This window comes from Bos indicus, chromosome 3, assembly GCF_029378745.1.
Source record: "Bos indicus isolate NIAB-ARS_2022 breed Sahiwal x Tharparkar chromosome 3, NIAB-ARS_B.indTharparkar_mat_pri_1.0, whole genome shotgun sequence".
NCBI classification, from domain to species: Eukaryota; Metazoa; Chordata; class Mammalia; order Artiodactyla; family Bovidae; genus Bos; species Bos indicus.
Genome location: NC_091762.1, coordinates 114,912,817 through 114,984,905, shown reverse-complemented (window position 1 = coordinate 114,984,905; position 72,089 = coordinate 114,912,817).

Sequence of the window (72,089 nt, the reverse complement as noted above, 5' to 3'; positions counted from 1 at the left end):
GCCTGCCAGGCCCCTCTGTCCATGAAATTTTCCATACAAACCCAGGCAAGAATACTAGAGCGGGTAGCCATTTCCTTCTCCAGGGCATCTTCCTGACTCAGGGATTGAACCAGCATCTCCTGCCCTGGCAGATGGATCCTTTGCCACTGTGCCACCTGGGAAGATTCCTGGCTGCAAATGCCCACCTCAGCCTGTTGGGGCACTGAAGGGGCCATAGGAGTAGCCCGCAGCAATGAGAGGAGGAGTCTGGTATTGAAGCTACTGAGAAAGAATTTGCTCTCTCCCCTCTAGTGATCAAAAGTGACAGCACACTAAAAAGCAGAGACATCACTTTGCCAACAAAGGTCCGTCTAGTTGAAGCTATGGTTTTTCCAGTAGTCATGTACAGATGTTAGAGTTGAACTATAAAGAAAGGTGAGCACTGAAGAATGGGTGTTTTTGAACTGTGGTGTTGGAGAAGACTCTCGAGAGTCCCTTGGACTGCAAGGAGAGCCAACCAGTCCATCCTAAAGGAAATCAGCCCTGAATACTCATTGGAAGGACTGATGCTGAAGCTGAAACTCCAATACTTTGGCCACCTGATGCAAAGAACTGACTTGTTGGGAAAGACCCTGATGATGGGCAAGATTGAAGGCAGGGGGAGAAGGGGATGACGGAGGATGAGATGGTTGGATGGCATCACCGACTCAATGAACATGAGTTTGAGTAAACTCTGGGTGTTGGTGATGGACAGGGAGTCCTGGCAGGCTGAAGTCCATGGGGTTGCAAAGAGTTGGACACGACTGAGCTACTGAACCGAACTAACTGATCAAAAGTAGAGACGGCATCTTGTGGCTGAGACTGTAGACGGGGGCACAGGCATCGCCTCCCTCAAGCAGGCTGAGGGGAGAGAGCCAGTGTTTCATAGGGGTCCCAGTTTAGACTCCCCTGCTCCCCTTGCCTTGGAGAAGGAAATGGCAATGCACTCCATTGTTCTTGCCTGGAGAATCCCAGGGACAGGGGAGCCTGGTGGGCTGCTGTCTATGGAGTCGCACAGAGTCGGACACGACTGAAGCAGCTCCCCTTGCTGCTCTGACTTCAGTGGCCTATTGTGGTTCATGCACACAGATTTCCAGGATCTTTTTAGAACTATTGACTCACGACATCTCTCCCCCTGGGGTTTGGCAAGAGTCACTTGGTTTGACTTTTAATAGCATCTTAGCAGTCAATGCTACTGAGCAGGTTCCAGCTACATAGAGAGTAGGAAGTGACTCGTGGGATTTTTCACACCAAACCCTGAGGGCTTGTCTTGGAAGACGTTTTCTATCAATCGCTTGAACAAACATCCTGTCCCGGTGTGGGAGAGCCAGTTCATTAGAAAGAGAAACATCCGTCCTTCCCTCCAGTCACGTGCAAGATGCTTGTCTATCCCAGTTGATGGCTCACTTTGAGCCCTGGGTATTTATTTGTTTCTAATTCTCCTCCTTGGATTGAACCTGTTTTAGAAAACAGATTATATGGAATATAGCAGAAGTTAACTTTTCTAATAAACCAAAATCTTCAGTCTAAAGTGATAACCTATAAAAGATTCAGTGCCCTTGGGAAAATAAAGTTGCTGAATAAGGCCTCAAGGCCTTGAGAACGTGACTTTAGAGGCCCTTGGGGATCAAGTGACAGCATTTTTCTTGTCTCAAGTCTCGGCCTTCTAGGTCAGAGGTAAAAGGATGTGACTAACAGGACTGCTGATCACTTTTTAATTCATAAGAATGTGCAAGTTCTTATGTGTGAACTCCCACTTCTCTTGGCTAATTCGAGTTTCCCATTGGGGAGCAAACCACGAGTGGATTGCATGGGACTGCAAGAAGTAGCAGAGCTTGCCTGGCCCACCAGGGTGGAGGCCCACGATCTCAGGGCTCAAGTCCACCAGACCCAGAACACCCTGCAGAGGCACAGGAGCTGAGCAGAGGGTGTGCTCAAGGCATCCTCACTCCTCGTTGAAGTGCCAGGCACAAGCTCCCGAATGAGGAGGGTCCATGAGCAGTGGGCCTCTCTGCTCTGATGAACTTGAGTATCTGGGGATAAGCTGCTCTGTTCACGTTTGCCAATTACCCCCCACCCCCTGGCTGTGTTATCAAGAGCAGCATAAGGTAGCCGCCTGGTCTAGAGGGCCAATAGCCTAGAAGATAGGATTCACTGGCTTTCTACATCATCATCACCATTATTATCATGGCCACCACCATCACCAGCACCAGCATCATCTCCATCATCATGGTTATTACTACCACCAGCACCAGCATCACCACCACCATCACCATCATTACTGCCATCACCATCGTCGTCATCACCACCATCACCACACCATCACCACCATCGGCATCATCATGACCATTACTGCCACCACCACCACCTTCAGCATCCCCATCCTCACCATCCCCACCACCACCTCCATCATCTTCATCACCAGCATCATAGTTCTCACCGGCACCCCTACTTTCATGCCAACACAGAAAGCATTGGCCAATACCGAAATCTAGTTCCACCCTTGTAGGTGAACCGAGCAGGACAGCTATGTCATTTCCAGGAAAGGGGGCTAAACCTCAGAGGGATGAACATATTTGCCCTGCTCATTCAGAACCGCAAAGAGCTTTTCCTGGGGCGACTGGTGAGCTAACATTGGGAAGTGTTTGCCAGGCAGACGGCACAGAAGGATGTATGGTGTATGGTGTGTGTGTGTGTCACAGTCTGTGAGTGTGTGTGAGAGCAAGTGTGTGTGAGAGTGTGTACTGCATATAGTGTTTGTGTGTGTGTGGTGTGTGAGTGTTGTGTACTGTGGTATGAATGTGGTGTGATGTGTGTGTGAGTGCAGTGTGGTGTATATATCTGGTGTGTGTCTGGTGTGTATGGTGTGCATGTGAGTGTGGTGTGTGTGTGGTGTGCTCTGTGTCATGTGTGTGAGGGTGGTGTGTATGTCTGGGGTGTGTGTGGTGTGTATGATGTGTGAGTGTAGTGTGTGTGTGGTATGTGTGAGTGTGGTATGTGAGTACAATGTGGTATGTATGTCTGGTGTGTGTGTGGTGTGCTGTGTGTGTGTGGTGTATGAGTGTGCTGTGTGTGACTGTGAGTATGGTTGGTGTGTATATCTGGTGTGTGTGGTGTGTCTGTATGTGTGGTGTGTGAGTGGTGTGAGTGTGAGTGTGTGTGTGGTGTGCTCTGTGTGTGTGGTGTGAGCATGAGTGTGTGTGAGTATGGTGTGGTGTGTATGTGTGGTGTGAGTGTGGTGTGAGTGTATGTGTGTGTGAGTGTGGTATGGTGTGTATGTCTGGCTTGTGTGTGGTGTGCTCTGTGTGTTTGGTGTGTCAGTGTGGTGTGTGTGAGTGTGTGAGTGTGGTGTGGTGTGTATGCCTGGCATGTGTGTGTGGTGTGCTCTGTGTGTATGAGTGTGGCGGGTGTGCACACTCACACACGTGTGTGAGGAATGAAGGGAGGATGGGAAACCTGAAGCGAAGCCCGGCACCCTGGCCAGCTGCTCTTCCTTGAGCTAGTCTGACCGGATCCTCCCCGCTGCTGTCTCGGTCCCTCCCCGCCCCTGTCCAGGCCCTTCCTCTCCCCTGTCTCGATGCCTCCTCGCCCCTGTCCAGCCCTTCCTCGCCCCTGTCGTGGCCCCTCCTCGCCCCTGTCTTGGCCCCTCCTCACCCTTGTCTTGGTCCCTCCCCGCCCCTGTCGTGGCCCCCTCCTTGGCCCTGTCACGGTCCCTCCTCGCCCCTGTCCAGGCCCTTCCTCACCCCTGTCGCGGCCCGTGCCTCCGGGGCAGCGTCCGGCCCGTCCAGCCCGCGGCCCCCCTCCTCTAGGCCTCCGCAAGCGGCTCTCTGCCCACGTCAGCTCCCGCCGCGTCTGAACCTCCCGCAGACCTCCCCGATGCTGCGTGCCCCACCCCGGGGTCACAGCCTCAGTCCCTGCCTGGAGCCTTCTGTCCGGAGGGTGACTTCCTGGGGTGCCCGGGGCCCTCGGCCTGAGCCCCCGGGGCGGGTCCCCAGGGTTGGACCTGTGGGGGCCTGCAGGTCAGCGGTGGCGGCCCCTGCGGTGGGCTGAGGGCCTCCGGGGAAAGCCTCACGCTGTTCGCTCTGCGGGGTTGGGCTCACGTCACCTGATGGGCAAAGGGCCAGCTTCTCTTCAGGACCCTGGGGGCTGAGAGAGGCCGAATGGCCGGTGGGGAGAGACATCCTCAGAACGGGAGGAGCTTGGCAAGAGGAGGTAGACCAGTAACCAAGCCGTGATGTCATGGGGAGTGGGACTCGGAGAACTGCCTCCTGGATGGGGACGGACTGTGACGCCCCCGTCCACCCCGGCGACCTGGGAGGCAGAGGGCAGCTCATGATGCTCGAGGCTCATGATGTCCACAACATGGCAGACCCCCAAGATGCTGTGTCTGATGGACTGCCAGGGCTGCCCTGACTCCGCACAGCATGCTGGAGACCGAAACAACAGAAATATATCGTCTCACAATCTGGTATTCTGGCCTGGAGAATTCCATGGACTGTATTGTCCATGCAGTGGCAGAGACACAACTGAATGACTTTCACTTTCATTTCTGGGCTTCCCCGGTGGCTCGGCTGGTAAAGAATCCACCTGCAGTGCAAAAGACCTGGTTTCGATCCCCGGGTTGGGAAGATTTGCTGGAGAAGGGAACAACCACTCACTCCAGTATTCTGGCCTGGAGAATCCCATGGACTATACAGTTCATGCGGTTGCAAAGAGTCGGACACAACTGAGCAACTTTCACTTTCACAGTCTCGGGGCTGCAAGTCCAAGATCGGGGTCACAGGATGACCTCCCCAGGGATGTGAGGAAAGAATTGTTCCTGCTTCTCTCCTTGGCTTGTGAACTGCGGTCTTTTCCCAATGAGCCTTCTCCCTATGTATCTTCTCCCTGTGTGTCTTCCTTCTATGCAAGTCTGTCTCTGAGTTCAAATTCTCCCTTTTTATAAGGACAACAGGTTTACCCTACTCTAGTATGTTGTAGTGGTCATTCAGTTGCTCAGTCATGTCCGACTCTTTGCAGCCCCATGGACTGCAGCACGCCAGGCCTCCCTGTCTACCATCTCTTAGAGCTTGCTCAAATTCATGTCCATCGAGTCGGTGATGCCATCCAACCATCTCATCATCTGTCATCTCCTTCTCCTCCCACCTTCAATCTTTCCCAGCATCAGGGTCATTTCCAGTGAGTCAGCTCTTCCTATCAGGTGGCCAAAATACTGGGGCTTCAGCTTCAGCATCAGTCCTTCCAAGGACTAGTCAAGGTTGATTTCCTTTAGGATTGACCAGTTTGATCTCTTTGCTGTCCAAGGGACTCTCAAGAGTCTATTATGACTCTAGTATGACCTCATCTTAACTAATAACATAGGCAAGGACCAGGTCTCCAAATAAAGTCACAGCTTGAGGTCCTGTGGCTTCAACATATAAATTTTATGATTCAGTCTGTAACAATAACTGCAGCCTGAGACATGCCAGCCCCTGGCCCAGCTGCTGTAACACGTCCAGGAGGACACGTCATGCCACCCAAGTCTCAGGGCGTCAGGAATCCTGGGACTGTGGGTACCTCCAAACTGTGTCACCCCAAGGCCAGCACAGAGCAGCCCTCCAAAGTGGTTCTGAGGGGTCCCAAGTCATGGAGGGACCTTGGTGCCAGGAACAACCGGGAGAGCAGCATGGCAGCAGGACCTCGCCTGACACATCCATCAGCCTGGAATCGATGTGTTCCATGTGCGCACTCGGACCCCAGAGACGACTGGTGGGAGCAGAGATCTCCGCTCGAGCACGAAGCGGCTGATGACCGGGCTGCTGACAGCACACGCCTTCCGGTCTTACTGATTCGTAGGATAATTAAGGGCTGGTTTCTGTCTTAATTCGTCTTTGTAATCCTAGAAAATAGCACAGCACTGATGCCCAGTGTGTTTGTGGAGAATGAATGGGTGAATGAGAGACACAAGGCATCTTGGACACCTCGAAGAAAAGTCAATCTGTCAATTAATCATTCTATTGGAAACTGTGAAGAGCACCCAGAAATAGAGGACATGGCCCATCAATTTAGTCATTGACTCGGTAAACAATTTATTGAGTGCTTTTTCTGAGCCAAGGGCTCCATGAATGTTTGGGTTACAAAGACGGACTGAACCAGGCACTCAGATGAAAAATCCTGAAACAGATGAAGACTGGAATAAGGGAACCCAGTCTCTTGCTGAGCTGTGCAGCCCTAATGGCTGGGCTGTGATTAGAGTTCAGCAAAGAAGGAATCAGGGCTTCCCTAGTGGCTAAGAATCTGCCCGCAATGCAGATAAACACAGGTTCGATCCCTGGGTTGGGAAGATCTCCTGCAGAAGGAAATGGCAACCCACTCCAATATTCTTGCCTGGGAAACCCCATGGACAGAGGAGCCTGGAGGTCTACAGTCCATGGGGTTGCAAAGAGTCGGACATGACTGAGCAATTAAAACCAAGAAGAAATCAAGGTGGTTGAGAGAAACTGCCCAGAGCCTCAGATTAACAGAGGGAGAGGTGCACAGCCCAGGGAGAGGTGCAGGGGTGAGCGTGGAAATGGACTAGAAGTCAGACGAGTTGTGTTACCGAAACAGGGTCGTTTGCCCCATGCACAGCAAGCCGAAATATGACAAAGGCATTTGCAGCAAAGAAAGGCTTTATTCATGGGGCAGCCAAGTGAGGAGACAGGAGAAAAAGTCTCAGAGCTGCCTTCCTGGGGGTGATAAATGTGCCTGAGACATTTATGGGGTAAAGTAGCAGAGTGGTCTCGGTGTGGTGAAAGGTGCCTGGGGGTCAGGGAAAGGAGAGGTGATTGATGTTCTGTGCAGATGCATCTGGGCTGCAAGCTTCATCACGAGACTTGGGTATGGTCAAAACCGAGGGCACTCAGCATGACCCGAAGGGGAATTCTCAGTCCTCTGACATAAGCAGAAAAGGATCAGGACCCTTGAGGATCGGGCAGCTGGTCCTAAGGCCCCTCCCCAGAGCCTCCGCCCCCAACTTTCCACTGCTGCTGCTGCTGCTGCTAAGTCGCTTCAGTCGTATCTGACTCTGTGCGACCCCATAGACAGCAGCCCACCAGGCTCCCCGTCCCTGGGATTCTCCAGGCAAGAACACTGGAGTGGGTTGCCATTTCCTTCTCCAGTGCATGAAAGTGAAAAGTGAAAGTGAAGTTGCTCAGTCGTATCTGACTCCTAGCGACCCATGGACTGCAGTCTACCAGGCCCCTCCGTCCATGGGATTTTCCAGGCAAGTACTGGAGTGGGGTGCCATTGCCTTCTCCACAACCTTCCACTAGGACCTGCTATCTGATGCTGATTCCTCCAGACTCTCATGAGCCACCATGCCCATCACTGCTTCCTGCGAGGCTCTGATGTGATCGAGGCACGGAAACCTCTCCTGGCTGGACAGTTTGGACTTCGATTTTGTGAGGACCTTGGCCTTTGGAATGTACCACCCTGTTGTTTGTAATTTGTCCTGATCTCCAAGGGGTACTATTTCCTCTGGCTGCCCTCCCTGAGGACCATCCAGGAAACATCAGTCACTTCCAAGGTCAGAGCTTGGGGATCTCATCCTCCTTGGCCTGGTTGGCCCCACCCCGCTGCATGTGGCGCTTCATGGAAGACCCCGCCCAGGGCCTTGGTAAAGTGAAGATTCTTGGTTTGGTAGCTCTGAGTGGAATCCAGTCTAGAATTCTCCGATCTCTCATTGCAGGCATTAGATAGGATGCATTTGGTTAAGAAACCACTCTTGAAACCATTAACATCCCCTGAAGGGGCTATACCGTGGGCTCTGGTGAGCTAGATTATTCCAATCCCAAAGTTCAGCAGGGCTCTGGGAACCAGCTCTGAGGAGGCAGGAAGCTTGGTGTACAGTGCTGCTGCTGCTAAGTCGCTTCAGTCGTGTCCGACTCTGTGCGACCCCATAGACCGCAGCCCACCAGGCTCCCCCGTCCCCGGGATCATCCAGGCAAGAACACTGGAGTGGGTTGCCATTTCCTTCTCCAATGCATGAAAGTGAAAAGTGAAAGTGAAGTCGCTCAGTCGTGTCCGACCCCTAGCGACCCCATGGACTGCAGCCCACCAGGCTCCTCTGTCCATGGGATTTTCCAGGCAAGAGTACTGGAGCGGGGTGCCATTGCCTTCTCTGTGGTGTACAGCAGAACTTTGGAAAATCCAGAGGGCAGTTCAAGGACCCTGGCATCTTGGAGTGGGGAGGGGGTAGAGGGAAGAGGGTGGAGAGATGGGGGCAAAGAGCTCACTCTGTTACCACTCTGCTCAGGGCTGTGCTGCTCAGGGGGCAGTTAATCTCTGTCTACACCTTCCCTGCCTGCCATCAGCCAGCTGATCGGTCCTTAAAACCCAAGACCAGCCGGGAAGCTTAGAACATTCAGCCTACACTTCTCCCTTCTTCTCTCCTGTTCTCCCATCTCTGCATCTCAAGGGAGCGTCCCCATCCTCAAGAAAAGGTGTGGATGGAAAGTGGGAAAGCAGAAGAGAGTGGTGACCCCAGGTGAGCTGGATGCCCCTTGCCCTCTGGCCCCTACACCCCACCCCACCCCGCACCTACATCCTCACCCCTCGTTAGTGGTTTAGTATCTGAAGTGGAGTCATCCGTGGGCACAGGCTTGGTCCCGGGCTCTGCTCTCAGTATTTCTGTAGTTGCGGTTGAATTTGCCAAGAAAGGACACCTTTCTTAGAATAAGGAACAACTGCAGAGAAAAAATACCGTTCTGATTGTGAGTCCGTGGAATTCAGGCTTAGAATCAACAAGGGTTGGGGAGCACTCCCACTGCTAGATGCCCCTCGTCTGTCTGTCCATTGCCCCCTCCCCTCTCTCTCTGGCCTTTGTGTCTCCCCTCAGCCGCCACCCAGCGTTGCTTCATCGGGGGCCCGTACGTGGGTTTTGGCTCCGGACGGTGTCTTCCGTTTGAGGCACTGCCTAAACCATCACTCACAAGCCGCACGCTGTTCCCGAAGAAGGAAGTTCTTTCACGTGCTCCCTGTTGCCAAGGCAACCACTTCCTTAGGATCCAAAACACTAATGTCTCTCTCCCTTGCATCTGTTTACTGGTCAGATTTTTTCCTGCAGTGACATCTAGTGACCACAGCGGGGGAAAAAACACAACCATGATTGATGTGTGGCCCTGGTAGGTGTTGAGCAGGAGAATGCAGGTGACCTTCCAGGTGTGACACCTCCAAACCCACAGGGGCTCCCCCAGCCCCTCACCTCACTGGGAGCCTGTGCCCTGAGACCTAAGTGCGCATGCCTTAGACATTTCAGCGTGCGCTCAGTAGCTGCTTCAGGCCATGGATCCTTAGCTGCTGTTGCTCAGTCACTAAGTCCTGTCCCACTCTTTGTGGACTGCGTGGATTGCAGCATGCCAGGCTTCCCTGTCTTTCGCTCACATTCATGTCCACTGAGTCAGTGATGCCATCTCATCCTCTGCTGCCCCTTCTCCTCCTGCCCTCAATCTTTCCCAGCATCAGGGTCTTTTCCAGTGAGTTGGCTCTTCACATCAGGTGGCCAAAGCACTGGGGCTTCAGCTTCAGCATCAGTCCTTCCAATGAATAGTCAGGGTTGATTTCCTTCAGGATGGACTGGTTGAATCGTAGCCTAGAAGGTGCTTCTGGACCTCTCAGCTGGTGTATGGTAACCTTGGCATTGACCACACCGATATTTCTGTTTTGTGACTCATTCCAGATTTGAGGGTGCCTTTTTCTGACATCCAGCAGGAATCTGGACTTCCTGTTTCAGCTGGGAATCACTGCTGTTAGAAGGATGCAGAGGCCTGACTGTCAAGCTAAGAATACTGGCACAGATGGTCACTTGATGGGTCACTGAGGATGGTGAGGCAGCACTTCGTAAGTTGGACTCTGCCGATGACCTTGAGCAGGGACAGGTGGGGACACAGTGCTGATAGAATCTACCCCACAGGCCAGGTGCCTCCCATCCCGGGAGGAACAGCCCAGTCACTTCTCAGCGGAACCCAGGAGGAGCGGTCGCCAGCCCAGAATGACTTCGGGACCTGGAAGGTCCTTCTGTTCCTAGGGAGACCGTTTACCCAGGTCAGCCTGTTTCTACCATTGTCCACCACATGGGAGTTTCACCAGTGGCCACAGTCCTTCATGTCTCCTGACATTCTCACCATTCACAAGATGACTGTCCTGCTCATCCCATTAAGAGATGGGATCATGAACTTCCCACCAAACTGAAAACTGCTGAGAACCTAGACAGCATATTAAAAAGCAGAGACATTACTTTGCCAACAAAGGTCCGTCTAGTCAAGGCTATGTTTTTTCCAGTGGTCATGTATGGATGTGAGAGTTGGACTGTGAAGAAGGCTGAGCGTTGAGGAATTGATGCTTTTGAACTGCGGTATTGGAGAAGACTCTTGAGAGTCCCTTGGACTGCAAGGAGATCCAACCAGTCCATCCTAAAGGAAATCAGTCTTGAATATTCATTGGAAGGACTGATGCTGAAGCTGAAACTCCAATACTTTGACCACCTGATGCGAAGAACTGACTCATTGGAAAAGACCCTGATGCTGGTAATGATTAAAGGCGAGAAGAGAAGGGGACGACAGAGGATGAGATGGTTGAATGGCATCACCGACTCAATGGACATGAGTTTGAGTAAGCTCCGGGAGTTGGTGATGGACAGGGAAGCCTGGTGTGCTGCAGTCCATGGGGTTGCAAAGAGTTGGACACGACTGAACAACTGAACTGAACTGAGAACTGGATAAAAAAGACACAAACAACCCAGACCTGTGAAGCTCTGGGGAAAAGATCAGTCCAGGCGCAGGGGACGTCGATGGGAAGGAGGGAGGTGGGAAAGGGCTCAGCACAAAGTGCTGAGTGAGGGCAAGGATGCCCCTGAGAGTACAGACAGATTTTAGACGGCAGTGATGTGATCCAAGCTAGGTGTGCAAACTCTCTCTTTGGATGTTTGTATGGAGAGGACTGGAGAGGAGAGACAGGAGGTGTTCAGGAGGTCGTTGCTGTGATTCAGGTCCACGGTGGTCCTTGAACTAGGTGGGTGTCAGCAGGAATGGGAAGAACAGAAGAGATTCCACATCTGCTGTGGAGTGGAACCTGCCTCCCACAGTAATGAACTGGAGGTAGTAGACTCTGCAGGGACACTGCACTGAGCGGTTTGGTGGGTGTAGGGAGCTTGTTGAGATATAGAAGTGACAGCTGGAGTGAACTTGTGGGTGGTGGTGTGACTTGCTGTGGCCAGGAAGACTTGAGAAGGAGCAGGTGGGACACAGGACAAGAGAAGAGATGGGATCTGCCACAAGAACAAAGCCTGAGGTGCCTCTGAAATGAAACAGAAATGGAACTATCCAAAAGGTAATAGCCAGTATTCAAGTGGGTATATATGATCTTGAAACTCAGAGGAAAGGAATGGACTAGAGATGTAAATTCAGGAGTCATTAACATATAAATGGTTTCCAAAAGCCGTGTGCAAGTTATCAAATCAACATATTCATGTGGCTTGAATTTGCACTCTTTCAAATATTATGACCCAGGCTGTATCCCTCAGGTCCTAGCAGGGGGCAGGCAGCATCTTCAAACTAGGACAACTTGCTGGGCTGCTGCTGCTGCTGCTAAGTCACTTCAGTCGTGTCCGACTCTGTGGGACCCCAGAGACGGCAGTCTACCAGGCTCCCCCGTCCCTGGGATTCTCCAGGCAAGAACACTGGAGTGGGTTGCCATTTCCTTCTCCAGTGCATGAAAGTGAAAAGTGAAAGTGAAGTCGCTCAGCTGTGTCCGACTCCTAGCGACCCCATGGACTGTAGTCCACCAGGCTCCTCCATCCATGGGATTTTCCAGGCAAGAGTACTGGAGTGGGGTGCCATTGCCTTCTCCGAGAACAACTTGAAGAAGAATGAACATGGTTGGCTGTATAATGGCCTTCAAAGATATCAGGTCCTCCCTGGGGTGTAAATGTTACCTTCAGTCAGTTCAGTCACTTAAGTCGCTTAGTCATATCTGACTCTTTGCAGTCCCATGGACTGCTGCACACCAGGCTTTCCTGTCCATCACCAACTCCCAGGGCTTGCTTAAACTCATGTCCATTGAGTCGGTGATGCCAACTATCTCATCCTCTTCATTCCCTTTTCCTTCTGACTTCAATCTTTCCCAGCATCAGGGTCTTTTCAAATGAGTCAGTTCTGAAATATTGGAGCTTCAGCTTCAGCATCAGTCCTTCTAATGAGTGTTCAGGATTGATTTCCTTTAGGACTGACTGGATCTCCTTGCTGTCCAAGGGACTCTCAAGAGTCTTTTCCAACACCACAGTTCAAAAGCATCAATTCTTTGGTGCTCAGCTTTATGGTCCAACTTTCACACCCATATATGACTACTGGAAAAACCATAGCTTTGATTAGACAAAACTTTGTGAGCTAAGTAATGTCTCTGCTTTTTAATATGCTGTCTAGGTTGGTCATAGCTTTTCTTCCAAGGAGCAAGTGTCTTTTAATTTCATGGCTGCAGTCACCAACTGCAGTAATTTTGGAGCCCAAGAAAATAAAATCTCACTCTCTCCAGTGTTTCCCCATCTATTTGCCATGAAGTGATGGGACCAGTTGCCATGCTCTTTGTTTTTTGAAATATTTGAGTTTTGAAAATGCTGAGTTTTAAGCCAACTTTTTCACTTTCTTCTTTCACTTTCATCAAGAGGCTCTTTAGTTCCTCTTCGATTTCTGCCATAATGGTGGTGTCATCTGCTTATCTGAAGTTATTGATATTTCCCCTAGCCATCTTGATTACAGCTTGTCCTTCATCCATTCCAGCATTTCTCATGATGTCCTCTGCATTTAAGTTAAATAAGCAGGGTGACAATATACAGCCTTGAGGTACTCCTTTCCCAATTTGGAACCAGTCCATTGTTCCATGTCTGGTTCTAACTGTTGCTTCTTGAACTGTGCACAGATTTCTCAGGAGGTAGGTAAGGTGGTTTGGTATTTCCATCTCTTTAAGAATTTTCCACAGTTTATTGTGATGCACACAGTCAAAGACTTTGGTGTAGTCAATAAAGCAGAAGTAATTGTTTTTCTGGAACTCTCTTGCTTTTTCGTTGATCCAACAGATGTTGGCAATTTGATCTCTGGTTCCTCTGCCTTTTCTAAAACCAGCTTGAATATATGGAAGTTCTTGATTCACATAGTGTTGAAGACTGGCTTGGAGAATTTTGAGCATTACTTTACTAGCGTGTGAGATGAGTGCAACTGTGCGGTAGTTTGAGCATTCTTTGGCTTTGCCTTTCTTTGGGATTGGAATGAAAACTGACCTTTTCCAGTCCTGTGGCCACTGCTGAGTTTTCCAAATTTGCTGGCATATTGAGTGCCGCACTTTCACAGCATTCTCTTTTAGGATTTGAAATAGCTCAACTGGAATTCCATCACCTCCACTAACTTTATTCATAGTGATGCTTCCTAAGGCCCACTTGACTTTGCATTCCAGGATGTCTGGCTCTAGCTAGGTCAGTGACCACACCATCATGGTTATCTGGGTCATTAAGATCTCTTTTGTATAGTTCTGTGTATTCTTGCCGCCTTTTCTTAATATCTCCTGCTTCTGTTAGGTCCATACCATTTCTGTCCTTTATTGTGCCCGTCTTTCCATGAAATGTTCCCTTGATATCACTGATTTCCTTGAAAAGATCTCTAGACTTTCCCATTCTGTTGTTTTCCTTTATATCTTTGCACTGATCACTGAGGAAGGCTTTCTTATCTCTCCTTGCTATTCTTTGGAACTCTGCATTCAAATAGGTATATCTTTCCTTTTCTCCTTTGCCTTTAGCTTCTCTTCTTTTCTCAGCTATTTGTAAGGCCTCTTCAGACAACCATTTTGCCTTTTTGTATTTCTTTTCCTTGGGGATGGTCTTGATCCCTGCCTCCTGTACAATGTCACGAACCTCCATCCATAGTTCTTCAGGCACTCTGTCTATCAGATCTGATTCTTTGAATCCATTTGTGATTTCCACTTAGACAGCAAAGACTCTATGGATGTGATGAAGGATTTTAAAGTGGGGAGGTCTCCTAGATTGTCCTGGTGGGCTGTGAGTGCAATCACAGGTGTCCTTGTGAGACAGAGGTGGCAGGAGTTAGACTGCAGAGAGAAGAGAAGGAACATGATCTTGGAGGCAGAGATTGGATTTGTGCTTCCATGAGCAGGAATGCCATGAGCAGGGGAATACCAGCAGCCATCAGAAGCTGGCGGATTCTTCCCAGATGAGATACCTGTGAACTTCTGACTTCTGACCTCTGGAATTATGAAAGAATAAGTTCTTGCTTTAAGCTACTAAGTTTGTGGTCGTTTGTCTCTGCAGGACAGGAAGCTAATACCAGAGAGGAGCTATTTACAAAGGCATTTGCCCCAGGTTGGGGCTTCGCAGGTGGTTCGGTGGTAGAGAATCCACCTGCCAATGCAGAAGATGCAGCAGACACAGGTTCAACCCCTGGGTCAGGAGGGTCCCCTGGAGGAGGAAATGGCAACCCACTCCGGTATTCTTGCCTGGGAAATCCCATGGACAGGGGAGCCTAGTGGGCTACAGTCCCGGGGGTCACAAAGAGTCAGACTTCACTGAGCGTCGGACTTCCTGAGCACACAGGGAAACAGTACAGCTCAGAGTGGTACCCAGGGGCCAATAACAGCATCCTGAGGCCCTGCAGGAGGAGGGGAAGGGGCAGCCACGAGAACTTGGAAGAAGAGAGGAATAAAGAGGTGTTGCCTTGGAGGAACTGTGGCAGCCAGGCTGAGGAGACCTGCAGAAAGGCCAATGGGAGGGATAAAGACCACAATCGCCACCTCCAGCATCCTTCTGGGGCTCCCCATTGGCTAAACCTCTGAGTCAGAGGCAGGAGGAGAAAGGGGTGAACCAGTAGGGTGGGAGGTAGAAGGGAGTGATCCAGCTCCTGCCAGGCCCAGGGGAGGGATGGTGGCAATTGACTGAAACATGATCAAAGGCACCATAAGAACACTTTCTAGAGAGATGAAGCATTTCTTTGGCTGATTTTATTGTGAGATAACTGAAAAATATCAGTGCAGCTTTTTATTAGAAAAGTTAGGTATTTGTTTTTATGAAATTTCAAAGAATTCATAAGCGCTACCAAGAGACGCAGGACAGCGGAACTGCGTCCTGCTTCTCTGTGTCCCTGTGGCCCGTTTTGTCTCAGCTCTTTCTCACTCAGCGCTGGCCTACGGGCATGTGCTGCTGATGCTGCATACGCAGCTCCCCTCCCTGCCATAACCCGGCCCCTGGCAGGGTGTGAACTTAGTGAGCTCACTAAAGATGCAAGGAATTATTAGGGGGCAGCACTTGACACACCACGTAGCCTTCCGACACCTAGCTGCCCCCAGCTCCGCCTGTCCTCGCTCTGCACCAGGAAGTGTGATACTGTGACTGATAAGAAGCATCTGCTTGGTCTTTAACCCCTTTCTGGTGCAGAGCATCTAAGACCTTTAGGACTTCCTAAGTCATGAATGACCAAGACATCTTTTGTTATGTTAACAAAGTGACTCTGGGGGCGTCTAAAGATGGGGGCTGGATGCCAGGAGCCACCAATCATGTGATTAGAGGGCTGGAACTTTCTCTCCCACCCCCCACAAGAGGAGAGAGGCTAGTGGTGGTGGTGGTGGTTTAGCCGCTAAGTCATGTCCAACTCTTGCGACCCCATGGACTGTAGCTTGCCAGCCTCCTCTGTCCATGGGGATTCTCTAGGCAAGAACACTGGAGTGGGTTGCCAGGATGGAGGTTGGATCAATTGTTAATGGCCAGTGATCTAGTCAACCACCCCTGCATCATGAAGCATCCAAGAAAACCCGAAGAGATAGGGTCCAGAGAGCTTCCAGGCTGGTGAACACCTGAGCTCTGGGGAGAGTGGTGCCCAGAGAGGGCATGGAAGCTGTGTGTCCCTTCCCCGAGCCTCGTCCCAGGCGTCTCTTTCATCTGCCTGGTCCTGAGTGATGTCCTGTTAAAACAAACTGCTCATCTAGCAAGTTAGTGAGTGAAACATTTCCCTAAGTTCTGAGAGCCCCTCTAGAAAGCTAAGTGAACCCAAGTCTCTAACAGCAGCCAGTTTGTCAGAAGCTCAGGTGACAGCCTGGATGATTGGCATCTGAGGTGGGGCGTGGACTGAGGCTTACCTTGTGGGCTCTGACATCGTCTCCAGGTGGAGAGCGTCAGGATTCAGCTGAACTGTGTGGCACCCAGTGTGTGGAGGTGTGAACCCCATCCCCACATCCTAATGGGGTCCTCAGTTTGATGAATGGCCCAATCCAGATCCCACCCAGGAAATGAAAGCATCTTCACAAGGAACAGGGTCACTGGCTGCAGGAAGGCCCTACTGGTTAATCTGGTCAATGTCATTAAATAAAAGCAGGTAAGAGAAGGGTAAGAAATCAGGTGGCCGCAAGGCTTCCTACAAGACATACGGTGAACTCTGTGTGTCTGTATATGTGTGCATATACATTTTTGTATGTGCGTGTTTTGGTGATTGTGGGTACCACATCTGTTTTCTCCTTTGTAGCACTCTGTTGTTCAGTCACTCAGTCATGTCTGACTCTGCCACCCTCATGGACTGCAGCACACCAGGGTTCCCTGCCCTTCACTATCTCCCAGAGTTTGCTCAAACTCATGTCCATCAAGTTGGTGATGACATACAGCCATCTGGTCCTCTGTTACCCACTTCTCCTCCTGCCCTCAATCTTTCCCAGCATCAGGGTCTTTTCCAACGAGTTGGCTCTGCATCAGGTGGCCAAAGATCGGAGCTTCAGCATCAGCCCTTCCAATGAATATTCAGGGTTGATTTCCTTTACAATTGACTGGTTTAATCTCCTTGCAGTCCAAGGGGCTCTCAAGAGTCTATGACTGTGGCCAGAAAATTAAAAGACACTTGCTCCTTTGTGCCTCACCTGGTAGGTACTTGGTCTTTGGATCACTGTGTTGAAAAGGATACCAAAATAGCATCCAGTGGAAGAGGATGTGGTGGGCAGGGGATGAGATGTGCCGGTGAGCCAGCCCCATGTCCTGAAGCAAAAGACAGAGGTAGATTTGTGGATGAAGGAAGCTCTTACACTGACCACCAGCAGGGGAGCTCAAGGAGGATTTGTGCTATCTATATGCAGCTATTGTTGATGAATTTGCACATTGTAACAATTCAAAGATTTCAGTTCAGTTCAGTCCAGTTCAGTCGCTCAGTTGTGTCCGACTCCCTGCGACCCCATGAATCACAGCATGCCAGGCCTCCCTGTCCATCACCAACTCCCGGAGTTCACTCAGACTCACATCCATCGAGTCAGTGATGCCACCCAGCCATCTCATCTTCTGTCGTCTCCTTCTTCTCCTGCCCCCAATCCCTCCCAGCATCAAAGTCTTTTCCAATGAATCAACTCTGCAAGAGGTGGCCAAAGTACTGGAGTTTCAGCCTTAGCATCATTCCTTCCAAAGAACACCCAGGGCTGATCTCCTTTAGAATGGACTGGTTGGATCTCCTTGCAGTCCAAGGGACTCTCAGGAGTCTTCTCCAACACCACAGTTCAAAAGCATCAATTCTTTGGCGCTCAGCTTTCTTCACAGTCCAACTCTCACATCCATACATGACCACAGGAAAAACCATAGCCTTGACTAGACAGACCTTTGTTGGCAAAGTAATGTCTCTGCTTTTCAATATGCTATCTAGGTTGGTCATAAATTTTCTTCCAAGGAGCAAGCATCTTTTAATTTCATGGCTGCAGTCACCATCTGCAGTGATTTTGGAGCCCGGAAAAATAACAAAGACTTAGGTTGGTTAATTGGATTTCGTCCCCAAACTGGATTTGGATTTCTCACCAGTTGGAAGAGATCTTCAAGCTCTTTTATTGAAAGTTAGAGTAAAGAGTTTCTGTAAGAAAAGAAAGCTTTCTGCAAAGGCATTTGGAATCTTTTCATCAGCTGTTCTCTGCTGTGTCTCTGCCCTGGTCTCAGAAAAGCCCATCCCCAGGGAGACCACTGTTCTCAGCCTCCTTGGGGAAAACTCACACAAATCGTTCCCTACTCAGATACCCCACAGATTCAGAAACTCAGAGGATGCTCAGATCTCTGTGTTAGAATCAAGGCCCACCTTAATCTCTGCAGGAGGCACTGAGAATAAGTATTTCCTTGAATCATTCTTTCCAGAACATTCCACAAAATAACCCACCCAAATCAGGAGTCCACTTGATTTTCTCCACCTGAAGAATGAGAGATGACATGTGGGTTTCAGGCACATAGCCAAAGAACGGTACAGGGAAGGGGACTCTTTCTTGTAAATGTTTAAGAAAATGACAGAATCTCAGGCTTTGCCTCCCTCTGAGGGCCCGTCAGTGGTGTAATAAGCCATTGGTGGCTTGTACCAGTTCACAGAGGCTAACTGCTAAAGCTCCAGGAATTTGGTGAGTGAGTTGTTAAACACAACTGTTATTGAAAATCAAAGTAGCTAAGCTTAGCAATAAATTTTATTTTAAAAAGTAGCATGTGTGTAGCTTCCCTGGTGGCTCAGCTGGTAAAGAATCTGCCTGTAATGTGGGAGACCTGGGTTCAATCCCTGGGTTGGGAAGATCCCCTGGAGAATGAAATGGCAGCCCACTCCAGTATTCTTGCCTGGAGAATCCCATGGACAGAGGAGCCTGGCAGGCTACAGTCCATGGGGTCACAGAGAGTCGGACACGACTGAGTGACTAAGACAACAGACAACGGTGTGTGTGTGTGGAGTGTATTAGTTGCTCAGTCATGTCTGACTCTTCACGACCCCATGTCCCACCAAGCTCCTCTGTCCGTACAATTCTGAATTCCAGTATTCAGGCAGGAATACTGGAGTGGGTAGCCATTCCCTTCTCCAGGGGGTCTTTTGGACCCAGAGATAGAGCCTGAGTCTCCTGCATTCCAGGCTGATTCTTTACCATCTGAGCCAGCACCAGGGAAGCCCCAAAAGAAGTAATAAGTACTCAAACTCATGACTTCCTGCTTATTTCACAATTATCAACGGTTGTACCATATAGCAGAAATCCTACATAATGGTGATGGTTACTCTGCATGTCTTCCCAACTTCAAATTAAGTGATATCATGTTAGTATTTTGAAATATATATACCCTGGAAATCAGTAAATGTTGATGAGGACTTTTTTTTTTTCATCCAGGAGCTGCTTGGTTAATATTTACCAACACACCACAGCTCACCCTCTTTGCTACACAGAAGGCAAGGAGAAAATGGATGGATCAGTGTGATCCCAACAGCCCAGGAGGGGAAAGATTTGGAAGAGAAATACACACACACACACACACACACACACACACACTCCTTCCCCTGGCTGGAGGAAGCCCTTGGAAATAGATGGCTTGCACCCAGCTCCCTCATTCCTATGTTGCACACTCACAGGGCAACCTCTATGCCTGCCTTTCCCAGCTGCAGCGGAGAAGTCATTACTGGGCTCACAGATGGAGCCCAGATGACAGCATCCCGGGGAGTAGCCATCACAGGTTCTTCTCCCCAGAACTCCAAGCCCTCCATCTGCAGTGAGCCCCGCCTGGCAGATGCTCCACCGGGCAGTGGGGGCCCTGGGATGGTGGGAACAGGAGGCGAAAAACTGGTGTGTGCACTGCGGCCGGAAGGAAGGTGTGCGCCGCCTGCCTGCGCCCCAGAGCAGGGCTCTGCAAGAGAGACCTGGGTATAGAAATAAACCTGCACACTGAGCCGAGGACTATTTTTAGCTGCTAGCAGGGACACGTGAGGCTGGGGAGAAACGTGAGCAATCTTCTGGAATGAGGTGGGATGGAGCTTTGTGATCAGTGGGCATCGGACTTCAAATCCTGACACAAGGATTAAAAGAACACAAGGAGGCAGAAGCCCAGAAGAGAACCCAAGTGGAGGAGTCGGCAGGTGTCCTTGGAGAGATACGCCCTCAGAAACGGAATCTCAGGGGGTCTGCCTTGGTGAGCGCAGACCTGAGTCAGGAAGGGAGACACCTAATGTGCTCACATGAGAAAGAGCAGAAGCTGGGGGTGTTCCGCGATAGCTGTTTGATCTAAAATCTTAGCATCTATGACCCAGAAGCTCCTCGTACAGACTCTATCTCACAGACTTTGGCTGGGGTAAGAAAGAGCCACAGCCTCAACGAGCTTCAGTTAGGATCCCATGTCTCCACACAAAGGAAAGCTCAGCAATCGTGGAAAGAATGTTCTAGATTTGTCACTCTAAACTTGGAGAAGTGTCTACAATGCAGACTTCATAAACTAGAGGAAGTAGGAGAGAGATGTGCCTAGCTGTGCCTAGTAGACGCCGGGAGTGAAAAATACCCAGCTGGTACCAGTGGGAAGTTTTGGGATGCCAGGCTGGGGAGACAACTTTCATGTCTATTTCATACACTTTTGTATTGTGCTTGCGCTGTCTTTGCTTTTTTTTAAAGAAAAGAGTGGGAAATCTGCTTAAAGCTCAGCCAGGCTGTGGCAGACCCAGTTCTTTGTGGTTGTGATCCAGTTTCCTTGCTGGCTGCAAACTGAGGGCCTTTCTGCTCCTAGAGGTCACTGCACGCCCTGGTCCCTGGTGCCTTCTTCCGTCTCCAAAGCTAGCAAGGGACGCTGAACGCCTCTCACACCTTCTTGTCTTTTTTAGCATTTATTTATTTGGCCGTGCCAGGTCTTTGTTGTGGTTTCTTTTATTGAGCAGCTATTGTGCGCCAGGCAGAACCCAGGGTATTTCATGTATGTTATCATACTTGGTCTTCCTGATAGTTCTATGAGGTGGACATCATTTCTCTTTGGCAGGTGAAGAAATCATGAATGAGGGAGGTTCAGGCCAGGAACATGAGTTAGGAGGTAGGAAAACACTTGTCCTGAATCGCTATTCTCCATTTCTACACACGTCACAGATAAATAAGAGTCTTCACTCAAGAAAATCCACATAGTTGATCTGCATCTCTGCAAACCCCTTGCATCCAGAAGTTTATCCAAACATGGCCTAAGCCATCTCAGGACAGATGGAAGAATACACAGATACAAGAAAAGTAGCAAGGATCTAAGGACTGGAGGAATGAACTGAATGCTCAGTAAAGCTTCACCCGTGAATGAACTAAATCTTATCCTCCCAAGAGGCAGCTAGTATTGAGTTGGCCAGAAAGATCATTTGGGTTTTTCTGGAAGATGGTACGGACACTTGAACAAACTTCTTGGCCAGCCCAAAATTCTCCATTATTGGCCTCACTTCAGTCTTTAATATTTAAAGTTGATGGGTTTTACAATGGAGATGTTGTTATATTCATCTGTTTCCTGTCGTGATGATACATTTGGTTTATTTGTGAATGAATTTATGAAATGAGGTAGAATGTGTCACATGGCAAATGTTCTAGAAAACACAGTACAGCTAAGAAGAACTAGACAGGTGAGGCTGTTGAGAACAGAAACCCACAAATTTGGATGATACTTTATTGACAATTTCAGTGGGAAGTGCCATGTCTAGACGGTGGATGGAACACTTGGTTTATCCATCTTACTCCTCAAATTCATTTAAGAGACAGAAGAGATATTTAAAGAAAAGGAGCATTTAAAATGCAGTGTTGAGTACAGAGGGGTTCGTTACATTGTTTTCTCTGCTTTCTTATGTGTTGAGTAATTACCTGTTGAAACTTAAAAAGAAATAGGGGTTGGAGATCTCACAGCACTGCTGGAAAACACACAAGAAAATTTTTTTTAATCTATGAATCTTATAGAGCGAATAGGATGGAAGTGATAAAGGTTAGTAAGAACTGAAACATCTCACAGCCTGAGGGAGGTGCAGAAATGTAAATACCCTACTTTTTCAGTAACTTCCTAAAGTCAGGGAGCAGGCAGGAGCTGAGAGTCGGCCGCTGGCTTCCAGAAGAGCTCCAGGCCACCGAGCTAAGCCTGTGTCCTCGTTAGGGCATCAGGGCCGCCTTGTTCCCACCAGCTTCTGGCCTCCGTGTCAGCACACCAGACCGTGCTAAGTCGCTTCATCGTGTCCGATTCTTCACAACCCTACAGACTGTAGCCCGCCGGGCTCCCCTGTCCATGGGATTCTCCAGGCGAGAATAGTAGAGTGGGGTGCCATTTCCTCCTCCAGGGCATCTTCCTGATCCAAGGACCGAACCTGCATCTCTTAAGTTTCTTGCAATGACAGGTGGGTTCTTTACCACTAGGGCTACCTGGGGAGGAACAACATCAGCATAAAAAGCCAGGAGACTTCACCTTCTGAGTTTGTTTTTTTTTCTCTCTCTTCTGTGTTTGGCCCTGTCCTGTGGGATATTAGCTCCCCCACCAGGGATCAAACCAGTGCCCCCTGCTTCGGGAGCACACAGTCTTAACCACTGGACCGCCAGGGAGGTCCCATTCCATGCTCCTTTTTTTTTTTTTTCATAATCTAGCAAATTAATCATTTTAATCAGTTTTCTATTGATTACAATTGGTTCAGACATTCCTAAAACAGAAATCTTAAATTTTGTTTGTAAATTAATTAATTTAATTGGAGGCTAATTACTTAATAATATTGTGGTGGGTTTTGCCATACATTGACATGAATCAGCCATGGGTGGACATGTGCTCCCCATCCTGACCCCCCCCACCTCCCTCCCCATCCCATCCCTCAGGGTCATCCCAGTGCACCGGCCCTGAGCGCCCTGTCTCAGGCATCGAACCTGGACTGGAAATCTATTTCATATATGGTAATATACATGTTTCAATGCTACTCTCTCAAATCATCCCACCCTCGCCTTCTCCCAGAGTCCAAAAGTCTGTTCTTTACATCTGTGTCTCTTTTGCAGTCTTGCACATAGGGTCATCATTATCATCTTTCTAAATTCCATATATATGCGCTAGTATACTGTATTGGTTTTTTTTCTTTCTGACTTACTTCACTCTATATAATAGACTCCAGTTTCATCCATCTCGTTAGAACTGATTCAAATGTATTCTTTTTAATGGCTGAGTAATATTCCATTGTGTGTATGTACCACAGCTCTCTTATCCGTTCACCTGCTGATGCATTCCATGCTTCTTAAAGTGTCGTCCTGTACTAGCAGTATCAGCAGCCCCTGGGGACGTGTTAGAAATGCAGGTTCTCAGGCCCCACCTCAAATCCTTTGAATCTGACACTCAGGACAAAAGGCCCAGAAGGCTGTGCTCCAGCATATCCCCCAAGTGATTTTGATACATGCTTATATACTCTGCCCCCAGGCTCACTCCCAGCTCTCTCCCTTCACCAAGGAGAATCCGCAGTCCACTAGCCAATTCCCCACCCACACAAACCACAGAAAGCTCCCCCTACTGGCCAATATTTGCCTCTTACAGCCCTGGACAGGACACCCCCAAACTGTGCAGCCAAGTATTGCCCTCTGGGAACATACACGACTAGAGAATTGAAACACGACTTCATGTTTACCCAAGATACTCACAACAGCTATCGATACCAATAAATCTGGATCTTCTTTCATTAATATAGACCCACATGCAAGGATGATAAGATTTTGAAGGAAAATCAAGTGCCTGAACATGGCAAATGTAGCTTATGGCTTGCAAGAAACATGGTTAAGACAGAAAAGAGGAAGAAGTCCTTTCAAAAGTCTAAGTAATATCCTCAGAGAGTGCTGAGAATCAATCTTCACTCATTAAACAAGGACACAGTGTTCTGAAAACCATCAATTAGAGGATAATAGGCAGTTCTTGGGAGGCAGCACTAGTGGGAAAGCCTCTGCCTGCCAATGCAGGAGACACAAGAGACTCGGGTTCGATCCCTGGGTCAGGAAGATCCCCTGGAGTAGGAAATGGCAACCCACTCCAGTATTCTTATCTGGAGAATCCCATGGACAGAGGAGAGCCATGGATCTGCAAAGACTGAGCACAAAACAACAAAAGGTAGTAATATGGAAACAAGAACCTCAGTGAAAGAATTGGATCATGAAATGGATGTAGCTGAAAAACAAATTCACGTTTTAGAATTCAGCACGTACAGCACAGTTACAAAGAGAACAATGTTCTGGAAGAACTTCACAGCCTGTCACCTGCAGCTCGAGGCCAACGGAGGACTTCCTGTTTGACTGGAGACTCTCCCTGCTGTGTGAATTGTCTACAATGAGCATTTTCAGAAAAGCATACATTTGAATAGAGGAAACCCATCTATGAATGTTGTACATGTGTATTTATATGTGACCATGTCTAAAGGATGGTCACAGGGACGTTAACTTGCTATTTTCCCCAAGTGGTGGAGTTTAATAGTTTGTGTCTGCTTTGAGAAATAGGTATTATTCTTATAGTAAACGTGAACTCATCTAGTGAAGATTATCCAGTTTGCAGATAACTGGTCACATGGCATTGGGAACTGGGAGATGGCTCACTTCTGAGACAGACTGGGGGGTGAATGCTGTCTGGATTTTGAGTTGGGAGTTGACTGAGCTGAGGGATCGGGAGAAGACACTCCAATGGGAGCTTGACAAGGATGTCTAGAGGTCCTTAAAGTGTGAAGTGAAAGTTGCTCAGTCATGTCTGACTCTTTGCTACTCCATGGGCTCTACAGTCCATGGAATTCTCCAGGCCAGAATACTGGAGTGGGTAGCTGTTCCCTTCTCCAGGGGATCGTCCCAACCCAGGGATTGAACCCAGGTCTCCTGCATTGCAGGTGGAATCTTTACCAGCTGAGCCACAAGAGAAGCCCAAGAATACTGGAGTGGGTAGCCTATTCCTTCTCCAGCAGATCTTCCTGACCCAGGAATTGAACCAGGGTCTTCTGCACTTGGTCCTTGCCACCTGGGAAAAGCAGGGCTCTGTTGTTATTGTTCAGTCACTAAGTCCTGTCCACTCTTTGCAACCCCAAGGACTACAATGCCCCAGGCTTCCCTGTCTTTCACTATCTCCCAGAGCCAGGCTTCCCTGTCCTTCACTATCTCCCAGAGTTTGCTCAAATTTATGTCCATTGCATCAGAGATGCTATCTAACCATCTCATCCTCTGCCACCCCCTTCTCCTTTTGCCTTCAATCTTTCCCAGCATCAGGGTCATTTCCAATGAGTCAGTTCTTTGCATTAGGTGGCCAAAGTATTGGAGCTTCAGCTTCAGCATCAGTCCTCCAATGAATATTCAGGACCGATCTCCTTTAGAATGGACTGGTTGGATCTCCTTGCAGTCCAAGGGACTCTCAGGAGTCTTCCCCAGCACCACAGTTCAAAAGCATCAGTTCTTCCGCACTCAGCCTCTGGACTCTGCTTCATCATAATTACAGCTCGTGCACAACTCAATGCTGATTATCGTTTGGGTTTGATTATGATTTTATGCCATCTGTCATCCATTTGGCTTCAGTGATTCTGTTTCTAAAGAATTAAATTGCTTCATTTCTGTGCAACAAACCACCCCCAAACTTTGAGTGGTTTAAAAAAGCAGTCATGTATTACTTCTTCTTTTTTATGGAGTATAGTTGCTTTGAAAAGTTGTGTTAGTTTCTGCTGTACAACAAAGTGAATCAGCCATATATTCATGTATCCCCTCTTTCTTAGATCTCCCTCCCACTCACCCCCACCCCCATTCCATCCCTCTAGGTCACCACAGAACACTGAGCTGAGCTCCCTGGCCCTTATTTTGCCTGTTGGGCTGATCTAGGCTTACACATACATCTGCAAACTGGCTGGAGGCTAGGTGGTCCAGGATGATCTCAGCTAAGAAGACGCAGCTCTGTTGTACGAGGTCTATCATCCGCTAGCTGCTTAGCCTGGGCTTGTTCTTACAGAGGAGGCAGGGGTCCAAATGCGAGAGCAGAGGAGTGCAGACATCTAGAAGCCGAGGTTCAGATGCCTTCACTACGTTCATGGGCTAGAGCAAGTCAGAGCCCAGTCTGCATTCAAGGGAAGCAGAAGATAGAGTCCAGCTCTCGATGGAAAGAGTGCGAAGTCACGAGCTTGTGGGATGGAGTGGAAAACTGGGGCTATTTTTGCATTCAATGCAATTCGAATTTGAATTGAAAATTCAAAATTGTCAATTTTGTAGCCCTGCTGGTGTGGCCCACACGGTCTGAAAAGGGTGTAGGACAGAGCCTAAGCACTCACACCATCAGGCCTTTTGCGAACTGCATTTTGCCATCCAGGTAGCTTCCAGGGTAACAGAGTTCAGTTGTGATGGGTGTCCGAGATCCCCTCTCTCTGGACAGGTGTCCCTTCCTGTTTTCCATCCCATCTGTCTTTTCCCTCCCTGCCTTCTCCCTGGGGAGCCTCTCAGAAGGCCACGGAGGGTCCAGTTTCCCAGACCGAGTCCTCACGGTCCTCCCCAGGGATGGGCCGGTCATGCCATTCGGCTTCTTCCCGCAAAGCATGCACACACACACGCATGTCCCCCTCAGTAACACTGACCCACCTCTTATCTCTCATGAGATAACCTCCTTGCTTTATTGCCCTAAACGACTTTTTTCACCAAAGGTGAAGATGGAAAGGAACAGTGGAATCAAGAGGGAGAGAGAGAGACCCATTCCACCAGATGTGCCATTAAAAAAAAAGAGAGAGAGAGAAGAAAAACTCTTTTTCTTTAAGAATGAAAGGAAAGCAGATGACAGACGGAGGAACCTCCTTGGAAATGCTGATCGCTTCCGCAAAGCCAGTCCACCGATGTTGAGGGTCCCGCCATGCTTATCGGCTGCAGATTTGCTCTCTTCTCCCTGGAAAAAAAACAGACGCGCACCTCTTCCTCTCCAGCGTCTGTATCAGGGAAACAATGGTGTCCCCCGTGCCACTGGTTCTTTTTGGAGCAGAACGATGACATCATTGAAGCATCTGATTTTTTTCCCCCTTATATAAAAGATTAATGGCTAAAACCACAAGAGGGACTATTGTTTTTGCCAGCTTTGTCAAAATCTGGTTAAAATACTTGCTTTCACAAAATGCAACCCTGCCCCAGAGGTAACAAAAGCCCCTTCTTCAGTGATGCTATGTCCCTTCCCTGAGAAAGACCACACACGGGGAACTGAGTCATGTTTGTGCTCAATGCCCCCGACTGTCCCAGACCAGGGGGCCTCACCATGAGCCCAGCTGCTGGGAAATCAGAGCCTCATATGGAAAAGCCAAGGTGAAACCAACCCATTTGGGCCATGGTCAGAAGATGAACTTCAATTTGTCGAATCCAAGGATATTTAAGGATGCTGGACCTTGAAGCAGAGAGGGTCGAGGTTGACTGTGACCCACACTTTATCAGTTGGACTTCATGCTTTTTCTTCCAAAAGTGATGAATGAAGACACCTTCTGAAAAGCAACGTGTAAGCTTATTTCTGAGATAGTGATTCCAATCTGCTTATTGTACGTTACCTATCATGGCACCCCTGGCAGTTTCCCAGCTATGAGCAGAGTTCCCCCTCAATTTCTGGGGTCCTTGGGTCTTGCAGCTGTTTATAGGAGTTTGCCGAGGCTGGGAGGGCCGTGGGTCCCTGTGGGTGGCTCCCCCCACGGACTGGCATATGACTTCTCCAATAACTGACAGTAACTTCTCCAGGCTGACAGGCAACCTGGTCCCTGGGCAGCTTCAAACGTTAGTTCTGCAAAGTGAACACAAGATGGAATGGGCTCCGATTGTAACTAGACTTGGCAAGGATGCTAAAGTTTACATCAACAACAGAGAGAAAGACCGCCCATGGCTTTAAAAAATGCCTTTCGCCCAATTCACTGAGAAAGTTTCCATTCTGAAACCCAAGGTTCTGAGCCCTGTGCCAGCACTGCCCAGTAGTATTTTCTGAGTTAATGGAACTATTTCACGTCTGGGCTGTGCTGTGTGGCAGCCACTAGTCACGTGTGGGTATTGAGCATTTGTAATGAGGCTATTGCAACTGAGGACCCAACTTGAGAATTGTATTTAATTTTAATTAGTTTAGTGTGAATTGCCACATGTGTCATCTGTACCCTTTTACAGTCTTGCAGTTCCTTATAAAGTTTAACAGGCACTTAACATCTGGCCCAGCAATTCCACCCCTAAGTATTTATCCAGGAGAAATGAAAACATATGAACACACAGAATTTTATTCAAATGTTTATAGCAACTTTATTCATAATAGGTAGAAACTGGAAAAAAAAAAAACAAACTGGTGTCTATGGACTGATGAGTGAAAAGTACACCATGGCTTAGCCGCACAGCGGGCACCACCCAGAGGTAAAGGGACACACTTCTGATACAGTGGTTCACTGAGTGAAAGGAGCCAGACCGAATGATAGAAAGAGTCAGGTATCTAGAAGAGGCCGTGACCTAAAGCAGGTCAGTGGCTTCCTGGGGGTGGGGCCTGGGAGAAGTGGGGAGAGAGGTGCCAGGGGTCTTTCTGGGGATGGAAACATTCCATAGCATGACCGTATACAGTCGTCAGAAAAGTCGCTGAGCTGTACACTTAAAACTGGTGTTTTATTTTACATAAATGTTATGCCTCTAAATCTGATTTTTAAAAAGACTCTGCATGGCTTATTTTTTGTTTTTTATGTTTCTGGTTTTTAAAATTAATTTTATTGGAGTACAGTTACTTTAGATGCTATATTTAGTATCTGCTGTACAGCAAAGTGATCAGCTGTAGGTATACATATATCTCCTCCTTTTTAGATTTCCTTTCCACTTAGGGCACCACGGAGCATTCAGTAGAGTTCCCTTTGGTATACAGTATGTTCTCATTAGTTACCTATTTTATATGTAAAAGTGTATATATACCAGCTCCAATCTCCCAGTTCATCCAACCCTCTTCCTCCTTGGTAGCCATAAGTTTGTTCTCTATATCTGTGAGTTTATTTCTGCTTTGAAAATAAGTTCGTCTGTACCATTTTTCTAGATTCCATATATTAAAAAATAAATAATAAATGTTTATTGTTTTAAACCCAAAGGAGAGAAAGTGCTCAGTAAATATTTGTGGAATGAATAGATACATGAATAAAATAGTTTTAAATATAAAAAACTCCTTGTAGCTGTTAAAATGAAAATTGTGACATTTATTTCCTACAGGTTTCTTGCTTACTTACCTACTTGCTACTGCTAAGTCACTTCAGTCGTGTCCGACTCTGTGCGACCCCATAGACGGCAGCCCACCAGGCTCCCCTGTCTTTGGGATTCTCCAGGCAAGAACACTGGAGTGGGTTGCCATTTCCTTCTCCAGTGCATGAAAGTGAAAAAATAAAGTGAAGTCGCTCAGTCGTGTCTGACTCCTAGCGACCCCATGGACTGCAGCCCACCAGGCCCTTCCATCCATGGGATTTTCCAGGCAAGAGTACTGGAGTGGGTTGCCATTGCCTTCTCCACTTACCTACTTAGATGATGGCAAAAAAAAAAAAAAAAAACCAACCCTAAAAGGCAAGTCGTTGGAGGCCACTTCAACTCAGTTGATGAATTTATAGCCTCCTGGCTCTCTCCAGCCCATGATGTGAAAGAATACAAGTGATTTTCACAATCACAACTTAACACACTTGGAATCACAATTCTGTAAATGTGACAGTAAAGTCAGGCAAACACCCAGTGCGATGGCTTCACCAGCTGCCTTTGCACTCTGAATTCAAATGCTTGACACTCAGGGTAGACTCAACACCAGGGCCACAGAAAGTGCCTCTGGGAGCTGCTGCTCGTGGCTGGAGCACAGGCCAGAGACCAGTGCATCCGAACCAGTGCCCAGACCATCTCTGCTTCTCCAGGGCTGAGGCTAAGCTGGGGCTAACCAGGAATACTCACAGCACCCAGCATTCTGAAGTCAGAGAGGACCGGTTTTCATTAACACGAAGGACCTCACGTAGGGGATGGGTTTGTCTGCACCAAGGGCTTCCCAGGTGGCTCAGTGGTAAAGAATCCGCCTGCCAGTTCAGGAGACACGGGTTCGATCCCTGGGTAGGAACGATCCCTTGGAGTAGCAAATGGCAACTGTTCAGTGTTCTCGCCTGGGAAATCCCATGGACAGAGGAGCCTGGCGGGCTACATCCTTGGGGTCGCCGAGTCGGACACGACTGAGCACACTGGTGTGTAGTGCGTTGAGTGCACCAGACTCCTGAGAGGCGCGTTCCTAGTGGAGGGTGTGCTAAAGGCATCGCGTACCAGCTATGAGGATTGCGGGAAACCAAGCCCGCCTCCGGAGCCCCTCCCTGGGTTTGGTACATGGTTGCTGAGCACCAACCGGATGCTCACGCCAGCCCCCAGCAGCCACCTCCCAGTGGAATGAGCACTCCTCACACCCAGGTACCTTCCAACCGGAAGTCTTCCCCTGCCAGGAAGTGTCTGTACAGAAGCCACCCTCCGGGTAGAAGTTCCGGGTCACAGGGGCTTGTAAGAGTGAAATGACAGAGGGAAGTGTCCAGTAAGTTGAAGAATTGAACATATGCGTTCACTCTCCCCCCGACCTCGCCTTGGTCTCCCCTGAAACCTCGCTGAGATGGGAGGAAGGGTTTTCATTTTTGTCATTTGTTTTATTTGTTCTTTAATCATCTGTCTCCAAGGGCAAATAGAACAGAAGACAGTACGATAAACTTGAAAACAAACTGAACTGACCAAAAAGAAAGGGAATCCGAAATCGGCAGCTGAGAAAGCCCAGCAGAGCTGGGCTGCAGCCTTAGAGCTGGAATGCTCAGAAACAGGTGGCAGTTGGCACTCTGGGAGGGGCGGGAGGGGGGGCCACACCAGGGAGGGTGGCTGAACGTTGGTTAACAGTACACAGATGCCAGATCTCCTTCCCTGGTCTCCACAGCCCGGTGAGTCCTCCTCCCTCCTAGCAGAAGATGAGAGGTTGGTCTCCTGAGGGCAGACCAGAGGCTGGGAAAAACATCATCTCCTGCATTAAGGACTCCATCTGAAAGGCACCAGGAGAGTCAGTAGACACCACTCTGCTTCTCCCAGGAGGCTTCCAGAATATCGGGCTTTCAGCTTCCTGGAACAAGATTGTTGGAGTCTGAGAATCTGAACCAACCCAGAAAGCAATTCCCCAAACTGAACAGCTCGTACAGGCCCTACCCACCCACCCACCCATAGCAAATCCACGTGTCTTAAGCCCCATCCACCTATACAGGAGATCCAGCAGCTTTTTAGAATATGCAGGGAGACAAAAGGTTTAAAAAAGGTAACTATCAAAATCCTCAGGGGGATTAAGGAGCTATTTCTTCTATGAAGCAAAAATGCAATGTTTCAAAAATAATTTTATAGAAGTAGTATAAGAGAACAACAAAGCTCCCGGAATTAGAGAGAGAGAGTAGAAATTTAGCACTCAATAAAAAATGTGAAACTGGAGCTGAAAAAGTTCCCAGACAGCAAAGCAGAAAGAAAAGAAATGGAAGTCAAGAGGAAATAAGATAAGAAAATTTGAGAACTGACCCCAAGTGCAGCAGCCTAATAGTGGGAGTTCAAAGGAGAGACCAGGATGGCTGGAGGGCTCATCAGGTTCCAGAAAGGAAGGACTTGAGTTTCTTTTTTTTTTAAGTTTTTACTCTAAAGTTGTTGTATTTATTTATGTATTGGCCATGTTGCGTGGCACGTGGCACCTTAGTTCCCCAACCAGGGATCAAACCATGGCCCGTGCAGTGGGAGCCTTAACCACTGGACAGTTAGGGAAATCCCTGGACCTGAGTTTCTAAATGGAAAGGGGGGCCAGAGACCAGTGTGATGGAAAACAGAAAACTCCCAAGGCACATCGTCATGGAACATCAGGAAGCCGTGGGATTGAATAGCCCTGTACAGCTTTCAGAGGGTGGACAGCTTTCTGACAGAGGTTCCAGAATCAGGACACTCTTAGGACATGTCAAGGGCGGCGCCAGGAGCCAGCAGACAGCAGGACAAAGCCCTCGGAGCTGAGCCAAAGTGGTTTCCAGCCTAGAATGCCACGGCCCGCAGTCTGAGGAGAGAAAAGACATTTTCAGACATTGAAAATTTTGGGAAAAATTTCTAGTCACCTTTGCCTGAATTTTAATGTTGAGTTTCTGGCTTAAAACTCAACATTCAGAAAACTAAGATCATGGCATCTGGTCCCATCACTTCATGGCAAATAGATGGGGAAACAGTGGAAACAGTGACAGACTTTATTTTCTTGGGCTCCAAAATCAGTGCAGATGGTGACTGCAGCCATGAAATTAAAAGATGCTTGCTCCTTGGAAGAAAAGCTATGACCAACCTAGATAGCATATTAAAATGCAGAGACATTACTTTACCAACAAAGGTCCGTCTAGTCAAAGCTATGGTTTTTCCAGTAGTCGTGTATGGATGTGAGAGTTGGATTATAAAGAAAGCTGTGGTGTTGGAGAAGACTCTTGAGAGTCCCTTGGACTGCAAGGAGATCCAACCAGTCCATCCTAAAGGAGATCAGTCCTGAATACTCATTGGAAGGACTGATGCTGAAGCTGAAACTCCAATACTTTGGCCACCTGATGCAAAGAACTGATTCATTTGAAAAGACCCTGATGCTGGGAAAGATGGAAGGCGGGAGGAGAAGGGGACAGCAGAGGATGAGATGACTTGATGGTATCACTGACTTGAAGGATATGAGTTTGAGCAAGCTCCGGGAGTTGGTGATGGACAGGGAAGCCTGGCGTGCTGCAGTCCATGGGGTCGCAAAGAATCGGACATGACTGAGCAACTGAACTGAACTGAACTTGTCCGGATACTGAGAAAGTTGGAGGAGAGAAGGCAAGAGGGGCTGCAGAATCCACGCTGATCCGAGGCTCAGGGAGTCCTAACTGTTCAGGGTGAGGAGGCTGAGCCTCTGGGCAAATGCTCAAGGCCTCTGAGACGTGCCTCTGTGTGTGTGCTCCCCAAGGCCTTCTCAGGAGGCCCCACCTTGGTAAGAAAGAGCCAGACGTTCGTGTACGATGACCAGTATCCCACCGCACTGCCTCCTGTTTCCCGAGCTCTCTAAGCTATGAGCAGGTCTGTTTCCTTTCCTAACACACGTGTGTACTTCCGTGTGTCAGACCACAAGACCAGGAAGCGTGGCCTCATCCTCCCACCACGCTGCAACAGACAACCTGCCAGACCACCGTGAAGCTGTGTCCACGCTCACCCTCGGAAGGTGAGACAGCTGTCTCTCCTGGTGAGCCTTGTTTTGGTTTTGATTTAGTCCATCCTACTTCCTGGGAAATAGATGGGGAAACAGTGGAAACAGTGTCAGACTTTATTTTTGGGGGGCTCCAAAATCACTGCAGATGGTGACTGCAGCCATGAAATTAAAAGACGCTTACTCCTTGGAAGAAAAGTTATGACCAACCTAGATAGCATATTGAAAAGCAGAGACCAACAAAGGTCTGTCTAGTCAAGGCTATGGTTTTTCCCGTGGTCATGTATGGATGTGAGAGTTGGACTGTGAAGAAAGCTGAGCACCGAAGAATTGATGCTTTTGAACTGTGGTGTTGGAGAAGACTCTTGAGAGTCCCTTGGACTCCAAGGAGATCCCACCAGTCCATTCTGAAGGAGATTAGCCCTGGGTGTTCTTTGGAAGGAATAATGCTAAAGCTGAAACTCCAGTCCTTTGGCCACCTCATGCGAAGTGTTGACTCATTGGAAAAAGACTCTGATGCTGGGAGGGATTGGGGGCAGGAGGAGAAGGGGACGACAGAGGATGAGATGGCTGGATGGCATCACTGACTCGATGGACCTGAGTTTGAGTGAACTCTGGGAGTTGGTGATGGACAGGGAGGCCTGGTGTGCTGTGATTCATGGGGTCGCAAAGAGTCGGACACGACTGAGTGACTGAACTGAACTGAACTGATTCTAAGTTTGTCAGTGGACTCCAGTCTGTTTTAAAGCCTAAATCAAAACGGCAGCAAATTCACCACCGCCATTTAGTTTCAAAGAGGAAGTACAGCCAGGCCCCAGATGATGAATTAGCTTAATAACTAGTCATTATTACTTGCCTATTGAATTTCTTTGGGACTTTAGCTAAACATAAACCAGAACAAATTGTTTTAATTTAGGAGACAGAGAAATAAACAAACCAGAGCTAATTTTTTGAATTGCTTTTCAAAAATGGCAAGAGGACCCTGTGACTGGCAGAATAACAACTCTTCTCCTTCCCCCTAAAATGTCCATGATTTTAATCTCTGAAACCAAATCTCTGATCTTCAGGATCTTGAGAGAGATATTTTTCTGGATTATCTGGTGCAGTGAAAGAGGTTTTTCTTTTTTAACTTTTGTTTTTTTCTTCCCATTTTGACCGTGCAGCAGATATGTGGGATCTTAGTTCTCCGACCAGAGATGGAATCTGTCCGTGCCCCTTGCAGTGGAAGCATGGAGCCTTAACTACTGCACCACCAGGGGGGCCCCGGTGACAGTTTCTGTAAGAGGAAAGCAGGGGTCTGCATCAGAGAGGTGATGACAGAGCCACCTTGGACACAGAGGAAGGGTCACAAGACAAGGAAGTTCACAGGTCCCTCTAGAAGCCGGAAGACGGAAGGAAGTAGACCTCCCACTGGAGCTTCCGGAAGGAGCATAGCTTGGCTGACGTCTTGATTTTAGCCAAGTGAGGCCCATGTCAGGCTTCTGATCACCAGCACTGGAAGATGTAAGTTAACACATTTGAGTTGTCTAGAGCCACTAAGTGTGTAACATGTGTTAGGGCAGCAAAAGGAAGCCGACACAAGCCTGCATAGCACTGTACAAGACTCAGCCTGAAAAGTGAAGACCCTCTGAATATACCCTGAACTCAGACGTAAGGTAGATCGAGTTTCTCCTCCTGTCCATCACCGATGCCTTATGGAGACTCCGAGCTAATAAGAACATTCTAGACCCTTGAAACTAGTCACAGCCTTAGTGACCTTAGGGAGGGCATGGTGGCTTAAGTGTGAGTCTTCTTGGTCCAGCTCACTTGCTGTTCTGTGCAGTCAGAAGGACCTGGGCAGGCCCACCCATTCGTGACTGGGGCTGTGTCTGTGGTCCAGCCAGGCCCCTCCTGCCTGGTCCAGCCATTCCTGCTCGCTGCAGATGGTCTTCACTCCTGGCTCCGCCTGCAGGCCCCCTGCACCCAGCCCGTTCTGCACACATACCCATGTTTTGGGATTCTGACAAGACCTCTTTGGGGAGCTTTAATCTGTCTGTTGGAGGGCTCTATGCCATCCTTGAAAAGAATAACTCTGATTCAATTTTTAAGATGTTCTCTTTCCCTGTCTCCCAAATTAGAACAATTTATTCCAGTGAACATTTACCTTTAGTCCCAAAGAAATTTGATATGCCACCAATGACTATTTCTTAGGGTCACTTTTCATTTGGAATTTTGGGGAGTTGGAAAGACTTTGGGGAGGCTTGAACAGGGCTGGTTTTTGGCAGGTGTGGACGCCTGACCAGGGGTCTCTGGCGAGGGAGGCATGGAGCAGGGCATGTACTTGGAAAGTTTGGCAAGGGTTTTCCAGACTGGTTTTTGGAAAAAGCAGTGTTCCTTTTCTGGTTCCAGATCCCATCCTGCAGGTGGAACTTCTATTTGTTGATTTGTTTATTTTTCCCAAGTGGACTGTGCATTCTCCAGGCAGTGGGAGGATGGGCTGGGAGCCAACTGCAAGACAAGGCCTCTGAAGGACCTTAAAAAGAATAATAAAGGACTTCCCTGGCAGTCCAGCGATTAAGACTTTGCCTTCCAAAGACTTTGTCTTCCCGACCCAGGGATTGAACCTGTGTCTCCTGCATTGGCAGACAGACTCCTTACTTCTGAGCCACCAGGGAAGCATTTGTGATACTCAGATCTTAATAAATATTGTATTCCAAGAGGAGTTAATTAGCCAGGAGTTACTAATAATTCGGAGAACTCCCAATTATGTGGATGGAATTTTGCAAGCACACTTTGGGTGCTGTTTGGGTCTCCAACTCTGGGGCTGCAAGTTCTGTCTTTACCAGAAAGTTTGAAACAAATTATGGCAGCAGACAGAGACAGAGATGAAGACTCTAGTTCCTTCACTTCTTTCATGCTTATTTTAATTCATACCATCCAGTCTTTACTGGAATCTGAAAATAAAATGTATCCTTTTGCCATTGTTAATTGTTTCAAAACTAAAGAGTACATCAAGATCAGACTCTTTGAGATCCCATGGACTGTAGTCAGCCAGGCTCCTCTGTCCATCAGGATTTCCCAGGCAAGAATACTGGATTAGGTTGTCATTTCCTTCTCCAGGGGATTTTCCCCACCCAGGGATTGAACTTACGTCTCCTTCTTGGCAGGCAGATTCTTTACCATTGAGCCACCTGGGAAACCCGTCAAGATAATAAACTTTACCAAAACGGTGTGATTTAGTAGTTGCCTCAACTGTCGCTTTTGTAGATGTTGCCGTTTTATTAAAATTCACGTATTGGTTATTGGACAATTATATACATAAAATATTATATCATACTATAATCAAAAGATTGTTGACCTGAAACAAATAGACGGCTGGATATTTCTCCAGAAAAGACGGGTTTACTCGGGATCAGCAGAGAATTTTAATTTGGCGTTGAGAATTGCGAGCCACAGGCTAGTCCCCATATGGCATGGGGAGGAGACTGCTTTTAGAGAGAAAAGGAAGTGGGGAGGAAGCATGTAAACAAAGATCTTGGCTTTTCATTGGCTGAGCCGTTGCCGGGGGAGAAGAGGAGGCTTTCTTCTTCCTATTGGGTTTGCTGTCATCACAGGGTGCAAGAGCTCCCCCTACCGGTGTCCCAGATCTATTTACTTAATTTCGCTTAGTTGCTCAGTCTCGTCTCCGACTCTTGGCGTCCCCATGGACTGTAGCCCACCAGGCTCCTCTGAACATGGGATTTCCCAGGCGAAAATACTGGAGTGGGTTGCTATTTCCTCCTCCAGAAGATCCTCCCAACCCAGGGATCGAACCTTTCTCTCCACATCGCAAGTATTAATTTTTTACAGAATCAAAAGTTTAAGCTGTCATATACATTTTAAAAGGGTTGGGAAAAGACACACTCATTTCCTTTTTTGTACCATGGCATCTGTTTTTGTTTATTTATTTTTTACTGGTGCAATTTTATCTATGAAATTCAATAAGAGAAAATGTTCACTGGTTAGGTTTCTTTCCTTGCCTTTATTATTGTTTGTCCCATTTCATAATTTTATGAAAAATATTTTTGTTGTGTAAAAAGGGAGTGTTGTTCACTGCTCTGTGATGACCTAGAAGGTTGGGATGGGAGGGTGGGAGAGAGGCTCAAGAGGGAGGGGATATATGTACACATATGGCTGATTCACCTTGTTATACAGCAGGAACCAACAGCAGAGTAAAGCAATAATACTCCAAATTAAAACATAAAATAAAGGAAACAAAACAGTGAATTATCCTAAAAAAGGAGGGCTCTGTTGAAACACAAGCCACTCTGGGGGTCAGATCTGCTGACCTTTGGGCAGAACTCTTACGCCCTCAGGGAGGTGGGAGAGAAACGGATCTGAAGTCCCAGCCCATCCACCGTCCTCTCAAGGACTAAAGCATTTGGTGCACTCAGTAGCTTTTTTACTTTCTAGAATCAGGCTTTCTGTCTCCCAGTAATAAATGAACTTGGGGCTCAGGTGCCACGGGGTTGTTCCAATTATCTTTTTAAGGGTGGAATTACTCCCATAATGGAAAAGGGGGCTAAGACCCTACTCATCTCTAATTCCGGCTCAGTAATATTGAAAAATGCCTGAGGGACTCAGTTCAGTTTCGTCACTCAGTCGTGTCCGACTCTTTGCAACCCCATGGACCGCAGCATGCAAGGCCTCCCTGTCCATCACTAACTCCCGGAGTTTATTCAAACTCATGTCCATTGAGTTGGTGATACCATCTAACCATTTCATCCTCTGTCGTCCCCTTCTCCTGCCCTCAATCTTTCCCAGCATCAGGGTCTTTTCCAGTGAGTCAATTCTTCGCATCAGGTGGCCAAAGTATTGGAGTTGCAGCTTCAGCATCCGTCCTTCCAATGAGTATTCAGGGCTGATTTCCTCTAGGATGGACTGGTTGGATCTCCTTGCAGTCCAAGGGACTCTCAAGAGTCTTCTGCAGCACCATAGTTCAAAAGCATCAGTTCTTCGGTGCTCAGCCTGAGGGACTGGCCTTAATTGGATGGATTGAAAGAAAGGATCCCAGGTGTGAGAAACACACTCACCAGCCCCAAACCAAGGGATGGACCTGGAGACAGGAAGCACAGTGAAAGCGAGACTTTTAATCAGGGTCTTTAATCGGGTGTCCGGTGGGCAGGCACTCCCAGGGCGGGTACAGCCAGCACACATTTCCTGGCTCACTGATTCCTCTCCAGGTCCTCACTGGCTGAGTCCTGTGGGGTTACACTCTTTATGGGTGTCGCCCAAGTCTCACGGGGTAGTCTTTCTTCTCCCTTCCCTTGTTAAATCCATGTTTCTCAACAAGGACTTTAGGGCATCCCTTCCCAAACATCCTGTCAGCCCAGGGACTCTCCAGGCGTTAGTGCAACCCCACAGGACTCATCCAGTGAGGACATGGAGAGGAATCAGTGAGCCAGGAAATGCGTGCTGGCTGTGCCCGCCCGGGAGTGCCTGCACACCGGACACCCGATTAAAGACCCTGATTAAAAGTCTCGCTTTCACTGTGCTTCCTGTACCTTGTTAGGCAAGACTAGCTTGCCAGTGATTTTTCCAAGACAAAACTAGCTAGCTCTGAGTGGAGAACCATTTGTTAATAATTTCCCCCCCAAGGCCAGCTCTTTTGTCCTGAAAACGGACCACCCCAAGTTCCATTTCATACCCCAGGGTTCCTGGGAGAGAATCTGGCACAAGAAAGGGGAGGAACCTTGTGAGCATTGAAGGTTCTGGCCAGTGGTGTGGGAGCCAGCTCTGGGTCCTCTGGGTGATTGACAGGGGCCGCCGTTTTGCCACAGCAGCCCTGGAACCATCGTGCCTGGAGGAAGGGGCTCGCCTCTGTGGGACACGCTGATTCCATATCCTCTTTTTGAGGAACCATTGAAAGGTTATTGCTGAACCACGAGAGATGCCACGGTGCTTGGCCTCTGGAGAAGAATTCAATCCGGGGCCAGAGTCAAGGCTTGATCGCTCAGAGCTTATGTGTAATAAAGTTTTATTAAAGTGTAAAGGAGATAGAGAAAACTTCTGACAGAGACATCAGAAGGGGGCAGAAAGAGTGCCGCCTCACTAGTGTTAGCGATTGAGTTGTATACTTTTTAATTAGTTATTACAGTGAGTCAAAAGAATGTCTGGAGGTTGTAAAGACCTTACTGGACGAACTCCCATAATTTGCATTTTAAGAAAACAGGATTAGCCAGATGATTTTTTCCAGAAACTGTCCTCAAGCAGGATATATTATTGTTATATAATCCTAAGGAATCTAGAGGGGGAAAAATGTTTGTCCTTTCCTCCTCCTTGAGAATTCCAGGCCCCTCTCTCCTTGGGAACCCCCAGACTTCTTATCAACCTGCCTAGGAATTGACTTGGAGAAGGCGATGGCACCCCACTCCAGTACTCTTGCCTGGAAAATCCCATGGATGGAGGAGCCCTGTAGGCTGCAGTCCATGGGGTCTCTCAGAGTCGGACACGACTGAGCGACTTCACTTTCACTTTTCACCTTCGTGCATTGGAGAAGGAAATGGCAACCCACTCCAGCTTTCTTGCCTGGAGAATCCCAGGGACAGGGGAGCTTGGTGGGCTGCTGTCTGTGGGGTCGCACAGAGTCGGACACGACTGAAGCGACTTAGCAGCAGCAGCAGCAGCAGGAATTGACTGTCTCACCATCACTCTCTGTTCACAAAGGGGATGGTCTGCCCTACCATGAGGGGAGCAGGCAGCTACGGAACGGCTCAGATGGACTGATTCGTGGACTGATACAAGCAACTCTTGGCTTCTTGGGGAATATTTGAGCAGGGAAATATTCAGCAAACTTAGGATCCATTTCAGAAGTGCTAGCGGGAGCCATGCTAGTCTGGGCATAAATGTCAAGGTGACCTCATTTGTATTCCAGGCTGGCGAAGCCTGCAGTAAAGCACAAGCTATGCTTTTTGAAGCCAACCCCCCCCCCCCGAAGCAATGGAATCCGGGTAACCTTATCTACCCGTGGCTCCTTATCCACCCGTGGCTCAGCTGCTCATAGGAACTAATTAATTTAGCTACTCGAAGTCTACTTCTAGAGAAATTGTGTGTCCAGACACCGGGCTATATTCAAGGGGTAAACATGCTTGCTTCTTCCAAATAGTCGCAAACATTTCTGATCAATAATTCAGTTGCATCCAGAAAAATATCAGTGGGAAGATGGCTCTTAGATGAGGAGTTTTTGAGAGTTCAGAAGTGGGGGCGGTACCAGACTAAGACCAACAAAGTGAGCCAAAGCCAGGGGGAGAACAGGCTGAGGATCATATAACAAACATGGAAATGTAGTTGCAGAGTTCCGGGACTAAAGGAAGAGGGGGGAGCTGCTCAAAGGCACCCCTAGACCTCAGCCTGGGCTGGACCCCATGCTACCAGGACAGGGCTGGAGGCACCGTGGCACCCCTGGGACCCCAGGGCATCCTTGTCTGCTGTGATGTTCACTATTCCCGACAAACAGTCCTGACCTCCCTCTATAATCCCTTTTGACTCCCCAGCACCCCTGCTACTGTGTCAGCCTCTCGTCCTCCCCACAGGGACCCCTCTGTCTCCAAGAGAGGGAGCTGACTCAGTTCAACCTCTTCACCCATCTCTGGGCAGTCAGGGCCAGCAGCTTCCCAACACTTCCTGCTCAGTCCTGAAGCTCTGACCCTTCCCTGTGACCCTGGAGAGCAGGGGGACCAAGCTGATCTGGGGGAGGAAGGAGGCTGCCCATTAAGGGGAGTCGAGGGGAACTTCATAGCAGCCCTGACAAAGGGGAAAGGAAGTCCCCAACAGACCGTTGAGCATGTTTTGAATTTAAGCCACAGCTAAAGAGCTAAAGAGCCTCTTGATGAAGGTGAAAGAGGAGAGTGAAAAAGTTGGCTTAAAACTCAACATTCAGAAAACTAAGATCATGGCATCCAGTCCCATCACTTCATGGCAAATAGATGGGGAAACAGTGACAGACTTTATTTTTGGGGGGCTCCAAAATCACTGCATATGGTGGCTGCATCATGAAATTAAAAGATGCTTGCTCCTTGGAAGAAAAGCTATGACCAACCTAGACAGCATATTAAAAAGCAGAGACATTACTTTACCAACAAAGGTCTGTCTAGTTAAAGCTATGGTTTCTCCAGTAGTCATGTATGGATGTGAGAGGTGGACTATAAAGAAAGCTGAGTGCCAAAGAATTGATGCTCTTGAACTGTGGTGTTGGAGAAGACTCTTGAGAGTCCCTTGGACTGCAGGGAGATCCAACCGGTCCATCCTAAAGGAAATCAATCCTGAATATTCATTGGAAGGACCGATGCTGAAGCTGCAACTCCAATACTTTGGCCACCTGATGCAAAGAACTGACTCATTTGAAAAGACTCTGATGCTGGGAAAGATTGAGGGCAGGAGGAGAAGGGGACGACAGAGGATGAGATGGCTGGATGGCATCACCGGCACAATGGACATGAGTTTGAGTAAACTCCGGGAGTTGGTGATGGACAGGGAGGCCTGGCGTGCTGCAGTACGTGGGGTCACAAAGAATAGGACACAACTGAATGACTGAACTGAACTGCACAATGATAGTTAATGAAAGTTATTAGCAAAATGAGTGTCCACTTAATCGATAAAACCAGTCATGGAGGAAACAAATGCTGAACATTGTCCACTAATAATCAGTCACGACCTGAAGGTAGAGAGATGTTTTATTTGGTGGGAATGTTTAGGACTCTGAGCCCAGGAGACTGCATCTCAGGAGCTCTGAAAGAACCGCTCCAAGGAGGCAGGGGGCACACCAGGCTATATACGAGTTTGTGACGGAGCAGGCAGTCTGAACATCGAAGATCAGATACCAACTTAGAGAATTTAGCATTCTACGTGTGGGAAGGTGCAAGCCTCTGGACTCACTGAATTCATTCCTTTCATATGCTTCGCAGCTATCTGGGGCCAAATCTGTTTCCTAGTTCACCTTACGGAGTGGGAGATGTGGCAGAGGGCTGCTCCTTGCATTCTCCCAGCTCCTCAGCCATCACTGAAGGGGTCAACAGCGTCTGCTGGATCGAAGTTTTGGGAGCCCCCATTCTCGTTTGGGTAGCTTAGTCGGTAAAGAATTTGCCTGCAATGTAAGAGACCCGGGTTCGATCCCTGGGTAGGGAGGATCTCCTGAAGGAGGAAATGGCAGCCCACTCCAATATTCTAGCCTGGAGAATCCCATGGACAGAGGAGCCTGGTGGGCTACAGTCCATGGGGTCGAAAGAGTCAGACACGACTTAGTGACTGAACCACCACCACCATTCCCATTTGGAGGCCAGAAACTGCCGATGGCTGTGACACTTCTTGTTTATTGATATGGCAGGAGGTATTTTCATTTCCACAACATAAAGTCCTAAGAATAGGAAGGATAACTAGCAATATTTGTCATTGGCATAATAAATGATTCTGGTTTTGCTCACTAAATATGCTCTTTTTTTTGATCCATATTTTTAATTGAAGTATAGTTGATTTACCAGGCTGTGTTCATTTCTTCTGTAGCGCACGGATTCCATTATACATATACATACATTTTTTAAAATAAAATACTCTTTTCCACTTATCATGGGATATTGAATGCAGTTGTTTGTGTTCTTTAATGATGTTCAGACCAGGGAGGAACAAAACCAAATGGACTGTGTCTCTTTAAAGACAAAAATGCCCAGTGCCCCAGGCACTGACCTCCTAAGGGCTCACAGTGACCTCAGAGTTTGTGTGGACACTAACCATCCCAGCTCCCGGAATCTCCAATGAACTAGCCTCCCCAGATCCTGCCCGCTCCCAAGGGAAATTAGAATCTGAGGACAAAAGAAGAGATAGAAGGAAGAAAATGACTCCTGTGGACGTTGGGGAAATGAAGGAGACTCTTAAACCACTGGGCGCTTTGTTTCAGATTTCCTGGGGCGGGGGCGGGGGTCGGCAGGAAGCTATTTCTAGCATTTCATGACTTTAATATGGAAAGCAGTCGCTAAGTTTCATCTTCATGCCTAGGGAAATCGCTTTATTACCAATAACCAATCAGCCTCACAGACATCTAACTACCGCTCTGAGAAAACAGATGAGCTGTGACCAGTCCCACCTGAGCCCTTGTTAAGTAACGGGTATGTTCGAAGGAGCTGGAAAACTCCAGTTGGCTTTAGAGCTTTAAAAATACCAGTCCCACATTAACGAATGGAACTGTCCTCAAATCGCTTTTATTTTTAGGAAAAGGATTACTAGACCCACACCTACTCACACACTGTGACACCGTTTGTATCTGTGAATCGAGTCGAGAAGAGGGGAAGTTGCAGTTAAAAGAACACCGTGTCATCCTGTTCCTGGCAATCTTTAGTTGTCTGACCCTGTTGGAGTCTGAATTTTGAGGATGGACTCAATTCATTCTACTGGGTCCCTGGTGTGGCTTTGTCTTGCTCCAGCAAGAGGAGGGGCTAAATTGCTTCTCCTGGAATCTTGGCTGCTCTTAGCGACTGGCTGGCCAATAGAATGAGATAGAAAGATGCTCTGGAACTTTGGGCAAATAGAAGGGGAAAAATTGGAAACAGTGGCATTTACTTTTCTTGGGCCTCAAAATCACTGCAGATGGTGACTGTAACCATGAGATTAAAAGGCACTTGCTCCTTGGAAGGAAACCTATGACAAACTTAGAAAGTGTATTAAAAATCAGGGACATCACTTTGCCAACAAAAACCCGTATAGTCAAAGCTATGGTTTTCTTCAGTAATCATGTATGGATATGAGAGTTGGCCCATAAAGAAGGCTGAGCGCTGAAGAACTGACACTTTCAAACTCCAGCTGGAGAAGACTCTTGAGAGTCCCTTGGACAGCAAGGAAACAAACCAGTCCATCCTAAAGGAAATCAGTCCTGAATATTCATTGGAACAACTGATGCTGAAGCTGAAGCTCCAATACTTTGGCCACCTGATTTGGAGAACTGACTCATTGGAAAAGACCCTGATGCTGGGAAAGATTGAAGGCAGGGGAAGGGGGTGACAGAGGATGAGTCGGTTAGATAGCATCATCAGCTCAATGGACATGAGTTTGAGCAAACTCCAGGAGATAGTGAAGGACAGGGAAGCCTGGCAGGATACAGGTCATGGGGGTGCTGAGAGTTGGATACGATTTAGCGAATGAACAACTGGAAGACAGAGAGCTTCTGGCAGTTTCACTCTTAGAGTGGCACTCTAAGAGCCCAGCCTCTGAGCCATGCAAGGGGCCTTGTCAGAGCTCTGGCCAGAGTCCAGGCAAGCTCCCAGGACACAGGCACAGGAGGGCACCATTTTGACGGCCAGTCCAGTGGGCTTTGAGGTGGCCTTAGCCCCACCTGACATCTGACTTAGAGCTCAGCCTAGTCACAGAGCCATGAGAAATAATAATAAACCATTATTTTAAGCCATTGCATTTTGAAGTGGCTTGCTGCATAGTAGATAATGGAACAGTGATTTGAGGCGAGCCCCTCAGCTTTTCAATGGACTTCCCTTGTGGCTCAGATGGTAATGAATCTGCCTGCAATTCGGGAAACCTGGGTTCGATCCCTGGTTTGGGAACATCCCCTGGAGAAGGGAAAGGCTACCCACTCCAGTATTCTGGCCTGGAGAATTCCATGGACTACACAGTTGCAAAGAGTCGGGCACACCTGAGTGACTTTCAGTTTCATCTTTCATTTTCAGATCTTGTTTTCTGCATGTGTTAAAAACAGAAAGAAAATGCTCTTCTGCTCTGGCAGATACTTAAGGCTTCCATGATGATAAAGAAGAAATATTTTAAGATCTTTAAAGTACTTAAAAAAATTATTTATTTATTTTAATTGGAGGCTAATTACTTTACAATATTGTACTGGTTTTTGCCATACATTGACATGAATCGGCCATGGGTGTACATGAGTTTCCCATCCTGAACCGCCCCTCCACCTCCCTCCCCATCTCATCCCTCAGGGTCATCCCAGTGCACCGGCCCTGAGCACCCTGTCTCACCCACCCAACCTGGACTTTATTACTGCTTCTGTCTCTCTATCACTTCTTCCTTTTATTACTTTTAATTTTATTCATATTGCTTATTTTTTCTATTTAAAAAATTTCTGCTCTGATTATAACAATAGCGCAAGTTTACCATAAAAATTTGTCAGATAGGCTGCAGAAAAATATTATAATTACCAATAATTATTTCCCGGAACTAGAACTGTTGACATTTTAGAATATTTACCATCAATCTTTTCTATAGATATACTAATATTCCCAGGAATAATATACAGTAGACGCTGTTGATTCTAACAGTTACAATGATTAGTTGCTTGGTTAATCAAAAAAGGAAAAACAGGCAATCACTTAAAAAACACATAATACATGTTGCTTAAATATTTTATTGTTATTTCAAACTTGCAACAAAAATAGAAAATATGTTAACGTGATGCCTTGGCTCTGACGGGAAGTTTGAGTTATTTTTCTACATAAATCATGCCGGTGATCCATTCTTTATGATGGATCACTTTTTTTTCCTGTAAAGCCAAATAAGTCCTGAAGGATACCCATAAAAAATCAAAGTGCGGAACCCTTTTACTCTTTTTTCCCCAAACTTTACATTGATCTCACTAGCACCTTATCACTGAATTCCGTATATAGGCAGACCTCGTTTTATTGTGATTCATATCATGCACCACAGATGTTGAATTTTTAACAAATTGAAGGCTTGTGGCAGTTCTGTGTCAACAAGTTTGCACCATTTTTCCAACAGTATAATTTTTAAATTAAGGTATGTACTTTGATTTCCTAGACACAGTGCTATTACATGTTTAATAGACTACACTATAATGAAAACATGACTTTTACATGCACTGAAAAAACAAAAAAAATTGTGTGGCTTTATTGTCGTACTCACTTTATCGTGGTATCTGTAACCAAACCCACAATATCTCTAAGGTATGGCTTTTATTTTTATTTATTTTTATTTTTTTTTAATTTTATTTTATTTTTAAACTTTACATAATTTTATTAGTTTTGCCAAATATCAAAATGAATCTGCCACAGGTATACATGTGTTCCCCATCCTGAACCCTCCTCCCTCCTCCCTCCCCATACCATCCCTCTGGGTCGTCCCAGTGCACTAGCCCCAAGCATCCAGTATCGTGCATCGAACCTGGACTGGCAACTCGTTTCTTACATGATATTTTACATGTTTCAATGTCATTCTCCCAAATCTTCCCACCCTCTCCCTCTCCCACAGAGTCCATAAGACTGTTCTATACATCAGTGTCTCTTTTGCTGTCTCGTACACCGGGTTATTGTTACCATCTGTATTGATGTTTTTCCTTCTGGCTTACTTCACTCTGTATAATAGGCTCCAGTTTCATCCACCTCTTTAGAACTGATTCAAATGTATTCTTTTTAATGGCTGAGTAATACTCCATTGTGTATATGTACCACAGCTTTCTTATCCATTCATCTGCTGATGGGCATCTAGGTTGCTTCCATGTCCTGGCTATTATAAACAGTGCTGCGATGAACATTGGGGTACACATGTCTCTTTCCCTTCTGGTTTACTCAGTGTGTATGCCCAGCAGTGGGATTGCTGGATCATAAGGCAGTTCTATTTCCAGTTTTTTAAGGAATCTCCACACTGTTCTCCATAGTGGCTGTACTAGTTTGCATTCCCACCAACAGTGTAAGAGGGTTCCCTTTTCTCCACACCCTCTCCAGCATTTATTATTTGTAGACTTTTGGATCGCAGCCATTCTGACTGGTGTGAAATGGTACCTCATAGTGGTTTTGATTTGCATTTCTCTGATAATGAGTGATGTTGAGCATCTTTTCATGTGTTTGTTAGCTATCTGTATGTCTTCTTTGGAGAAATGTCTATTTAGTTCTTTGGCCCATTTTTTGATTGGGTCATTTATTTTTCTGGAGTTGAGCTGTAGGAGTTGCTTGTATATTTTTGAGATGAGTTGTTTGTCAGTTGCTTCATTTGCTATTATTTTCTCCCATTCTGAAGGCTGTCTTTTCACCTTGCTAATAGTTTCCTTTGAGGTGCAGAAGCTTTTAAGGTTAATTAGGTCCCATTTGTTTATTTTTGATTTTATTTCCAATATTCTGGGAGGTGGATCATAGAGGATCCTGCTGTGATGTATGTCAGAGAGTGTTTTGCCTATGTTCTCCTCTAGGAGTTTTATAGTTTCTGGTCTTACATTTAGATCTTTAATCCATTTTGAGTTTATTTTTGTGTATGGTGTTAGAAAGTGGTCTAGTTTCATTCTTTTACAAGTGGTAGACCAGATTTCCCAGCACCACTTGTTAATATTTTTAAATAAATATTTTGTGGGTGTCTTTCCAAAGTATTCATTTTAGATTTCATAGAAATGCTGCTTCAGTGCTCAGAGTTTGTTTGTCTATTAGACTTTGTTGTTGTTTAATTGCTCAGTCATATCTGACTCTTTGCAATCCATGGACTGCAGCACACCAGGCTTCCCTGTCCTTCACCAACTCACAGAGTTTACTCAAACTCGTGTCCATTGAGTCAGTGATGCCATCCAACCGTCTCATCCTCTGCCATCCCCTTCTCCTCCTGCCCTCTATTCTTCCCAGCATCAGGGTCTTTTCTAATAAGTAGGTTCTTCGAATCAGGTGGCCAAAGTATCGGAGCTTCAGCTTCAGCATCAATCCTTCCAATGAATATTCAGGATTGATTTCCTTTAGGATTGACTAGTTTGATCTCCTTGGAGTCCAGGGAACTCTCAAGAGTCTTCTCTAACACCACAGTTCAAAAGCATCAATTCTTCAGCATTCAGCCTTCTTTATGGTCCTACTCTCACATCCATACATGACTACTGGAGAAATCATAGCTTTGACTAGACGGACCTTTGTTGGCAAAGTAATGTCTCTGCTTTTTAATATGCTGTCTAGGTTGGTCATAACTTTCCTTCCAAGGAGCAAGCATCTTTTCACTTCATGCCTGAACTCACCATCTGCAGTCATTTTGGAACTCAAGAAAATAAAGTCTGTCACTATTTCCATTGTTTCCCATCTATTTGCCATGAAGTGATGGGACAGGATGCCATAATCTTCATTTTTTGAATGTTGAGTTTTAAGCCAGCTTTTTCACTCTCCTCTTTAAACCTTCGTCAAGAGGTGCTTTAGTTTCTCTTTGCTTTCTACCATAAGGGTGGTATCATCTGCATATCTTCAGTATGAAAAGGCATACCTGAAGTTATTGATATTTCTCCCAGAAATCTTGTCTCCAGCTTGTGATTCATCCAGCCTGGCATCTCGCGTGTTGTACTCTGCATATAAGTTAAATAAGCAGGGTGACAATATACAGCCTTGATATTCTCCTTTCCCAATTTGGAACCAGTCCGTTGTTCCATGTCTGGTTCTAACTGTTGCTTCTTGACCTGCATACAGGTTTCTCAGGAGGCAGGTAAGGTGGTCTGGTATTCCCATTTCTTTAAGAATTTTCCACAGTTGATTGTGATCCACAAAGTTAAAGGCTTTAGCATAGTCAATGAAGCAGAAGTAGATGTTTTTCTGGAACTCTCTTGCCTTTTCTATGATTCAATGGATGTTGACAATTTGATCTCTGGTTCCTCTGCCTTTTCTAAATCCAGCTTGTACATCTGGAAGTTTACATACTATTAAAGCCTAACTTGGAGAATTTTGAGCATTATTTTGCTACTGTGTGAGATGAGCAAAATTGTGTGGTAGTCTGAACATTCTTTGGCATTGCCCTTCTTTGGGAATGGAATGAAAACTAACCTTTTCCAGTCCTGTGGCCACTGCTGAGTTTTCCAAATTTGCTGGCATATTGAGTGCAGCACTTTCACAGCATCATCTGTTAGGATTTGAAATAGCTCAACTGGAATTCCATCACCTCCACTAGCTTTGTTCATAGTTATGCTTCCTAAGGCCCATTTGACTTCACATTCCAGGATGTCTGGCTCTAGGTGAGGGATCACACCATCGTGATTATCTGGGTCGAGAAGATCTTTTTTGTACAGTTCTTCTATGTAATATTGCCACCTCTTCTTAATATCTTCTGCTTCTGTTAGGTCCATACCATTTCTGTCCTTTATTGTGCCCATCTTTCCATGAAATGTTCCCTTGGTATCACTAATTTTCTTGGAAAGATCTCAGTCTTTCCAATTCTATTGTTTTCCTCTATTTCTTTACCTCGTTCACTGAGGAAGGCTTTCTTATCTCTTTTTGCTATTCTTTGGAACTCTGCATTCAGATGGGTGTATCTTTTCTTTTCTGCCCTGCCTTTCACATCTCTTCTTTTCTCAGCTATTTATAAGGTCCCCTCAGACAGCCATTTTGCCTTTTTGCATTTCTTTTTTAAATGCTTAACTACAGTAACAAGTACAATAACAATAGACAATGGCAAAAACAGATTTGGAAACAAATAAAATGAATTCATCAAATTTAATTAAAAGAAATGAATGACCCAGTCACTAAGCTTGAAATGTACCCCCAATACTAGAGAAAACACATTATTTTCCAGTGCCCATAAAATACCTGCAAAAACATTGATCATGTTTTAGATCAAAAAAAGACCTAGTAAATTCCATTATGGAATACATTTTGAAATAAGTAACAAAACCTAAAAAAAAAAAAAATGCCATGTTATTGGAAGATAAACAACGTGTTTCTAAATAAATCAAGATTTGGATTTAAAAATAAGCATCTTTAGTGAAATTCTTAGAATTGGATAATAGTGAAAACTCTGTGGGTCAACATTTTGAAAAACAGAGAAGTCACCACTTACAGAAAAGTATTTATTAGGAAAAAAGAAAGATTGCAAACTAACAAGTTAAGCATTCAACTTAGAAAGTTAAAAAAGAAATCAGATCAAATACAAATCAGAAGAAAATGGGATAATACACATAATGCCAGAAATCTATGATAAAGATAATGCCAGAAATAGAATAAAAATGGAGAAAGTTAACAAATAGTCTGTTCTACAAGAAAAAATTAAACAAACCTCTAGCTAATTAAGCAAAGAAGGCAATGGCACCCCACTCCAGTACTCTTGCCTGGAAAATCCCATGGACGGAGGAGCCTGATGGGCTGCAGTCCATGGGGTTGCGAAGAGTCGGACACGACTGAGCGACTTAGTAGTAGTAGCTAATCAAGACTAATAAAAGATCAAATATGCAAATAAACAATACATAAAATGAATAAATGGAAAAATCACATTTGCTCTAGGAATCTGCAGTTTATTTGCGCGTGTAAAACTGTGTGCAAGACATGATCAATTTTTCATCTGCTGGTCATGCCTTTTTTTTCATGTGGTACATAGACAGTTCTGGGCTTTTGAATCAATTAACGCATTTTAACCACAGCCCCACCACTAACTACCTTTGTTGTGGAAGATGAGACAGTTTTTCTGAGGCTTCAGTTTGTCACCTCTAAAATAAACCCATCAGACAAAATGATTCATTCACCGGGAGTGCAAAGGTCAAAAACAGTGTTCCACTGGATTTGTTGTTTGTTTATTTTGTTTCTTTAATTAAAATATTCATGGAATTCCCAGGTGGCACAGTGGTGAAGGAGACACAAATGAGGCAAGTTCAGTCCCTGGGTTGGGGAAATCCCCTGGAGTAGGAAATGGCAACCCACTCCAGTATTCTTGCCTAGAAAATCCCATGGACAGAGGAGTCTGGTGGGCTACAGTTCACAGGATCGAAAGAGAGTCAGACATGACTGAGTGTGCATGCACAATTAAAATATTTACCGATTAAAATATTTAATATTTAAAATATTACCAATTAAAATATTTACCATTTACAATATGGCTAAAATGGCCGATTTTTTCACTTTGGCTGAAATTACATCAAACTAATTTAATTTACTTAATATATGCTGATCAGCTCAGATGGATGAGTTTTATGTGTAAAGCTGGCTTCTAAAGGTAAAAAGCATCATTCATTAATACATGAAATTTGGGGAAATAAAATACCTTTCAAAAGACTCTCTTTATTTGTATAGCATCACTAAAACATTTAAATTGCAAGGCCACATACAACATCATAAGTAGAGAGGAAAACGAAGAACAAGGTCATATTTTAAACCTGGAACCAACGGAGAGGAAATTATTCTTTTGGGGGTGAAAATTCGGAAAATTGGCTAGATTTTTCTTTCTAGTCCTTTCTCCATGTTCTGCAATGGATTCAGGAAAAGAAAGATTACAATTGCTGCAACCTGTTTATTTCCACCAGGGGGAAGCATAGCACCGCGAATGCAGTAACATACTTCAGCAAGTGTGGTAATACGATGCTGTCCAAGTCCGAGTCCCACACGACTGAGCACGCATGCTTCTAAGCCTCAAGATGTTAAAAGAACGATGTTGCTGTCATTGTTTAGTCTCTAAGTTGTGTCCAACTCTTGAGAGCCCATGGACAAGAGCCCACCAGGTTTCTCTGTCCATGAGATTTCCCAGGCAAGAATACTGAAGTGCCATTCCTTCTCCAGGGGATCTTCCTCACCCAGGGATCGAACCTGCATCTCTTGCATTGCAGGCAGATTCCTTATTGCTGACCGAGAGGAGAAGTCTTAAAAGGATGTAGGAAAGGAATAATTCTAAGACCAAGGGAATGGCCCTTTCTTGCTTAATTCTTGTACCATGTAAGAAGGAGTAAGAAGGAATCTCATGGGGAGATTCAATAAAGTTTGTCCTGCTTCCTCAGAAAAAAGTCATACTATGCTATAATTTTGGGGAAAAAAAACATATTGCTGTAAACTTCGCCTTTGTATTTAGTTCAGTCCAGTCGCTCAGTTGCATCGGACTCTTTGTGACCCCATGGGCTGCAGCACGCCAGGCCTCCCTGTCCATCACCAACTCCCAGAGCTTGCTCAAACTCATGTCCATTGATTTGGTGACGCCATCCAACCATCTCATCCTCTGTCGTCCCCTTCTCCTTCCACCTTCAATCTTTCCCAGCATCAAGGTCTTTTCCAATGAGTCAGTTCTTCACATCAGGTGGCCAAAGTATTGGAGTTTCAGCTTCAGCATTAGTCCTTCCAAAGAATATTCAGGACTGATTTTCTTTAGGATGGAGGACTGGATCTCCTAGCTGTCCAAGGGACTCTCCAGAGTCTTCTCCAACACCACAGTTCAAAAGCATCAATTCTTCGGCGCTCAGCTTTCTTTATAGTCCAACTTTCATCCATACATGACCACTGGAAAACCATAGCTTTGACTAGATGGCCTTTGTTGGCAATGTCTCTACTTTTTAATAAGCTGTCTAGATTGGTCATAACTTTTAGCGTCTTTTGACTTCATGGCTGCAGTCACCATCTGCAGTGATTTTAGAGCTCAAGAAAATAAAGTCTCTCACTGTTTCCCCATCTATTTGCCATGAAGTGATGGGACCAGATGCCATGATCTTGGTTTTCTGAATGTTGAGTTTTAAGCCAACTTTTTCACTCTCCTCTTTCACTTTCATCAAGAGGCTCTTTAGTTCTTCTTTGCTTTCTGCCATAAGGGCGGGGTCATCTGCATATTTGAGGTTATTGACATTTCTCCCGGCAATCTTGATTCCAGCTTGTGCTTCATCCAGCCCAGCATTTCTCATGATGTACTCTGCACAAGTTAAATAAGCAGGATGACAATATACAGCCTTGACATTTGTCTTTGTATTACCTCTTTCTAATATATATGCCTCATTTCCAAGTAACATCTATTTCAACTTGTATCAAGACTAATTAACCTGGTAGAAGAGTTAAATGGTAATAATAGTGGATTTAAAAACAAGTTTATGGAGAAAATGGAACCCTCTTACACTGTTGGTTGGAATGCAAACTAGTACAGCCACTATGGAGAACAGTGTGGAGATTCCTTAAAAAACTGGAAATAGAACTGCCATACAACCCAGCAATCCCACTGCTGGGCATACACACTTAGGAAACCAGAATTGAAAGAGACCTGTGTACCCCAATGTTCATTGCAGCACTGTTTACAATAGCCAGGACATGGAAGCAACCTAGATGTCCATCAGCAGATGAATGGATAAGAAAGCTGTGGTACATATGCACAATGGAATATTACTCAGCCATTAAAAAGAATGCATTTGATCAGTTCCAATGCGGTGGATGAAACTGGAGCCTATTATATAGAGTGAAGTAAGTCAGAAAGAAAAACACCAATACAGTATACTAACGTATATATATGGAATTTAGAAAGATGGTGACGATGACCCTATATGCAAGGGAGCAAAAGAGACACAGATGTAAAGAACAGAGTTTTGGACTCTGTGGGAGAAGGTTAGAGTGGGATGATTTAAGAGAATAGCACTGAAACATGCATACTACCATATGTGAAACAGATCGCCAGTCCAGGTTCGATGCATGAGACAGGGTGCTCAGGGCTGGTGCACTGGGACAACCCTGAGGGATGGGATGGGGAGGGAGGTGGGAGGGGGTTCAGGATGGGGAACACATGTACACCCATGGCTGATTCACGTGAATGTATGGCAAAAACCACCACAATATTGTAAAGTAATTAGCCTCCAATTAAAATTAATTAATTAAAAAAAAGTTTAAACAACTTGGGATTTACTAACCACTGGTCCTGGAGGAAAGAGGCATGAAGGGCTGCTGTCCAGGAGGCACCTGCTGCTAAAGGCCAAATCAGTTGGTGCCGCAGGACAGCGGAGGTGAGAGGCAGAAAGGCAGAGTGTTTGAGACAGACTCAGGGAGGTCCCGGAGTCTGTGCTGCTCGCCCAGGGGCACAGGAACAGGATGGTTGGTGGCAGTGGGGTGTGAGGGGCAGGCCTGCTGGGAGGCAAGCTCCAGGGAGGATCAAGGCATCAGAGGGCCGGAGAGGCGGGTCTGAGTGCCAGGCCAAGGATGTGGTTTGGGGACAGTGGCATTAGGACAGGTGGGAGAAGATGGTGTACAGTGTTTCTGAATCTCTATGAGAGAGCCAGCCAGCCTCACGCAACACTTTCTCAAGCTCACATCTCTGATCAAGTTAAAAAGAATATCTCACACACTCTTATATATAAAATAGATAACCAACAAGGACCACTATAACACAGGGAACTATACTCAATATTCTATGATAACCTTTAAGGGGAAAGAATCTGAAATGTATATAATAAATGTAACTGAACTGCTGTGTTGTATACCTGAAACTACGGTTTTTTCAGTGGTCATGTACAGGTGTAAGAGTTGGACCATAAAGAAGGCTGAACACCGAAGAATTGATGCTTTTGAACTGTGATGTTGGAGAAGACTCTGGAGAGTCCCTTGGACTGCAAAGAGATCCAACCAGTCAATCAACACTGAATATTCATTGGAAGGACTGATGCTGAAGCTCGAATACTTTGGCCACCTAATACAAAGAACTGACTCTTTGGAAAAGACCCTGATGCTGGGAAAGATTGAGGGCAGGAGGAGAAGGGGACGACAGAGGATGAGATGGTTGGATGGCATCACCAACTCAATGGACATGGGTTTGAGCAAGCTCCGGGAGTTGGTTAAGGACAGGGAAGCCTGGTGTGGTGCAGTCCATGGGGTCGCAAAGAGTTGGACACGACCGAGCGGCTGAACAGCAGCAACACTTGAAACTGACACTGCATTGTAAATCAAGTGCACTTCAGTGACCAAAAAAAAGCAAAATAAAACAGACATCTCATACAAAGGAAGTCTCAAAAGCAGTTGGGTCATGAATCATTATTCAGCTGGTTTTCTCTGCCTGGTGAAATAAGAAGATGTCTCAGTGACCCCCTGGGCCCTCCCACCTCCCACAGTGATACTAGCTTTAAGAAAAGAAAGTGAAAGTGAGAGTCGCTCAGTCGTGTCCAACTCTTTGCGACCCCATAGACTATACAGTCCATGGAATTCTCCAGGCCAGAATACTGGATTGGGTAGCTGTTGCCTTCTCCAGGGGATCTTCCCAACCCGGGAGTTGAACCCAGGTCTCCCGCCTTGCAGGCAGATTCTTTACCAGCTGAGCCACCAGGGAAGAAAAGAACTTAGAGGAAGAATGTTTCACACACTGGGGTTCCAAAAGTTCCTTTTCATCCTGTGTCTCTGCTCTCCGTCTCTACAAAGCCCTGAACGTCTCCAGCACCACATCCTTGGCCTTTTCTGCTCTTCTCCCATCCCCAGCTTCCAGCTCCTTATTATAAGAGTCATCCTAGCCTTTCTGCTTTCCTCCAGGTTTCTTCGTTTTATAACCATCACCAGAGACTTCACAGCCAAAGAGATCTGGAATCTGACTCCAGGCAAGCTTAGCCCCTGCCGTGTTGCCAGCACTGTTTATATTCCGCATTGCCTTTACCTGATGATATGGTATTTTAAATATAAGGTTTCACCAGTATCAATACTGTTTCTGTTTTTGCTCGCATCCCTCATACTTTGCAGTAGCCTCTGCTAGAAGGACAGCGAGGCAGATGACAGTATGGCTTTGGCTTTCTTCATAGCCCTTGGTCACCACCAATGTCTGTTCCAAGGACATGGATTTTCTCGGGTTCTTCATCACAGAGACCACCATGGCTTGATGGCTCAGATGGCGTTCCACCAGGAGATAATCACAACATTAAAGCTTCGACACAGTGATGGCTCAGTCATTCAGATACAAATGAGCAGCAATGTGGCCCCCATAATTTTGTAGAAGAATAGACAGAAAATTCTGTTGACAATTAAAATGTCCCTATCCTATGATAATGGCCTGAAGACAATCTAGAATTCACTGTTCGCCAGCTTTGGCATCACAGTATGCAATTCTCTGTGATTTTTTTAAGTTTGGGGAGGATCCATCTCACTTGGAATGAGGTTTGATTCATCTTTTCTATATTCTCATCCAAACATCTAAAAGAATACTATGTGGAATGGTTTTTCCTCTGCAGCATGAAGGAGGTGGTGCAAGTGGGTGGGAGCGTGCCAGATGAAGCTTAAGGGAGTCTGGAATCCAGTCCCATCAATTCAGTTCAGTTCAGTCGCTCAGTCGTGTCCAACTCTTTGCGACCCCATGGACTGCAGCATGCTAGGCTTCCCTGTCCATCACCAACTCCCCGAGCTTACTCAAACTCATGTCCATTGAGTCGGTGATGCCATTCAACCATCTCATCCTCTGTCACCCCCTTCTCCTCCCGCCATCAGTCTTTCCCAGCATCAGGGTTTTTTCCAATGAATCAGTTCTTTGCATCAGGTGGCCAAAGTATTGGTGTTTCAACTTTACCCAAAAGAGGCAGGGATGAGGTTGGGGGGAGGTTCTGGCAGAGTGAAGGAACTCAGAGGTGCCCAGCAGGGGGCGCTGAGTGGCTAAGGCAGCATCCTTGCCTCCTGCCATCATCCCGTGCCTTCAGGGGAGCCAGTGGATGGTCTGGGAGGACGCTGGGGGTCATCTCTCCATTAGCTCCCTGCTCGGCAAGAGGTACCTGGGTCTACGGCAGGTTGTCACCCTCTTGGTGGCTTATCTCCGGCAGGGATGTCTGTATTTAATTCTGCCCAGGATCATGCCTGCCCAAACAGTGCGGCTGCCTGGGAATAAACCTCTGAGCCAGGCAGGGCCCTTGGCTCAGGGACAGGTTCACAGCCAGGAGTCTGGAGAGGGACTGTTCTGCTGTGCTCTGACTTCACTCGTATAGGGGCAGCCTGCTTTCCTGCCCTGTGAGGAGCTGCCTGGAGAGGTGGGGAGGGGAGACCGGCTGCGACCAAGCCTGGGGAGCCAACCTGGGGACAGTTGGGGTCTTCCACTGGGGAGAGCAGCGCTCGCTGATGTGAAGAGAGGGGGACTGAGACAATGTCAGGAATTGGTTCACATGGTTGGGGGGCCAACAGGTCTGAAATCCTCCGAACAGGCCGGCAAGCTGTAAATTTTGGCTAAGGTAGACATTGCAGCTCGAGTCCAGATAGTCTGGAGGCAAAATTCCTTTCTCTTTCAGGGGAACTCAAGGCCCCTTAAGGTCTTCACCTGATTGCACAAGGCCCACCCACATTATGGAAGGTCATCTACTTTACTCAAAGTCCACTGATGTAAAGACTAATCACATCCAAAATATACCCTCATAGCAACATCTGGATCAATGTTTGACTTAATATCTGGGCACCGTAGCCTAGCCAAGCTGATGCACACAAAATCAACCATTGCACCAAGCAAGTCAGTTTTTGCTACTTTGAAATTTAATGTCACATATTCAGCGTCTGAGTTTTCATGATTTTCAAATCTGGGGGAAAACGAGTCAAGGATTTGGAAATGACCAGGCAGAATCCTGGGACGAGCTTGCTCCCAGCTGCAGCCTTCTGGTACGGTTCTCAGATTTCTATTTCAAGCGAGTAGAAAGGATCCATTTGCATTTTTATCCTTCACGCCATAAAAACTGTGCCACCTCCAGGGAATAAAAGGCCAGTCTTGGTTTTATTAAGATTGCAAATCTATGCTGGCAGCCTCCGCTGAAACTTTAGCTTCACCCTGAAATGCCTTTCTATTAAGAAGCTGGGAATATGATTTCTGGGACAGAGGCTGCCCTGTGATCAACATAAAGAGGTTCAGCATCTGAGTGCCTGCTCTGGGGCTCTTTTGTCCAAGAAACACATGCTCTGCAAGGCTTGGGTTATCATTTCAGGTTTGTATCACTCCTGCTGGCTAGAGTTCTTCCCTAGAAATCTGAGGAGCTCATTTCACTGGACAGTCCATTGCATGACACTTCTTCACTAACAAGTATGCCGACCACAGTGTAGGAAGGAAAGCTTTACGTGAAGATATAAAAACCTACTATTACACACTTTTTAGAACAGCTAACATCTGGAACGCTGACACCACCGAATACTGGCAAGGATGTGAAGCGACAGGAACTCTCACGTGTTGCTGGTGGGAGTGCAAAATGGCTCAGCCACTTTGGAAGAGTTTGGCAGTTCCTTACAAAACGAAGCATACTCTTCTCATGCAATGCAGTGATTGTGATCCTTAATCTTTCCTCAAAGGAGTTGAAAACCTATGGGACCTTGTGCTTAGTCGCTCAGTCGTGTCCAACTCTTTGTGACCTTTTTTTTTCCATCTGTAGCCCACTATGCTCCTCCATCCATGGGATTTTTCAGGCAAGAATACTGAGTGGGTTGCCGTTTCCTCCTCCAGGGGATCTTCGCAACCTAGGGATCAAACCCAAGTCTCCGGTGTCTCCTGCATTACAGGCAGATTATTCACCCACTCGGGCATCGGGAGAGCCTGGTGAAAACATATGTCCACATATAAATCTGCCGCTTTACTCATAATTGCCAAAACTTGGAAGCAACCAAGATGTTCTTCGCTAGGTGAATGAATAAATGAATGATGGTGCGTCCAGACCACAGATTATTAGTCAGCTTTAAGAGGAAATGAACTTCTGAGACATGAAAAGACACAGAGGAACCTTAAATACATGTCACTACGTGTAAGAAGCTGAGCTGAAAAGCCTACATACACTGTATGATTCCAACTATATGACCTTCTGGAAAAGGCTCAATACGGAGGCCGTAAGAAGATCAGAGGAATGGGGACTGTGGTCTCTTCTCCTCGGTGCTCTAGCCCAGCATCACTACTGAGCCTCATAAAAATATCTTTTGATGAGTGAAAGAATGAACAAATGTGTGAATTAGTAGCAGGTAATAGGGTACATGGGCTTCCCTGGTGGCTCAGACAGTAAAGAATCCCCCTGCAATGTGGGATACCAGGGTTCAATCTTTGGGTCAGGAAGATCCTCTTGAGAAGGGCTTGGCAACCCACTCCAGTATTCTTGCCTGGGAAATCCCACGGATGGAGGAACCTGGTGGGCTACAGTCCATGGAGCCGCAAGAGGTGGACACGACTGAGCGACTAACACATACATGTAAGGTACATATATCCAATGGGATATTACTAGCCGTGAAAAGGAACGAAACTGGGTGGTTTGTAGAGACACGGATGAACCTAGCGTCTGTCACACAGAGTGAAGTAAGTCAGAAAGAGGGAAACAAACGTTGTGTATTAACACACGGTGGTGGTGATTCAGTCACTACGTCATGTCTGCCTCTGTGACCCTATGGACTGTAGCCTGCCAGAATCCATGGGATTCTCCAGGCAAGATTACTGGTGGGTTGCCATTTCCTTCTCCAGGGGGATCTTCCCAACCCAGGAATCGAACCCAGGTTTCCTGTACTGCAGGCAGGAATAGAAACGCAGATGTAGAGAGCAATCAGGTGGACACAGGGAGGTAAGGGAGAGGGTGGGATGAACTGGAAGATTGCGGTTGATATACATGCAAGGCCGTGTGTAAAATAGATAGCCAGTGGGAAGCTGCTATACAGCACAGGGAGCTCACCTCAGTGCTCTGTGAGGACCCAGGTGGGTGGGATTGGGGAGGAGAGGGCGGGAAGTCCAAGAGGGAGGGGATATATGCATACATATAGCTGATTCACTTTGTTGTACAGCAGAAAGTAGTGCAGTATTGTTAACCAATTATACTCCAATTAAAAAAAAAGTGAATCACTTTGTTTTATACTTGAAACTAACACGACATTGTAACTATACATCAGTAAAAAAAATACTATAGAATTACCAGCCTAACCACTTTGAAGTGTATAATTCAGTGGCATTAGGTGGATTCACACCGCTGGGCAGTCATCGTCACCATCCATCTCCAGACCTCGTTTGGTCCTGCAGAACTGAGACTCTGAACCCAGCCCTAGCGACCACCACTCTGCTTTCTGTCTTTATGAATCTGGCTCCTCCAGGGACTTCACAGGGGCTTCCCCGGTGGCTCAGCTGGTAAAGAATCCGCCTGCAAAGCAGGAGACCCTGGTTTGATTGCTGGGTTGGGAAGATCCACTGGAGAAGGGATAGGTTACCCACTCCAGTATTCTTGCGCTTCCCTGGTGGCTCAGCTGGTAAAGAATCCGCCTGCAATGTGGGAGACCTGGGTGCAATCCCTGGGTTGGGAAGATCCCCTGGAGAAGGGAAAGGCTACCCACTCCAGTATTCTGGCCTGGAGAATCCCATGGACTGTATAATCTATGGGGTCGGTCGCAAAGAGCTGGACATGACTGAACAACTTTGACTTCCTCTTCACTTTCCCCAGTGGCTCAGTGGTAAAGAATCTGCCTGCCAGTGCAGGAGACACAGGAGATGTGGGTTTGACCCCTGGGTCAGGAAGATCCTCTGGAGGAGGAGACGGCAAACCACTCCAGTCTTCTGTTCTGGAGGATCCCGTGGACAGACAAGCCTGGAGGGCTATAGTCTGTGGGGTCACAATGAAGTGACTTAGCATGCTTGCATGCAGGGACTTCACAGACATAGGATCACGGAGTACTATTCTCTGGGGAAGTCTTATTTCACTTACAATGTCCTTAAGGCTCATTCGTGTTGCAGCGTGTGTTTGAAGTTCTTTCTTTTTAAGGCTGCATGATATTCCACTGTGTGAGCATATCACACTTCATCTGTTCATACTTTGACGGACATTTGGATTTTTCCACCTTTGGGCTGCTGTGAACAGTGCTTCTAGGAGACCCACTGTGCAAACATCATTTGAGACCTGGCTTTCAATTCTTTTGGGTATATTCCCAGAAAGGGAGTTGCAGGAACACATGGTAATTCTATTTTGAACTTTTTGAGGACTTGCCATGCTGTTTTGTAGCAAGTGGTTCTGAATGGAAATTATTCCTAAAATGGGTGTTCCTCTGCAAAGCTAAAATATGAGAGTCCTTTAGGGTAAGGACCAACTTCTTGGTCCAGGGTAGGAACCAAGGGTACATATTTTGTATCCTCGGAGCATGAAGCTTGACAGACGTCAGAAGCTATGGTTTCCACATTTCTGCTAAAAAAAAAAAAAGAGAGAGAGAGACTTCTCAGATTTGACTTGGAGCCAACAGAGAGTCCTTCAGCAAAGCCAGTGTTGCCGTTTCATAGCTGCCTGTTGTTCAGTCGCTCAGTTGTTGTTCAGTTGTTCAGTTGTGTCTGACTCTTTGCGACCCCACGGACGGCAGCACGTCAGGCCTCCCTGTCCCTCACCATCTCCCGGAGTTTGCCCAAGTTCATGTTCGTTGAATCAGTGATGCCATCCAACCATCTCATTCTTTAAACCAACCCTTCTCCTCCTGCCTTCAATCTTTCCCAGCATCAGGATCTTTCCCAATGAGTCAGCTCTTCGAATCAGGTGGCCGAAATATTGGCACTTCAGCTTCAGCGTCAGTCCTTCCAATGAGTATTCAGGGTTAATTTCCTTTATGGTTGATCTCCTCGCTATCCAAGGGACTCTCAAGAGTCTTCTCCAGCACCACAGTCTGAAAGCATCAATTCTTTGCCACTCAGCCTTCTCTATGGTCCAACTCTCACATCTGTACGTGACTACTGGAGAGACCATAGCCTTGACTATGTGGACTTTCGCTGGCAAAGTGACGTCTTTGCTTTTTCATACACTATCTAGGTCTGTCATAGCTTTCCTTCCAAGAAGCAGTCATTTTCTAATTTCATGGCTGCAGTCACTGTCCGCAGTGATTTTAGAGCTCAGGAAGAGGAAATCAGTCCCTGCTTCTCCCTTTTCTCCTCCATTTGCCATGAAGTGGGGCCACCTCTCCGGGTCATCTCAGTGCCTGAAACTCCTTTCTAATGGGGTTGTCAGCCACGCTGAAATGTCTCATCACCCTTCTCTGACCGGCTGAGCAATGCATGCAAAGCTGTGGTTTGAATAGACTGAAAATTGGTAAAATATCAAGGACATCTGAGTTTATTACCGTGTATGTCCTGTGGATAGGTTATGCTGTCTGAATAGCAGATTAAGTAGCAACATACATAATTCATGAGTGATCCATTATCCATAGGGTTTTACCTTTTCTTCGTTTCAGCAGAAGACACTAATTATGTTGTTATAATCAATATTTCCATACAATTTGCATTTTATTGATAGTAATGACAAATTAGACAAACTTTCTTGAGTCATTAGGGTTCTTAGATCATTTTTTATTAGTTTCATTTGAAAGGGACTTTTATCTGCTAAAGCTCTAACAACTGGAATTGTCAATAAAAGCCTTAAAGCAAAAATTAGATTCAGAAATGAACCAGGAATTTACACGCCTCCTTCAAACATTGTAATAGGGCTGTATGAAATAGATTATCATTGTAGCAGAAAATAATGCAAACCGTTTGAATTTTATCATGCAAATTATTACTGTGCATATGATTTTCAGCACCCCTGACAGCAGTGTCAAGATTCATGGAGAAAAATGAAGAATTGGTTTTGGCATCATACACTTATATCTAGACCAATATTAATTTGCATGCATGCAAATTACAAGTGAAACAGATGGTTTAATATTGGAAAGCGCCCCTCTGCCACGAGGCACAAATGCTCCAAGTAGTCTGCATGTCCAGGAATATTCCTGGAGTCACTAAGAGGAACACAAAGAGGAAGAAGAAGATGGATGCGAGATCCTGCGGGGCAATGATGCTTCGGTACAGAGAATCGATTGCTTCCAGCTCTCTAGGAGGGGACTCTGGCAAGTGAATTATCTCCGATGTGCCCACTGACTCAACGAACATGAATTTGAGCAAACTCCTGGAGACAGTGGAGGACAGAGGAGGCTGGTGGGCTGCAATCCGTGAGTCCACAACTTACAGACCATCACAGCTTTAGTACAAACTCACCTTTGATCTCCAAGGCCACAGACTCCTGAAAAAGCCTTTCTCTGGGACGAGGATTCATCCCAGGAGAGGTGGGGGGTGGTTAGATCTCGCTGCACACGTGCTGAGTGCCAGACCCTGAACAAAAGGGGAGCCTGTGTTAATAAGTTTACTGGGGGTGGAGATTGTTTCTAATAATTGCATCCTGTAAAGCCTTTTCGTACTGTTCATGGGGTTCTCAAGGCAAGAATGCTGAAGAATAGTGAAGAATATTGCTGAAGAATAGTGAAGCCTATGTGGCTTCCCTGATAGCTCAGTTGGTAAAGAATCCGCCTGCACTGCAGGAGACCTGGGTTCAATCCCTGGGTTGGGAAGATCCCCTGGAGAAGGGAAAGGCTACCCACTCCAGGATTCTGGCCAGGAGAATTCCATGGACTATACAGTCCATGGGGTCACAAAGAGTCGGATACGACTGGGCGACTTTCATTTCATTTCACTTCATTTCAGGGCCCAAGGACCCAGCACCTCTTGTACAGATCAAAAGCAGAATCAACAGCATCTTTACCCAAGAATTAGACCAATGGGATCTTTGTACCCCTGACTTTAGGGACAGGGCATGCCTGAGCTAAGTCGCTTTAGTCATGTCTTTGCGACCTTATAGAGAGTCCCATGGACGGAGGAGCCTGGTGGGCTGCAGTCCATGGGATCGCGAAGAGTCGGAAATGACGGAGCGACTTCAGTTTCACGTTTCACTTTTCACTTTCATGCATTGGAGAAGGAAATGGCAACCCACTCCAGTGTTCTTGCCTTGACAATCCCAGGGATCGGGGAGCCTGGTGGGCTGCAGTCTATGGGGTCGCAAGGAGTCGAACATGACTGAAGCGACTTAGCAGCAGCAGCAGCAGCCCGCAGCCCCCAAGGCCCCTCTGTCCAGACGAACTAAAAAACAGTGGGCTTCTGGGGCCAGCAGGTGGCGCTCGCTCTCCAGCCAGAGGCTCTGGGTCCGGGGGAACCCCACCTCCCTCCAGCCAGGCCAGAAGTGGGGAGCACTGATGAGTGAAAGAGAGAGAAAATGGGGGTCACTGTCCATATTATCGACTTGTCACTATCCATGCTGCACATCACCCCTAAGAGGCTACCCAACTGTGCAGGGAAACCAGCCCTCGCAGATTTCAAGGGTCGGAGACGTCGGGGGAGGGCTGTCAGACCTGTCTCCTTTCCACGTTGGCTGAGATGCGCAACAGCTAACGTTGAGAAGGGAGCAGCTAAGTCCGTGCACCACAGCTACCGAAGCCCGCTAGTTCTAGGACCCGCCGCTGCTGAGACTGCGTGTCCGAACTACTGAAGCCTGCGCGCCTGGAGCCTGTGATCCGAAACAGAAGACCCCACAGTAAGAAGCCCAGTGCCCTGCGAAGTACGAGCAGCCCAGGGCTGCTGCAAAGCAACGAAAAGCAACGGAGACCCAGCGCCGTCAAAAATAGATGAATAAATAAAAATTTTAAAAACTTTTTTTTACACGCTGCCTTCTGCATGGCTATGATCCATTTCTCTTTATCAGTGACCCCACCACCACCACCCTAGAGGACACACACACCCCCACTACTCTGGCTGCTATTTGGAGTTGAAAGCTGTTGGCGTCCATAAAAATTGCAGCCTCTGGTGGAGGAGGAGGAGCTGTTGAATTGTTTCATAACCATTAAGATACTGACATTTTTGGTGGTGGAGTTGTAATTTAAAATTTATTTTTAATTGAGGGATAATTGCTTTACAATATCATATTGGTTTCTGCCTAACATCAACATGAATCAACCATAGGTATACATATGTTCCCTCCCTCTTGAACCTCTCTCCATCTCCCTCTCCTCTTAAACTTATTTTAAAAAATCACCTAGGGTATTGTTGAAAATGCAAGTTCCTAGGCAAACCATAATCACAGAAAACTAGTCAATCTGATCACACGGACCACAGCCTTGTCTAACTCAGTGGAACTAAACCATGCCAGGTAGGGCCACCCAAGACGGGCGGGTCATGGTGGAGAGGTCTGACAGAATGTGGTCCACTGGAGCAGGGAAAGGCAAACCACTTCAGTATTCTTGCCTTGAGAACACCATGAACAGTACGAAAAGGCAAAATGATAGGATACTGAAAGAGGAACTCCCCAGGTCGGTAGGTGCCCAATATGCTACTGGAGATCAGTGGAGAAATAACTCCAGAAAGAATGAAGGGATGGAGCCAAAGCATCATCGACTCGATGCACATGAGTTTGAGTGAATTCTGGGAGTTGGTGATGGACAGGGAGGCCTGGCCTGCTGCAATTCATGGGGTTGCAAAGAGTTGGCCACGACTGAGCGACTGAACTGAACTGAGGCTTCGTTTAAAACCTTTGGAGGTTCTGATGCTGATAGTCTGTGGACCCCGCTTGTAGAAATGTTGCTTAGATGAGGGTTTTCACACCTTAATCCCAACTAGCTCTGAGACTGGACCAAGTCTTCATGCCTTAGCATCTCCAGGTCTCTCAGCTGCCTCACCTGAAATATTAGGGTTTACATCAAGTCGCTCCCTGTGAACTAGAGTATGGGTTCCAGGTGCAGAGCATGGGATCCAGGCACGGCTAGTCCGTGGTTACTTGATATTTCCTTTATCCTGATATATGCTGTCTGGGGGCATCCCTCGGGGCTCAGTGGTAAAGAACCTACCTGTCAATGGAAAAGGGCTGTTTGATCTCTGGGTCAGGAAGATTCCCTGGAAAAGGGAATGGCAACCCACTCCAGTATTCTTGCCGGGAGAATCCCATGGACAGAGGAGCCTGCAGGGCTACAGTCCCTGGGGTCACAAAGTGTTCGATGTGACTGAGCGACTAAAACAACAACAGCAATGCTTCCGGGGGTGGTGGCAGCGGGGTGGGGTGACTGGCGACCCAGGAAGGGACCCTTCAGGATGGTTAGAGAAAGAAAAAATTAGGAAGCAACTCAAGCGTTCAGTAGCAGGATTACCAGGCAGTGGTTCATTGAAGAAAGCTGTCATCGGAAAAGAAACCAGTGAGAAAAGAAGAGAAAGTAGAAGCCACACTGGAGTGTAACGATTCAAGCACAGAAGTTGAGAGCCAGGGCGTTGCACCCCTCCCTGTGCAGTGTCCTTAGGGGTCGGGGTGGTGTTGGGGATTGGGGCCGGGGGCGGTCAGGAGAAGCTGGTCAGCGGGTGGGCATTCCCTGGGCCGAATCCCATGCCCAGAATCCCTACAGCAGCCTTGGAAGCCAGGCACACGGGCTGGTCCCTCTGAAGTGAGTTTTCCCAGGATACCAGCTTCCTTTTCCATAGATAAGCACTGACATCCTCCCCACCCCAACCCTTAAATAGAAACACTTATTAACAAAGCCCAAACTTCAGTGTTGCCTCAAACAGGATCACCAGTCTCTCAGGCCTGAAGAAACAGCTGGAATCAGGTCACATGTTTATGTGAGTTGGTTTAAAGTAATTTGAAAAGTCCTGATTAGATCTTCTCCCTGTTTATCAGTTTGGTGTAAACCAAAATAAAGAAGGAGAAAAAAAAAAACAAAAAACCCACCCCCGAGAAAGGACTGGGTTGAGATACTTCTCTGCACAATAATTTCCTCTGAAAGAGAAATACCTACCTAAAAATTGCCAGATAAAGCAGTGAGTAACCAGGCAGAAGGATTTAACCCTTGGTCTCTTTGGAAAATCCTCTTCTGATGCGAAGAGCCAACTCACTGGAAAAGACCCTGATGCTGGGAAAGATTGAGGGTAGGAGGAGAAGGGGGTGACAGAGGATGAGATGGTTTTGGATGGCATCACTGACTCGATGGACGTGGGTTTGAGCAAATTCTGGAAGAAGGTGGAGGACAGAGGAGCCTGACGTGCTTCGGTCCTTGCGATCTCAAAGAGTAGGACATGACTGAGTGACTGAACACTCCTTGGAAAAACATGAGTTCAGGCAGCAGCTCCTCTGAGGACAGAGGCGTGTCTCCCAGTTCCTCACACCCAGAGAGGCTCTGTTGATCAGAGCTACCACCTCCCAGATTATCTTGGCCTTCATATGTAGGACATTTGGTCTACATATAAAGATGGCCATCTTTGTTTCTCATGAGAAAGAGAAATTTCTCATCAGAAGAGCTGGGAGTCCAAGTTTTAGAAGCCATTTCCCTGCTGTTTTTCTTCACAGACTCCAGTGGCTACAGAAATCAGGATTGAAGAGCCAGAGAGCAGTTTTTTAACAGCTTTCTTAGCAACCCTTGGCCTGACTTCTCCCTGCAGGGTTGCTCTTTATGGTGAATTAGTATTTCTCAGAAGGCCAGGAGTTAGGTCGGTTGATTTAAAAGTGGTCCTGTTGCCTCATCAACAGCATTTACGGACAGACAGTCTCAGTTGGGTAAGGGCTGTGGGAGTCTGCTGTGATGGAGGAAGAGATCGTCCTAGACGGTGCAAAAGGAAGGGCTGGGATGATGCTGGAGGGAACTGGAAGTGTCCTCGTGCCCTCGGGTCCTTTGCTCATGGTCCTTCTTTGAAAAAGAACCTCCGTTGGACATAGGTCCTTATTAAGCCGTAATTCCCTGTCCACTTTTATATCCAGTTCCACAGCAAAGAGCATCAGAAGATAAGCATTCTCAGATCAGAGTGCTTGTGAATCCACCCCCAGACCACACGGAAGCCAAGTTTAAACTGGGCCGTCTTTGTTTCTCTCCCGTGAACCCCACGTGCTCCGCACTGCCCCTCACCTCCATCTGGGGGTCAGGAGGGGCACAGGGGTCTCCCCGCTGCTGCTGCTGTCATGGACCCACCTAGGACCCTGCCTGTGTCACAGCTGTTCATTCCCAGAAGTCCAGGGTGGCCTTCTTACAGCGAGGCTCCCCAGCGTCTCAACGGGGAGACGTGGTCTGCGGAAGGAGCGTGTGGCTGGGATGAATGCATGCCTGGCGCTGGGCTCCTCATGGACCCCACGTTCTCAGACTGTCCACCACTCCCCCTCCCAACCCTTAGGCCGTGCCTGATAACAGACGGGCATTTGCATTCCTCTGGAGGAAGAGGGGCTTTTCCTGAGGGCAGCACAAGCTACCAGTCTCTCCCCACCAGGACCTGCATGGCTCTCCTCTCTCCCCCAGGCCTCAGACCCCAAGGGAGGACCACTTTGCACGAGGGTCCCTGCCTTCCCAACAGCAGCCCCTCTCCCGGTCTCCCGGTTCCCCACGCCCCCTCCCCCTCAAGTATACCGGGCTCCGCAGAAGCTCTGACAGGATGGGCTTTGCTTTACACGGGGCTGAGTCAGCACTTGGGAATCACGACGGCTCTTTACAAAGCTGACAAGAGGTCTCTTTTGGACAGGATTTTGTTTGTGGAGCCCTAGTCCTCCCCCAGGTTGGAAATCACCGCTTGAATCCGTAACCTCCCTTGTACAAATGAGAGAAGGGAGGCTCAGAGAGGCACAGTGCCTTTCTTGGGGTTGCACAGCAGCTGGTGGCAACAACGATAGCTTAACTGCAGTGCATTGGCACTGGCAAACCTAGATTTGGCAAAGCTCTCCAATCCCCCTTTGAAGAGTAACAGCTCCTTTCCTGGAGAAGGAAATGGCCGCCCACTCCAGTATTCTTGTCTGAGGAACCCCATGGACAGAGGAGCCTGGCAGGCTCCTGGGAATAACTTTTATTAGGCTGGGGAATTATTGGCAGAGTGTTTCAAAACTAAGAGAAAACTTAGGGAACATTTTGCCGCATTTACTCATTGAATAAATTCTAAAACTGGCAAACCGGAAGTCATAAAGTTACTGGTCCAAGTTAGCCTGCCTGTAAAGAAAGGGCCGGAATCAAGTTTTGTGGGTTTTTTTTTTTTTTTAAACTCTCAACATGGAGCTATTTGTTTTATGTGATGTACTGAGGGTTTTCAAGCTTTTAATCAACAGCAGCGACCCTCCATTCTATGATAGATGTATACAGTTCTTTCAAAGAACTCTCCCTCAGATCAATGGTGCTGACTTTCTGATGTGATCTGTATTCTTTTTCTGCTGTTATGTAAGAAACTGGCACCCGTTTGGCAACTCAAAAGCAGCCACATTTCTTATCCCATCGTTTCCGTGATGACGGATGGCTGGGTTCTCTGCTTCCGTTCTCACTGGGCAGGAATCACGGGGAGGCCATAGGGGTTGAGGAAGTCCCCGGGGTCCTCGTCCAAGCCCACCTGCTTGTTGGCAGAGCCCAGCACCCGGCCTAGAGCTCCAAGGCCCTGGTGAACCTCCCCCAGGTCCAGGCTCTGTGGTTCCCCTCACAATCATTTGCTTCTTCCAACAGGTGTGGAGTCTTAAGCTCACTAGGTGACCTTGTTATGTAATGTCCCCAAGCATCCGCCCTTTTCCCCATCCTCACATGATCACTAGCAGAGGGTGTCAAGGAGACAGAGGGCTGCCTGTGGTATCAGTAAACAAAGGGTGTTACAGCCGTCCAGCCGTAACATTATAGTCGCCACAGTGGTGAGCAGGGTAGAGACCGGATGCCCGTCGTCAAGCCATGAGCCATGGCAGCCACCCCCGATGATGAACCGCGAGGAGATTCAGGGCGACAAAGCACAGGATGCTGGCCCCAGAGAGCTGAGGTGTATATCAAAGGAGGGATTTCAGTGAGCCCAGACCCCGGGTTCAATCCCTGGGTGGGGAAGATCCCCTGGAGGAGGAAATGGCAACCCACTCCAGTGAGCAATTAACATTAACAGATCGTTGCATCTTCCTGTTAGCAAAAAGCACAAAATTCTTTAACTTGAGATGTCTGGTTTTCTTTAATTAACATGCATCTTTTGATGCTCTGACTACCTGGTCTTTGTTGCAAAAACACCTGTGTATCCTGGTGGCTCCCTGACCTCTTTGGAGCAGTCCCACAGAGCTATCTGAGAGGCTGCATCCTGGGCTTTACTTCAGTTCAATTGCTTATTCGTGTCCAATTCTCTGCGACCCCAGGCAGTGCAGCACGCCAGGCTTCCCTGTCCATCACCAGCTCCCAGAGATCACTCAAGCTCACGTCCATCGAGGCAGTGATGCCATCCAACCATCTCATCCTGTCATCTCTTTCTCTTCCTGCTTTCAATCTTTCCCAGAATTAGGGTTTTTTCAAATGAGTCAGATCTTCACATCAGGTGGTCAAAGTATTGGAGTTTCAGCTTCGGCATCAGTCCTTCCAATGAATATTCAGGACTGATTTCCTTTAGGATGGACTGGCTGGATCTCCTTGCAGTCCAAGGGACTCTCGTGAGTCTTCTCCAACACCACAGTTCAAAAGCATCAATTCTTCAGCGCTCAGCCTTCTTCACAGTCCAACTCTCACATCCATACACAACCACTGGAAAAACCATAGCTGTAAGTTTTGTCTGCCGAATAAAATCTGATTCTTAACTTGCAGGTTGTGTGTTTTCTTCAGCCAATGGGTTATACCCAAGTCTACACCAGGGGGGCTGGGATCTTGGGGTGTGTCTGTGTGTTAGTTGCTCAGTCGTGTTTGACTTTTTGCAACCCCGTGGACTGCAGCCCTTCAGGCCCCTCTGTCCGTGGGATTCTCCAGGCAAGAATACTGGAGTGGGTTGCCATTTCCTTCTCCAGGGGATCTTCCTGAAGCAGGGATCGAACCTGGGTGTCCTGTATTGCAGGCAGATTCTTTACCGTCTGAGCCAAAATCTTGGGAGGCCCCTTAAAATCCTGTTACAACACAGCCTGATGTAGCTGCTCTTTCTGAGGCATTTATTCAGGATGCTTTTTAGTTCGTTTTCTACATGATTTCTGAGAAAAAACTTCTGTACACACATTTGTGAAAACCTCCAAGTCTACCTTTCACAACTATTCAACATTATTTCACAGAGATGTTATGCAGACCCCTCTTTGAACCTGAATATGTGGACTCCCCACCATAAATGGTATGTTTGGAATGGAATTTAGTTTCATATCATCCACACCCCCGACTGCCAGCCCCGGCAGAGCTATCTCTCAGGGAAGCGCAGAGATTTTATTTTCAAAAACCCATTTATACTCGGTCTTCCGGAGCTGTTGACGCTCTCCAAGTCTTTGACTCGTCCTGCCTTCCTCTGGGGGCCTCCACCTCCTCTGGGTTGACCTTTAACCTCCTTCCCTGGTGGAGGTCCCCATGGGGAGGAAGATGCTGGAGAATCAAAGAGCTTCTGAAAACGTCTTTGTTCGCTTTGATGTTTTGGGAGTTCCATGATGAAGGAATACAAAGTTCTTTTGTTTCTAAGGCTCTTAATTAATGAAGAATCACCAGGAGGCAGAACTGAGGGATTAAATCAACAAATTCCGAATCTAGGAAGCAGATGCCTGGGCGACCTATTTATTTATTCAGCCCGTGTGCCGTGGGTGACTTGCTTCCATAAACGCTCTTACAGGCAGGGAACTCCTCCTCTGAGAGGGTTTTGTACGAGAGAAGGAAGAACAGTCTCCTCTGCTCTCCCAGTTCCTTTGATGCAAAGTCCTTGGCTCTGGGTCCCAACCTTCAGCTGATAAGCCAGCTTGTCACAGCACGCTCCCCAGAGGATAACACAGGTTATCAACAACTACAAAAACGGCTGCCGTTCGCATTTGTCTCTGAGAAGAAACAGTATTTCTCTATTAAAGAAAAGGGGCCTTGTGCTAAAAGGTCATTCCACCGTAAAAGATCTCCAGCGACAATTATTTTAACAGGATAAGAAGTAATGACTTTAGAAAGTTTAAGGGACTGTGGGCAGTACCTACTGTAAACTCACAAGAGAATGATTTTTATTGCATAGTTCTGGATTCATAATAAAATAAAACTCTGATTCTCAGAAGGCTTAGAGATTTGATTTGCTCTGGTTAATTTAATTTTGGGGCGATGTAAAAGCCAATCTAAATGTTGGTTTCGGTGCTTGTTGAAATCTCTCTAAAATTCAGTGGTTGGAAAATGTACAGATTCCCTTTTTGGAAAATGTGGTTAATTCTCTTGCCTTACACATTTACTGGGAACTGGAGTCCTCTAAAGTCCCTCTTGATAGCTACATTTTGGGATGTCTGCCCAGCTCTAAAGGACGGCTTGACACTGTCCTGCCTTGGTAAGCTCTGATCATGCTTGTGACAATAACCTTGGCCTCTGGCCGCATGGAGTGGGCACCCAACTCGGAGGCCCAGTTAGAACCTTTTCCCTGGGAAGCTGGGACTAGGACCAGCAGTGAGAGGACAGTTTCTCCCAACAGCAGTGATAACCCCTGAACCTGGGAGCTGATGCAGCCATTTTCTGTAGACAGTCTACTCAGTGAACTGAGGAACAGAGAAAGGCAGTCTGTTATGGGAGAAGACTAGACAAAGGTGGAGGAAGGAGAGGGTGTTCTCCCTGGCCCGAGTTCCAGCTCCTTCCTGAGGTCTCTCTGCATTTCTGTCTTTATCTTCCAGGGCCCCCTGCTGCTGCTGCTGCTAAGTTGCTTCAGTCGTTTAGACTCTGTGCGACCCCATAGACGGCATAGACCAGGCTCCCCTGTCCCTGGGATTCTCCAGGCAAGAACACTGGAGTGGGTT